Here is a 56,294-nt window from a genome sequence, read left to right as displayed (position 1 = left end):
AGCCAACCGTGCGAATCTGAGTTGCGAGGGAAGGACAATAGCCTGTAACACCTGTGCCATGTATGGTGGTCACCCCGTCCAAAGCACTGTGCAGGCTGAACTCTGCTGAGATTCCCAGACTGGACGACATTGTCCACACTCAAGGGTGATGTAGTCAATAGGCGTATTGTTGAACGTTGTTAATCGTAGCACCAATTGAGACGAGGCTCAAAAGAAAGCCGTCTCTGGTGTGGACCAATCAGTTTCATGGACAATGCCAATATATTAGTGTTTTTCGTTTGCATTTTGACCACCATTATTGTGGTTAATGCACACATGATTCCTTGTAAAAAAGGTTTCAGTTTTGTTGCCATAAAAAAGGGGAAAAACCCTATTATATCGTTGTTACTCGTGGCCTATTTTATTTTATGCCATACTCATGAATGTGACTCAAGGACCAGGTTTTGACCGAACGAAAAAACCCATCTGACTGGCGAATGTTGGGCCACGGGTGACCTCTCGACTGGAAAGTAAAGTGCTTTGTGAACATTGCATATTGGTGACGCAGTCGGCAGTCCGGACACTACTCTTTGGTTTTTTCGGTAAAGTCACGTAGGTAAAAAATCTAATAAAGTAAATGAAAACAACTAAATTAAATCACGACGTTTCGGGCGCAACACAAGCACCCTTCAGGTGGGAACAGCCTAGCGAAAGCACACCCGCTGCGTTGTCCCCACCTGAAGGAGGGACGCTTGTGTTATGCCCGAAACGTGATTTAATTTAGTTTTCATTTATTTTATTTTTTACTTACGTGACTTTACCGAAAAAAAAGAGTATGAATCCTTGCAGTCACGAAAGCTTCAAATCTAGAAGTCCAGACACCCACCTCCAAATACGCCGGCAGCGATGTAACGCACAAATAATTAAATATAAAACAACGCCGGTCAATAACACTGCCACAAAGAGGGGATACGGATGTAATGTAGGCGACGTCTTGGGTTCCTCTGCTAATAATCGGGGTCATTGCCCCCCCCCCCTTATCTCTCCAAACACCACAAGCCACACGCGGTTTGCGTGAAGGTCGAGCGATGATGGACCTGCGATTGACGTTACAGCGTTACGTTCAGCCCCCCCCCCCCCCGGCTTTTGTAGCGGGTGTAAAACTTTATGTAGTTTGCATCAGAACGAGTTTTTTTTGTTTTGCCAAACGCTCATGCCGCTGCAGGTCGTCACCTACGGACAGCGCCTTCATCACGCTCGATCAGCTCGCTAACCCCCCCCCTTCCCCAACGCCAGGGCACCGATCATTTGCCCACACCTTGCGGTGACCCCCCCCCCTCCATCCATTTAAAGTCAGGAGGGCGGGGGCTTGTCCCACCCTCCACACACATTTTTTTGAAATCCCTCTTCTACTTTTTTGTGTGGCCCAATGTCCATTAGGAAGCTTTGGGCTCCACCCTTTGCCTGGTCCCGCCTTTTTGAGTAATAGAATCCTCCCATCCCTCCTCCATCATCACCACCAGCAGCAAGCAACACAACCACCACCTCTCCTCCTCCTCCTCCCCCCTCGACTCTTCCATTGTCCCGAGGGATTAAGTGCCGCATGTGGCTTGGCTGGCGTGCACTGTACTGTGGTTCAGCAACTCGAGGAACAAATCGAGAATTATCGGCATTTGTGTGTGTGTGTCTTTGCAGTTCGGTTACCACACACGTGCGGAGTGGGGAGCATTGTCTGCGGACGCACGTAAGGGAAGAGGGGACTGGATTTTTTGGAAGCTTCCTGCCTTTTTTTTACATCTTCTCTTGTGGTTCTCTCTCGTGCGTGCGCGCGTGTTTGCAAAGGCTGTTTAAAAAAAAAAGTTTAAAGAAAGGTCATCATCGTCATCATCATCATAATACACGAGCCGTGCTTGGTGGTGGAGCAAACACGTGCTTCAGCTCTTGGGAAGACGAGGGAGGGTTGCGTGTCGTCCCACCACTCGCGGCTCAATGAGTTGCGCATTGAGGACTGGCAAACTCGTGAAAAGCGACTGGGTTTGAGCCACTGCGCGAGTTTGCAACCAGCAGCAGCAGCAGCAATTTTATCCATCGGCGTTGCCAATATCGGAGCGAAGAAGCGCCAGCAACTTCATCATTAGCAGCAGCAGCAGCACCACCAGGTGCTACTTCGCGCTCGTCGCCAGCTCCACTACACGAGGATTAGCAGCAGCAGCACCACCAGGTGCTACTTCGCGCTCGTCGCCAGCTCCACTACACGAGGATTGTTAGCAGCAGCAGCAGCATCATCGTCGGCACCCGTCAGCAGAAACTTCCTGAGTAGCACAGAGAGTTACCGCCGCAACCAGGAACTTCGCCATCACCGGTGGTTACCATCAAGTCGCCGATGCAAAGAAGGCACCACTGACACTCGGGAGCGTTACCGTTAGCGCACTCGAAGCAGCAGCAGCAGCAGCAGATCGTCAGCGTCGTAACCATCATCACGATCGACGGCACCACAAGCGTTCGTCACCATCATCAGTAGCGGCACCACCAGCAGCAGTAGCAGCAGCAGTAGCGTCATCAACAGGTCCCATCATCATCATCAGCAGCACCACCAACCATGCCGGGAATCATCGCCCGCTGCTGCTGCTGCTGCACCCTGCTCGCCTTGGCGGCCGCCGTCTTCACGGCCGAGAACGAGATCCACTCGAGTTTCCTGCAGAGGCGCCTGCGTGGCCAGGAGAAGAAGGAGATTCAACGGGAGATCCTCTCCATCCTGGGGCTGCCGCACCGCCCCAGGCCCCAGCAGTACGGCAAACTCGCCGCGGCCCCCATCTTCATGCTGGACCTGTACAACGCACTGGCGGTGGAGCAGGGTGGAGGCGGTGTGGCCGAGGGAGCTCACGGCGGCGTCCAGCCGGTGCTGCTGCCCACGCAGACGCTGCCGCTCGTCAGCCTACAGGAGAGCAGCACCTTCCTCAACGATGCCGACATGGTCATGAGCTTCGTCAACCTCGGTGAGCGCGGCCGGTGGAGGAGGAGGAGGACGACGCGCGTGTGTGGTGCGCGCGCCGCATCTTGTGCGTGCGCGCGCGTGCGTGTGTGTGGGGAGCGGTGGTGTCGTGGTTAGCGCTGCGCTACGAACCTGGCCCACCCGAGTTCGATTTGCCGCTCACGGCCAACATTTCTGGACCGGTCCTGGGCCTCCTCCTCTAGGTCGACTCGGCCTCAAATGAGTGACCTGGGGAGACAAAGGCGGTCGGGCGTGGTGCTGGCCAACCACCCCCTCGTGTGCCGTTCTGGCCTTCATAGGTGTTGCTCGCTAAGAGCACTTGCCCCAACAGTCTGTTACAGGCTGTATGGGGGATCTTTGTCTTTGTGTGTGTTCTAGACTCCCTTTTATACTGCTTGTGATCAGATGCGGAATATTGTTTGCTGGAGGAATCCGATGAGCAACGAAGCTCTTTCTTGTTTTCACGGATGTCCTGCAGTTTCACAGATGCCCGGGTGGCGAGTGGGATGACACCCGGCTACCTTGGCACACGTTTAAACTGGCCGCAAACCCCGCTGATGAGATGCAGAGAGATTGAAGGCGGTTCGACAAATACTGCTGGGAAGTGTAGTTCTAGAATCTAGAAGGGTCGCCGTAGGTTGATGGATCAGAGTGTTGCATACATTTCACCTGTGAAGTTATCGGCTGCGTCTTTAAGACTCGTTTTCAAGAGTGTGCCTACAATGGGATGTTTGCTTTGGGCCATTCCGTTGTACGTAATGGGTGTTTCGCTTCGTTTGGGAGTGAGAATACCCACACTGATTAGGGGATAACGCTCAAAGTTGTACACAACTGGAGGAGCCTCGTTGTCATACTGCAGTCGTCTGGCTACGTACGGTGTGGAAGAAGTTCAACATACATACAACCGGCATAGCGACAGCTCTGTTCTTCACCTGAGGACGGCTGCTTGCGTTGAGGCCGAAACGTCGTGAGAATTTGATCTTATATTGAAATTGTATTATTTTATTATTTCCCTTCTATGTGACTTTACCGAAAGAACCAAGAATATGAATCCATGCAGTCACGAAAGCTTTAAATCGAAATTTAATCGGGATAGCGGAGTTGAGTCTGAAACTAATATACGTGATCCGCCAACCCTAGCAACTATGACATTTGATTCTCTATGTCCATGTAACATTGTGAGTTAAACAGGGGTGATCCATTTATAGACAGCCCGCTACAGTAACGAGGAGAGGGCATCACAAAGAAGTCTATTTGATTTCAAAGCATCCCAAAACGTTCTACCGTGAGTCTCGATGTACGTGTCAACCCATCTAGCCCTCTTCTCTCTGTAAGATGTGGAGCCACCCATCTCACAATACTGTAATCGATCACCTTTCTAGAGAAAGGGTAATTGGAAAGCACTAGGGTGTCGATAAATGGATCGCCATGTATAAATGTACGTGCACATTAATAGGGTGCGTTATGTACACACTTGATTCTATATTTAGCTCGTACTGCTAAATATTTAGTGTACACACTTGTGTATATGTAAGCGTACTACACATTCATATGGCACAATGCATGCCTCTGCCTTGTGCCCATCCACTACACGGGACCTCCCCAGAATGCCGTGTCGGTCATGTGGATTGTTTGACCATACTTCACCCCGCTGGTCAATGCGGATTGGTGAAACGCGTTGAGAGAGGTGGCCATGCAGGGGCCGGGTTAGGCGTCACTCGCTACTTATGTCAGCCGTGGCCGGGTAGAGAACTCAGGTGGCGGGTTAGCAGGGCATGGCGCACACCAAACTACACAAGACGACGCATTTGCTGTGTATGGCATTGCTATGCTGATCATGTGCGAGCCATACAATACACGGTGGCGGCGTGCCTTTGTGTTCACTGCGGTTTACAAATGGGAAGTAACTATCAATGCTAAATGCCCTTTAAATCACTGTTGTGAGAGTTCATTTCGAGTCAACACCAATACGTCATTTATCCCGGCGTGCCGCAATATTGGCGGCGCAGCAATTCAGGCCCGAGTGCTAATCATCTTCACTTTGGTTCTGTGGTTAATAGCTGGGGCATAACAGGTGTTATAGGCTGCTCGGGGGGGAGGGGGGGTGGTTACCAGAGGTGTGGACTCGAGTCATGTGACTTGGACTCGAGTCAGACTCGAGTCATGAATTTGATGACTTGCGACTCGACTTGGACTTGCATAACAATGACTTTGTCCCACCTATGAGATGTGGACTCGAGTCATGTGACTTGGACTCGAGTCAGACTCGAGTCATGAATTTGATGACTTGCGACTCGACTTGGACTTGCATAACAATGACTTTGTCCCACCTCTGGTGGTTACTACGCGGTGGGGAGCAGTGCATCATTATCCACCCCCCCCCCCCCGACTTTCACCGAAGCGCGTACTGGACCGGCGTGGTGAAGTATGGTCAAACAACTGCCACGACCCGCACGGCGCGGGGGGGGAGGCCTTCATCCAGCAGTGGATTTACCAAAATAAAGCGCCTCGCGCGCGCGTCAAACGGTCTGAACAACGTGGGGATCATGACCATTCCGTTCTAAAACTGTTCAGCAGCAGCGACATTCCAACAGAGTGTGGCCTCTTGCTTGCTTGCCCTTCTTCGTATGGATGTTGAACTTCTTTGGCGCCGTACGTAGCCAACCGTGCTAATCGGAGACGCGGGGCGGGGGTTGGGGTGTGTAAGAACAACAAACTAAACACAAAACAAAACCTGTTCTAAAGAAATGAGTGTTCAGTCGAGTTGTAAAAGTGCACAGTTCCAGCGGCGTCATTCAATCAAATCACCTGGAATGCCACAGATCTCGCAAGAAGCTAAGCGGATTTAAACCTGGTTAGTGTTTGTATGGGCGACTGCCACGCATTAAACAACGACCATTTGAATTTTGATTTAAAGCTTTCGTGACTGCAGGTATTCATATTCTTGGTTCTTTCGGTAAAGTCAAATTTTCTTGCTGTGGATTTCACACCTGATGACGATTGCTTGTGTTGCAGTCGAAACGTCGTGAGAATTTTTATTGTTTTATATTTATATTATTTTGTTATTTCCCTTCTACGTGACTTTACCGAAAGAACCAAAAATATATAACAACCATTTGGCTACTGCAAATGCCATTGTTGAACTGCGCTGCACTTGAATACTTCCACGTGTGTGATCCCTGCCTTTACAATCCCGCACGAATAAGGGTGGTGAAGTATGGTCAAATAAGCCCCCCCCCCGCCGCAAACCCGCACTACAGCGGATTGGCAAGCGGGACTGCACGTGTATATGCATCGCCTAAGCTAACACGGGAGTTGATCCACTTGATGATATATACCCCCACTGATTTCTAGTGTACACCTCTACTTATTTGAAACAGCTGATTAAATCCAGCCGTGTGGCACTTATGTAAGCGATGGCTCCACGCCTAACATAGGAGAGTGAGTGTTAAAAGATGTAAGTGTAATGGGACTCCCAGTTATCTGTAACTCCATCGGCCCCGTACGGTCTATACTCAGTGTGCAGTAGACCGCTGTTCACAGACTGGCTCTAGCAGACAGAAGAAGAAAGTGCCTCTCATGGCTCCAGCTGACTCATCTCGAGCAGCCCTCCACCAGTTGCCACGCTGTGCGTTTGTTGCTCCACAAACAGCATCTGAAGCTAATAAACGTGAGGTTAATCCTTCGAGTGCTGAGCGCAGTGGCTTGGGCCCTCGATGATGGATGGTCGTGACCCCGCAAGCACAACTCATGTTAGGGATTCGCACGTGCACCGCATTCCGTTCATTCTCTTGACTCAACAAAACCCGCGGAGATGTGTGATGCGATGCCCCCCTGCTCTGTAAACACAGCCATCGCCGCCACTTAGAAAGAAGCGAAACGGATTTGGCCTCGTCCATAGATTTTTTTTTGAAAGTGAGGTTCGTTGAAACTAGTGCCGGTTGAGTGTGTAAGGTACAAGCCAACAACATTTTCCTTGTCGGTTATGCACAAAACAGATCTGTGGCTCTCTATCCTGGCCACCACCATCACCCCCCTCTCCATTTTCTCTCTCTCTATGGCGTGGGTCGATTCCATGACCTGTTGAGAATAATGTGTTATGGAGGAGAGCCATTTCGGGCAACATCACCGATTGTATATTTTCCACGTCGAGGGCAGTGTTATTGACGAATGTGTTGATGGGGTTTTTTTGTGGCGGGAAGAGGGGGTGTTATTTGCGCTTGTACAACACTGCCAATGTACTATCACCAAATAATGTGTAACTTTTGCAATTAAGTTAAGAGAGTCATCAGAAACCGGTGGAGTATCTTTACCATCACCCTGTAAATACTCGGTGGTGTGTCCCCCCTACTGTATGCTGTGCCCTTTGTCTTTTTCTTAAATCTCCCCTCCCCCATATCTCCAGGGCAGTGTAATCGCCCCGTATGCGTGGGTGTTCTCCCTGCAACTCCGATTGTCTCCCACGCAGAAACGAATTCATTTCGGAAATTGCAAATTGCATGAGCATCTTCCCAAAACAATAATTTTCGACACCACCGTTTTTTTTTTCTTCTTCCCCTTCTGGATACGTAACAGGCCATTCATACTTTCGTGACAATACTCGCCGCCTTAATTCGCCTACGGTTTGGTTCTAAATAAGAGGTTATAAATTAACTGACCGTGTGACGATTGTGGCATAATCGGGCATCTGTGCAACCCAAGGCCATCCCAGCGCCGCTGTTTATACAGACCCCGGTGAGAAATGAGGACACACAAACGCGCTTTGGATCCCCTCCCACATGCATTGTCTAAGCAAGCCCGGTAATGCAGAACCCTCCTTAAAACAAGCCACAGCGCGGTGTTTCAGGGTGACAACTATTTACAACCCACACGATGTGGGGAGGGAGGCCCTCATCCAGCAGTGGATTGGCAAAGGGGCTGTATATGTACATGTATAGCCAATGTGACGAACACAACCACAAACTAGAAACAAAACAACAAAAATCACAATACAAATGAGATGGAAATAAGCTATAACAAAAACTATCGAATAATAAATCACTCGCCTCCTGGGTACACAAAGGGCATTGGGCTCTCCTGGGAATGTAAATGATGACTAAAACAACATCGATCCAATGTGTAATCTTATAATTTTTTGTATAACTGCTATAATTATCCCTTCGGTGCCTATATGGCCAGGTGCGTTTATCCCAACACATCGAGGGGTCTTTGTTGTCTCTACAGAAGTCGCCCCCCACCCCTTGCCCCAGGCTATCCTGTCCCCCACCATTCAGCCTCCCATTCTCATTCAGTTTCCACTCCAAAGGCGACTACGTGGCTTCCTGTCCACTTAGCACAGGGGCAGCCGAGCAGCCCGGGGCCATAGGCAGCTCGCCAAGCCTGCATTCCAGGTGTTCTCACCAAGGCAAGAGACACACAGAGAGAAAGAGAGGGCCCTTGAGATTCTGCACTGCCAAAAGTGGGCCACTTTGGCTTTTGAATGTGAGACAAAAGAGGGGTGAATGCCCAGCAGTTTGAGTCATACGCAGTAAATAACGTGTTTACCGTATTCTCCGGGTTATAAGAATCAGAATATGCATGCATACTGGAGGAATCCGATGATCTATGAAGCTCTTTATCACAGATAAGACGTGCTGGATAGTAAGACGCGCACCCCACATTTTGTACCTGGTGTCAATAACTATGCAAATCTGATGACACAGACACACCGGATTATAAGAAGCATCCCCTAACGTGTGCTTTGTGTAACATGGGTAAGTGGAAGAGCACGTGTCCAGAGTGACAGAGATTGATGGACATGTTTCATGATGGACATGTTTCATGATGGACTGCAGAGTTTACGTTTGGCACAAGCAGAGTTTACGTTTGGCACAAGTTGAGGGCAATTAGAAGACAAATACGTGAACAACGCTGATCAACCGCAATACGAAGTGTGGGGAGGTGAAATTGGCTTCTCTCGCTCGTGTGTCGTCAGGCTTAGCCGAATGGTCACATCCCGCTGAGTGTGACGCTAAAGGCAATAAAAAGCAGGCGAAATCCCACGACCAATTTTTGTCTGCCGCAGTAACCACTTGTGGACTCACTCAGTCCGGTATATTTCTCAACTGCAGTGAATACGCCTTGAGATGTCGTCGCAAGTTAACGCTTCACAAATTCAAAGTGGAACTGTGCACATTGGGAAGAGAGAATGAATGCACAGCAGTATACACGTATACCGTTAAACACCATATCTCAGAATGTACACGTACATTAGACGCGATATACACTGCACTGTATATATATAGGTAAAACGTCCATGAAATGGCACGAATTCCAAAGAACACCTTGTGCACATATTTGCCTTTTCAGAGCAAATATTTCGGGCACCTTTGCGGTTTCGTGTATTTGGTTATAACCCCGTACTTTTGTCCCCCCCCCCACCCCACTGGCAAAGTGTGAGGAATTCACCGTTGATTGCGTGTTATGGCCGGGTTCAAACTTGTATATTTGTTTGGAGACACAAAAAATGTCGGGTTAATCCTTCGGGTCAGTAATCCTGGTGGGACTTCCCTTGGCAGTTAATGGGGCGGTGGTGGTGGCGGGGGGGTGGGGGGGGCTTCGGCGCCGAGGGAGGGGAGGGATGGCAGCCCCCCACCCCTCTGTTTGTTGGCACCAATATTTGCAGTATCTTAGCCCCCCCCCTTCCGAAAGCTGTAAGAACGGAATGTGGCTAAGTGTCCGCGCGGGGGGTTTAAAGGCCATCATGTGACAAGGCGGCTACCAGCAACCAAGGAGAGGCATACTTATTAGTGCCTAGGGCTTCCGGCAGAGCGAGTGTTGGTTTGGTGGCTTTAAACTCTCATCACGATTTGCATTTTAAAGGGGGGCGGGGGGGATATGTCCCGCTGGTGTTATTGGGAATCGTGGTTGAACGTTTCACTCCACGTTCTGAGAGCTTTGACGTCGACATCAAGATGCTTCTTCAGGGACAGCACACGGCACAACCCATTAAAAAACGCATCTGATGTGCTGTGTGAAGAAAGGGCCTTTGCCTGAAACGTCGCCTATGGAGTCTGCATGTCTCTCTCCCCCCTGGTTGCATGGATTTTTCTCCAGGTCCTCCAGTTTTCCCCTCCACATTTAGAAACATGCGTTTCGAGTATTTGGCTACTATAAATGTCCACGTGATAAGCCACTTCGTTGAGCTATCATTTGTGGACAGGTTACCTCTGAAAAAGAGCTACATAGCTCAATGGGCCTTACCTGGTAAAATACAAAATAGTTTTAGTTTATCGGCTATAAACTGCGGGGCTGAATAGAGGTCAGGACAGTGCAGTGCCGCTAAAACCATTATTGTAGAGTTCATCTGAACTCCCACATCTTTGCTACCCACATTCACCAACGCGCACTGACCGGCGCGGTGCAGTGTGATCAAAAAATCCCCCTGATCCGCACAGCTTGGAGAAAACTTTATCTAGCAGTGAACAGATAAAGGCCTCTACATGCGTATATACAATTTCACAGCACTTAGCACTTCCCATTTGACAAAAAAATTGCTATATAGCTCAGTGGACCTTACCTGGTAAAATAAAAAAAATAGTGTAGTTTTATATTTCATACTCTTTTGTTCTTTCTGTACGGTGTCATTGGCGAATGCGGGCGTCTTTTTGTTGTTCGAAAAAACAAACAAACCGTACAGCACATTCTAGATTTGAAGCTTATTATTGTTGTCACTTCATACAGCAAATCTGGCTGTGACGGTCCCACCTGATGACGGAGACTTGTGTTGCCTCCGAAACGTCGTGATGTATTATTATTTTATTTTTTATTAATATTAATTTCATTTTTAACCTACGTGACTTTACCGAAAAAACTAAGAGTTTGTACAGCACACCCGCAATATGCGTGTTCGTCCACCAGTCGATGGCTCTCACGCACGAAGTGTACGGCTGTGGCACCGGGGACAAAAGCTGGCCCCAGCACGTGTGCAAATCGACACCTCTCCACGGGCGTCTGTGTTGGACCGGCACAGGCATTTAACTTCAGCCCCGTTTCGTGAGAACTCCACGGACGCTGCCGCGCACGTGTTCTATGCTTCGACGAAAGCTGCGGGGAAAATGTCAAATGCCTGTTAAGAAATGACGTGCGCAATTAGACATTTGCACGCTGTGTAATTGTTACTATGTGTAGCATTATTATTGTTGTTGTTGTTGTTGCAAGCTCCAGTCTCATTGCACTTGCACCGATTTTCATCATCGCAGCCCTTTGTCAGTGCAGCCATGCTGTGGATGCCTCCCCCGTGCATGCTGCGTTGGTAATTTGACCATACTTCACCATGGTGGTCACTGCAGGTTGTCGGAGGTGGGGCTGGGGGGAGAGGGGGGGAGGGCCCATTGAAAGGCTCTGATATGTCTTGACACAAATGTTCGCTGTGTGGCCAGGATTCAAACTCTCGGCTCGCTGGTTTCATAGTGCAGTGCACTAACCACTGCACCACAACTCCACTCACTGATTTAATAATATTCCGCTATGACCCCAGAGAGAAGGGGCTTTAAGGTATCCTCATACGTTGATGCAGCTTTTTTGTACTATGTCGAACGTCTTTCGCACCGTACGTAGCCCAACCGTGCTAATCTTGTGTGGGTGTCGGTGTGTAGCACTGCGCTACAAACCCGGCAACACGAGTTTGATTGCCGCTCACGATCAGCAACGGGGGCAAATATTTGAACCAGTCCTGGACCTCCCGCAGGAGTACTTGTGATTAGCTGGGTTATAAAGAGTTGCGCCGTTATAAAACTGTGTATAGAAAACAAAAACAGAAGGGGCGCAAGCTCCTTAAGGAACATTGCACAACTAACAAACTTGTTCACGGTCATAAACGAGTGTATCTTGTGCGGTGTGTGTGTCAACATCAGCACTGGGGGAGACAAAGACGTCCGGGCGTGGTGCTGGCCACGCGACCCCCTCGTGTGCCGCGTTGGTCTTCAGTAGAGGTGTTATTTTGTGTACAGTGCTTGCCCCGAGATTCTGTTGAATCACGGGAAGGGGATTTTTTTCCCCCTTTGTTTGCCTACCTCGTAACCTCGAGTTCCTACGGTCAAACCAGCTCACCTGATTCAAATTTTATATATATACACTGTATACTGAGACGAGGTCAATTGAAGGGGGGTGAGTCTTCCACCCTTGTCTTTTTCTCGCTCACACGAGTTGGATTTTCCTCGCTGTGTGCAGATCATCAGATGCGATTTCGTACGTTACGTGATGCGCTCGTGCATTCTTTCCCAATGGGCATTGGGGTCGTTGCTGTGTCGTGTCGTTGCACGTGTGATGATACATTGCCTGTTCCTATTCTTAGGTTTTTCGGTAAAGTCACGTAGGTAAAACAATTTAATTAATAAAAGTAAAATAAAAATAATATAATAAAATAAAATAATATTATAAAATATTATTATATAATAAAATAAAATGCGTAGACCCTATTTATCCAGCAGTGGATTGGCAAATTGGAAATGCATGATGCACGTGCAAGGGAACCCAGTAGTGCAGCGGGAGTGTGCACTACAAACCCGGCAACCCGATTTTTCATTCCTGCTCACGGCCAACACCAGGTGACGATTATCTGAACCGGTCCTGGGCTTCTCCTAGGTCGACTCAGCCTCAAATAAGTACCTCGTGCGGTGCGTGAACACCACTACTCGGGATACAAAGGCGGCCGGGCGTGGTGCCGGCCACCCACCCACCCACTCGTGTGCCGTGACGGCCTTCGTAGCTGCTCCGTCCCAACTTGGACACCTGTGAAAAAGGGCTTCATAGCTCATTGGATTGCTCCAGGATGAATACAGATTCTGAATCTGGCGATAGCACCTGCCCCAGCGGTCTGTGAAGGCAACACTGCGGGGAGGGGGCTTCGTCCGTGTCAGAGTCTGTGAAGTGCATCGGGGTGTCCAGTGATGAGTGACGTGTCTGTTGCTGCTCGAGACAATTTTGTCCTCTGCGCGTCTCCGTGTGGATGTTGACGGCGCTGTCATCCCACACCTGTCAACCCCCCCATCAGTGCCCCCTTACCTTATTACACACCAATTCAGACCTCAACGGGCACCCCGTGCCCCTTATACATCTCAACGTTCATCCTACAAAGTCCCATCACAAGGGAGAAACACAAACAAATGGACACATTTTTTTTTAGCCCGTATTGAAACGGCTTTACGCCATATGGACCTGAAAACTCAATTCTCCGTCGTGCTCTCGTCCCCTCCTGCTTCTCTCCCGTTTGCCACCGCGGCTTTAACGTCCCGTTATCACGCTCGCTCTCGAGCCCAATTATGATTATTATTCCCCCGAAGTTTTGTTGCCGTTCAAGCTTTGGTTCAACAAACTCGAGTCCAGCGACCGTGCGCACGGCGTTCTGTAATTCCATCTGCCCCTCCTACCCCCCCACCACCTCTGTGATTGCTCCACTTTTTTTCCAACCACTCTGTGGTCGTCCACGGTGTTTATGACTGACCAAAGCCGTGCTGTTAACCCGGCCCACCTGAGTTGGATTCCCAGCCATGGATAATAGTTGTGTCCTGGCCTTGCATTGTATCAACCCCAGAGTGACTCGTGTGGTGAAGTATGGTCAGAAACTCTCCCCCCAGTGGAGATTGACAGAGAGCTGTAATTAGTACCCCTCTAATCACAGTGTAAAAAAAGAAAGATTCTTATGTGAAATCATGACCACAAATCGTGGGATGGGGGGGGGGTCCAAAACCTACACCAATTTAAAATGACTGCTTTGAGTCTAAGACCACGCTAGCCCCTACCCTTCATCATCTCACTTGCCCACTCTTGGTTTTCCATTCCCCCGGTATGTCTGATCCTGTTATTGCATTAGAAACCCGAATTGACAACAGAGCTGCGGTGTTCCCCCCCTCCTCCTCCCCCCTGCCGACCCCTTTTCTACCACTGGATACGCCACATTTCAGGAGAGTTCACAGAATTTTGACATTTCGGAGAATTTCACATGTCACGATCTGCCCAACGCGATGATGCCTCTCATCTGTACACGGCAATCCGGCGCTCCTTACACTCGCCATCTTGACATCCATACCTCTCGTCCTGAACGATGAGCTTAAAAAAAAAGTTTTCATAATTATACTGGAAAGATATCGGAATGTTAAAGGCTCCGTGGTTCCTTAAACGCCTCACTGTACCTGCATTTCACTTAATAAGCATAAACTGTACGCGGGTAGCTGTACTCTCAGCGACCTGCAGGGGTTTTTTTTCAGGAGGAACTCGTTTGCCACGTACCGATCTCGGCCGATGGGTTTTTAGATCTTCAAGACAAATTGTCGAGACGTTGCCCCTCTCACCCCATCCGGCAAACAGCAAAGCCTCCTCTTTGCCGCTACACTTAGCGCCATCGCCACCTATTAATCACCCCCTTGGGAATGAAGCGCGTTTGGGTTGGGAAACTTTATAGAGTTCGGGTGGTGGTAAAGATATAATCTATTTATTGCATGTACTTTATCAGGTGATCATATCTTGCGGTGAAGACATGGGCGGAGTTTGGCAAATTTATGCATTTATTTCAGTAGTTTGCGATTAAGATAAAAAAATAAATTAATGATATGCACCCGCGATCTCTAATGTAATGGACAAAGCGAACCCCTGTCCCTCCGCCCCCAAATATAGAAGTCAAACTCCGCCTATGGGTAAAGGCATCACCTTTGAGAGTTTTCGCATGAAAGTTGCGGTTGGAAACAGTCGCTTACCCCCCCCTCCCCGAAGAAGAATAACAACCACTTACCATACGTGAGCTGGCATGTAACGATGCCTGGGTTAACTTAGACTCTTTGCGCTCACGATGCGCACATCGCATCACGCGTTTGAGAGACGACCATTACCCCAAATTATGAAAAGTTCCAAGTTGAATCGCTGCGGGGTTGAAAAGCGGAGGCCTTTGTGCGATTCGTTGCTCTTCTCGAGTCAATCGGCATGGCTCGAAGTAAGTGGGAGGAAAAACAAAAGTCCGGTTAAAATTGGGAGACGCAACGGCGAGTTTAGTGTTTGTTGTCCTTCCCCCGCACCTCCGATTAGCACGGCTGGCTACGTGCGGAGCGGAGGATCTTCAGCGTACCTACATACAGCTAGAGCAGTTATTGGAGGCAGATCAGGATCGAAATGATGAAATAGAGGGAGTTGGGGACAAGGATCAGGTTTGGTGTGCTATTGGAAAAAGAAACGTAATGAAAAGCAATATACCAATGTGCTTAAAGAGGAAGTAATTTGTTTTCATTAAAAAAACCTGTTGTGACATAACTCAGAAACGTGGACATTGGCAAATAAAATTGAACAACGGCTGAAAAGCGAACAAAGAAGAAGCATGCCGAGATGCATGCTTGGAATAATTACACGGAGAGACATGAAGAGGAACACGTGCACCAGAGAAAGTGGACAATCTAGGAGACGTCAAATTGACCTTTAGGAACAGTAAGTAGGTTAAGGCCGGGACACGTCACGTGACAGGACGATGGCTGATGGCCAAGACCAACGACAGAGTGGCAGCCACGGAAAACTCCCGAGAAGACGTCCTCCACAGAGACGGAGCGATGCGATCAGCCCGTGTGCTGGAGCGGGATGGATTGTTGCGTCACAACACCCTAAGGGATGGTGACGGCAGCAGACAAATCGTGGCGGACGATGGTGACGACGAGACGCGAATGTGGCGCCGGTTTGGGTTGGTGCAGGGTTAACGGTGCCCGGCGTGCGAACGTGCGCAGGCAGGAAGCCCCCTTTGCCTTGCTCACCTTGGCAGTTCCCTGCCACGTGGTGCGCCACTGGGATTTGAGCTCTGCGTCGAGCGGTGGACTCGGCCCCCTTATGTATGCCAGGTGCGTGTGGCAGTGCAGCTAATTCGATGATTGATGGCTTCCCGGTGGAGGCGATTCCGCGCTTTGCAGGGTCTGAGTCGTTTTTTTTCTCTTTTCCGGAAGCGCCGTGACCCACGCGCCGCGCTGCCCCGCATCCCGTGCTCGCGGCCGTGCACCGGCGACGGCCTCGCCAGAGTCCCGCGGGAACGGCGCAGTGGCGGCTGCAGCAGCAGCAGCGGCAGTGGGGGGCGACGGGGGAGGTGGAGGTGTTGATCGAGCAGCGTGTGTTTTCGATGCGTGTTTTCGGGTTGTTCGGCATGATTGTCCGACGTTACCATCCCCTTGTTCCGGGAGAACCCGAGAGGAGGGTGCCGTACAACACAAACCCACGCAGCGACGATTGAGTGTTGAGGGTGGAGCGGTGGGGCAATGGTCAGCGCACTGCTGTGCAAACGTGGTGATATGAATAGATACCGAACCCTCCCCCGCCCCCAAAATGTGAACAAATATATATGCGGTATGCAATTTTTAATTCAAGCTATCGGTCCAATTTTATTTTATATGTGGTGTTCAAAGGCACTTACATTCATACACAGTATTTTCCAAGCAATTAGCTAAATGACCATCGACAAAGTGATGGCAATTGTTTTTTAATGAGAGAAACGCGATATTGTTCCATTTACAAAGAACATTTCGGGACAGAACAGGAGAAGTTTTTGAGGCACGTCTTAAATTGCTCGAATTAAAATGTGGAATAAATAAATCAACTTCGGTATGAATAATAAACGAAAGCGATCTTCATATTGACGGTGGATTTAGCCTCATCACAAGCGACGACGATGACGACGATGACGACGATGACGACGATGACGACTGGAGTGTTTTTCATCGGGCGAAAAAAATCAACAGCTCGTTTTTTAAATATATATATAATGTTCCACTTTAAACTTTATTTTATGCTGGTGCCACTGTTTTTGCTTAGCACCCTGCCAGGTCGCTTCCTCGTGGGCTGGCCATCGTAACTCGCGCCGTGGGGAGCAGCTGCTGAAGAGATTGCCGGAACGCTTAGCGAGCGTTGTGCTGCGGCAGCCTGGATCTCCCGGCGTTGCCGATGGGTTGCGAGTGATACCTTGGACCGACAGGGTGATCCTGCCGAGCTGAGAGATTTTTCCCCCCCCCCCTGCTGCACTGAGGGGGGAGGGCATTTTATACCTGTTTTTTTTTCAGGTCAAATTGTTTAAGTAATAAAAAATGCCATTTAGAATTTTTTTTTATCTTTGCTAAATTATGAACTTGAATACGTGAGATTGAGTGTCGCGCGCGTTGCACATGATGTAAATCTATTTGTTTAAATTCACAGTTAGCCAAGCACACGCACTCAAAATCCCAAAGCGTCAAACAGCGACATTGAGTGTGTAATGCACGAGGTGTTATACGTCCGTTAAATTGAGCAAGCTCGTCAGGATTTGGGAAAAGAGACGGTGGGAGGGAATTCCCCATTCCTTGTTCGAGGAAAGAAGCGGAAAGAGCTGCTTTGCGACCTGCAGGGTGGTGGTGGTGGTTGAACACCGTGGATAGGATGAAACGGTCAGTCTGGAAGACTGACGGAGCCCTCGAACGTGAGTTGAGGGATCAACGAGTGAAGTGTACGGGACCTATATCCATGGTGGTGCGCGGTTGCAGAGTGATAAGGAGGCCGACTGACTGCCGGTGAGCGAGCGAGCGGTGTGACTGAGAGCTGGGATAATCAGTCGATCTCGCTGCTTGATGTTAGAGTCTATCAGCTGGTATGCTGTACCCCAGGTGCTCTAACCCATTTTAACTACTTTGGCCAAATATGTGCTCTGGATACTGTGGTAGTAATCATTATTCAGAATTAGCATTTTGATGCATACTAGGACCTGTTCAAGTTGCATGACGTGCTGTGTAAAGTTTACGCACAAGAAACAACACCTGGGAATGTGCCCGATTTCCTCAGATCTCAGATGCTAAGCAGGGTTTTTAGCCTGGACAATGCTTGGATGGGTGACACACGCCATACAAACCAGGTTGTCAGAGGTGCATGCCGGGCTATGCTACGTTCAGCAGGGGGCAGTAGCCAAACCCATTGTTGTACTGCATTTTCTATGCTGCCCGCCTTCAAACTGTGCACTGACCAGCGTGTACGGTTAGCTAGCGTCCCCGTAACTCGCACGATGTGGGGAGGCCATCACATAGACGACGCCTAACACATTCCTCCTGCGGAGGGAGCTGGTAGGAACGTTGGGTTGCTCGGTCAATGGCCAGGGTCAACGGTGGCGTGGTGTATTCCGCAAATATGTCCGACTGTGAGTTCGGGCACAAGCCGGCGTGAGTAGGTTAAACGTTGAGGTGTATAAGGGCACCACGGGGTGACCAGCTCCAAAATTAAGATTGACCAGCTCCTCCCCACCCAGCCCCTCCCCACCCTCCCCACCCAGCCCCTCCCCACCCAGCCCCTCCCTGCACGACGGACACAATAATCCCCTGTGGGCTGGAGTAACCAGGAGGTTCCTACCAGTATAACGAGGCACCGAGTCTGCACCAACCACACACACACACTTGTGGCAAAACATGAAAAACAAATATGCCTCGATAATGTGATGCATTGTCCTTGACACTGATCGGCCTACACAGGAGACAGCCTCCTTCATGGCTGTTGGCCTTTTGGCATTCTTTGGTCTGGCACCGATGAGACAGGACCAAGCAGGAGACTGGATGCCTTGCCAATAATTGTCTATCTGCTGTTTTGAACACCTTAGCTGCTGTATTATTTCCAGAAAGGGCTGCGGCCTTTTTATTATTATTATCATCCAGCAGTGGATTAACAAACAGTGCCGTACGTGCATTTTAAAGGCCATTTGTTACGGAAGTCAGATCATGTAGTGGTACTGTATATGCGTGAGGTCGACAATATTTTTTACAGCGATTTAAAATTTGTGCTAGCTTCGTGGCATCTAGAACCCTCTCGGTATATCACTGATAATAACAGAGTCTCGGCTGTTCGATCGTGCGCGAGTCCACGTGATGGATTTCATTTCATCCCGTGCGGTTGTCCATCCGCTGGGTCACGTGTCGGGCACGCGCTGTGATCCGCGCGTTGGTCCCACATGGCGACCTTGCCTTGCCGTTACGGGTTTCTCTATCCGAACACGAAGGGCAATAATAATGATTCTGTTTGGGTTGCGCACCCCGTTTTTGTGCGCGGTTCGATCTTCAAAGCGGCACTCGGACTCTCTACCCCCCAGCTTCACCACTTAAACTTCGAGCTGTACAAGCAGTGGAATGCTTTATTGGTGGAGTTATGGTGAAGGACGGTGGGGCGGGGAGGGGGATAATTAAAGACAAGTGCGGTGGTTGGGACTTTTTACACTGTGCCCAAGTTATGGCAGCTATTACCAAGTTATTACAGAGGAATCCTGCCACATGCGTTACGAGTGCATTTCGCTGTGCGGCCACGGTAATCTTACCCCACTGGCGGCCACAGTTATGGCTCCTAACATTGTACGCTTTTGAAAATTGAAACCTTAAATACACTTAGAAATAATAAATAAAAACGCGTGCATGCAAAGTCCATAAAAAAAAAACACTTTTTGCACAAGATGCTGTCAATTTCTTTGTTTGGGAGATTACCAGCAGCTGCCGCAAATCTTTTTTTTGCCGGTTGAAAGGCATAATCATGTTATGAAAAGTCTCTTTTGCCATTTCCTATGTTAAATTATGTTTAACGGACGTCCGAGGTCGATGAATTAAACAAACGAAAATATATTTCTGCATTGTGCGCATGGATCCAGTGTGGTTGGTGTAAGGTCTCCCAAGTGTGTCGGTCAAGTGATGCACCTGGTGTGGAATTTGTCGTGAGTTCAAGTGTTAGTTAATTGGTGGGGCGAGTGGTGGATTGATTGTAGAGTGGAGCGGAATTTTAAACGTTGATCTGTGTAGGATTACGTGTTGAACTGTGGTCCACATGCTGTGTCTTGTGGCTCTCTGTGTGGTGGTTTATGCATTGCTTTATATGGGTAGTTCTCACGTTGCTTCTTAAGCTAGGCTCTGCATTGGTCCATGCGGGTGGCTCTCACATTGGGTTCTCGGTTAATGTCTTCCTCGCTCTGTCTGTGAGGTCACGTGTCGATCCGTATTGTTTTCTGTGCATTGGTTCATGTGGTGGGTACACGGCGATTGGTGAAGTTCGTCCGTGCGTTCGCTCATCTGGGCAGCTCCACGCCTCGGATGCACGTTTCAAACGCTGAACAAAATGTGCGTCATCATTCGTGCAAATCACACAGTGCCTTTTTACTTGGGCGCAGTATGTCGACAAAATTTTGCTTGAATTCAGATGTAAATAATTAGTCCACCTTGCTCGACAAGGGAGAAATGCTCGTAAAATATTGGGCCACGGTGTGGGACGTGCACGGATTAACTTGACATTTTCATCCGCACTGGCATCACGGTCATCGCGCAGTCTGTTTCATGTACATGTTCCATAAATAAGCCATATCTTCTCAAATCATCGATAATTATACCTTCGAAATGACACCCCCTACATGTATAATTAAGACAATCTAGACGTTTTTCACTGCCAGGATCATCTCCTTTTGTGGAACTGCCCGTCTGCTCGTGAGGCCGCGTGTTGGCTGCCGCCGCTGTGCTCCGCACGTTGTGTCGACGCGCGGCCAAACGCGCTGCCCGACGGCACCGACCGGGCATGCGACGGGGCGGCTCGCCGCAAATGGCTCCTCGTGGCAGCGGCGAGAAACAAACGGCGGGTCTGTGCGCGCGTCGCCGTGCCTCCGTTCCCGTCACTCCGCAAGCCACTTGTCAGAAAAAATGCGCGGCCGGCAGAGGCTGCCAGCTACAGTAGCGAGAGGGGCGCGCTCGTGTTCGCTCGTTCGCTCAGCGCCGACGAGATTGCCCCCCCTCCCCGACCCGCCCCCGGATGATCCCGTTGCTCGCGGACGGCGTTTCGTCTCCGCGGCAGTAATGCGAGGAGGAACAAAACTGCCACGCGGAATACTTTGAGTAACACCGTCGTTAGCTTCAGTATTGTGCGGCTTTTGGCCAAACGTCGCTGCATCACGCGCCTTTCAGACGAGTTTCTGCGGCCGTCTGGAACGCTCTTCCTTGCGATATTAGGAAGCCACTGGAGCTATGCACTTTTAAATCCTCTCGATTGAAACCTCATTTCTTTCGAACTGCTTTTTGTGTTTAGTTTGCTGTCCTCCCCCCACACATCCGATTAGAACGGTTGGCTACGTGCGGTGCGGAAGAAGTAAAAATTACATGCATCCTGAATTCTCATTCTTTGAGGTCGTAATGTCTGCTACTTTCATTTTTTTCCCCTCCAATGTATCCGCAGGAAATCTTATGTCCTGTGGGTAGGTTCTTACTTTCATCCACATTTTCTGGCAGGTAAGAGGAGTGATCCAAAAGTGGCAGCAAATAAATGTGTCTTCATCACAACTATTATCTATCCACTGCTGAATGAGGTCCCCACACAGCGCTGTCACCACCCCTCTTGGTCCAAGCGCAACTGCTATCCATCTCACTCCTCCAAGTGAACCGCATTTGATTACTCCCCTGGTCGCAGACTCCTGTAAGGGATACATTGATCCTATTATCCGTGTCTTTTCGATGAATGTTTGCGGGGTCCACCAATGGTGTTCCCAACGTCACTACAATAGCAAGCCCACGTGACAAAGATAGGAGGAGTTTCACTATAATATATCACTATAATATATGCAATAATAAAAAAAATCCATAATTATTACATGTGAAACATAAATACATAAGTAGGCCTGAGTAACATGCGATTCTGAATATGTAACGGCAGGTCTGGTGCAGATCAGCAACTGCGACCTCGTGAATACAGACTCATGATATTATGTTCTGGGAGGAGACGAATGAGGTTTTAAAACATTTTCATAATAACAACGTATCTACAGAGAAATGTGAAACCCGTGGCCAGATTTCAAAAGATAGACAGTGGTGAGCGATGCGGCTCGAGTTAGTTTGAGGCTATCGAATTTCAGAAACGTTTTTTCCCCCCCCCCCTTGTTTAAATGTACGAATATTTCTGTGGCAGTGGGGAGGGTGGTGGGGTGGGGATGGCAGCAATCAAACTGTTTTGAGAGCAGGCTACTAATTAAAAAAAACCCACAAATGACGTGAACCTCGTGGTTAGGACGATGCCGGGATATCAGCTCACTCGTCGAGCGGCAGGGCTCGCAAGCAAGAGGGTGATGAGCACGCATCCCGGCCACGGCTGCCGTAGTCAGCCCTTCGTGTATCTGGTGGGGGGTAGGTAAACCGGGTAGAAGTAGTCGGTGATGTTCAGTGAAAATGTAGCAGTGGGGTGTGCTTTGGATGGCATTGTATTAATCTAGAATTTACAGCACTTGCCCTGGACTGCTATTGCATATACTGTAAGTACTGGCCAATACTAAATTAGGCATGAGGAAATGTTTCAACTGTGTCGACTATTTTACTCGCTTGTCTGTGACGTTGGGAGGCTGATTTTTTGCGAATGTCTTGAAGTGAGAGATAAATCGAGTAAAGAACATGCCCGGGGTGATGTCCGCCACGAATACGGAGCGATGGAATCCGCCTGCGTGCAGGAGCCGGATGGATTGTTGCATTGTGGGAACATGGGAGATGGCGATGACTTGGTGAGGCCTTCATCCAGCAGTGGGTTGACCATGGCCGATGATGAGCCTGTCACTCGGTCACGAGGCGTTGTCCTCAATTAGAGCGGTGGTTCTTCGTCACCTGGGGTGCACGCTTCTGCACCCCCTGGGGGTGCGAGATGCCCTTTCGGGGGTGCGAGACGTGGCCTGATTTTTTTAGAATGTAAATAATCGAAAACACAATTTAAGGACGGGCACGTAAGTGCAACTACTTTGTTTCATCAAAGCCGTTGTATGTATTCACATTATACTGGTAGGAACCTCCTGGTTACACCAGCCCACAGGGGTTTATTGTGTCCGTCCGTCGTGCATACAAAAATGGGAGGGGTGGGGCTGGGTGGAGAGGGGAGGGTGGGGAGGGGCTGGGTGGGGAGGGTGGGGAGGGGCAGGGTGGGGAGGGTGGGGAGGGGCAGGGTGGGGAGGGGAGGGTGGGGAGGGGCTGGGTGGGGAGGGTGGGGAGGGGCTGGGTGGGGAGGGGCAGGGTGGGGAGGGGCAGGGTGGGGAGGGGCAGGGTGGGGAGGGGCAGGGTGGGGAGGGGAGGGTGGGGAGGGTGGGGCTGGGTGGGGAGGGTGGGGCTGGGTGGGGGGTGGGAGGGGTGAGGCTGGGTGGGGAGGGGCTGGTCACCCCGTGGTGCCCTCATAAAACTCAACGTTTAACCTACTCACGCCGGCTTGTGCCCGCCCTCACAGTCGACCATATTTGCGGAATACATCACGCTGCTGTTGACCCTGGCCATTGACCGAGCAACCCAACGTTCCTACCTGCTCCCTCTGCAGGAATGTGTCAATGTTTTTTTAATGGATGAGAACCAAAGGGTTGCAAGGCTGCATTAAAGGTTAAGTACCACTGAATGAAGACAGTTGACAAACGTGTAACACCGTTCGCTCCTGAGTTTGACTCGTTCCCCAGGGGTTGCTCTGTCCTTTCACATCCACATTTCTTCTCACCTGCGCCATTCTTCCACACCACTAATCCGCGATCCGTAACTGGCATTCCCTCTCGCTTCCTTGCCGCCTCGATGTTTCCCTCCGAAACGCTCTCTGCAAGATGTTCGGTGTGCACGACAAACAATTTTAATTTATACGCAATAGCATCTGAAGACCTCTTTACAATAACCCTCATTGCTAAATTTGGTTGTGAGAATTCTACTTCATCTCCACCTGTGAGATAAAATAATAAGAGTGGCAACGTTAAACTCTTGTACAGTACACGTGACGATATAGTTTGTTTGGCTGTACCGGGTGGTGGAGGGTCGTGATGACACATTTGGCCAGATCATTACGTGGCTTAACCAGAAAATCTATTCTGAAACAGACGTTAGTTTCATGTCCTTTATGGAATTATTATGAATACCTCTTCGTGCACGAGCCTCCATCAATTAACATTGATAATGATGTCCCCTATCCTTGCAGGAAAACCTCACTCAGTCGAGTCCTTTCAGCACAGTCCTGCAATGCGATGTTTGGCCAATTCGGTGAATGACTCATTTTAACTTGGGTTGAAAACTGAGCACGAACCCCATGTGAAGGGGTAACAAAGGTCCAGACAGATGCCCCCAGGGACCCGTCTGCTGCGCTCCCTTTGCCTGGACTACCTCCCAGCCCAACGGATTTGGAAGTTTCGCAAGTCTACGTGAACCGCCAACCCTCATTCTCAAAGCGCCGGATCGCAGGCGTTTGCAGCGCCCGGCTGGTCGAGCGTCTCGGTGCGCGGCCCTGCGACGCCTTGCCCGGAGTCGTGTCAGGTGCCTGGCACGTGTGAGAGTGAGCCAGTGCTGCTCCTGGATTCCCTGCGTGTGTGTCTGTGTGCGTGCGTGCGCTCGGCCCCAATGGTTCTCTGGGCACTCGTGCCAAGGCAAACAGCGGTTTGTGTGGATAGTCCCGCCGTGTGCCTGCACGCAGCCCCTTACCTGATACGCCCGCGGGTTCACTTAGTGGCTCCCGCTTGCCAAGACCGAGCGGATTATGACGTCTTCAAAGTATTTTTTTTTGTAAACGTATTAAAAGGAGAAACTAACAGTTTGTCGGGAGAAAGCAAAAAAAATGGACGCGAAAGTACAAAAAGAAAAAGTGAATATGATTTATAATTCGCGAGTTTGGTTTCAAATGGTTGCTTCGGAGTGTTGTTGTGCAGCTGTGTAGCGGCCAAACAGCTGTATTTCTCTGGCCACCCAATCATCTCCCAATCAACCGAAATGTTTTCTTCGCTTTTTTTTGGGTGGGGGGGGGGGGTTTGTATAACGCGAACAAGTTGGCCGCTAAAACAAAAAAAACATCGCCCCCTTGTTTTTTGCTGCTGAGCTGCACACACACAACTGTGGCTGGGGGGTGGGTAGGGGGGATCGGCATTAATTAAGGGACTTGGTAACGAGCGATGTTGCTTTGTTCAACACCGTGGCGGCGGTGGCGTTCGTGCTGTCGGACCAAAAAAAACAACAACCCGACTTGCACGCTATTCTCGCGTGACTGAGCGTAAGCTCTTGGGGTGCGCGCTGGAGTGTGCGTGTATTGCGTGCGTCTGCTAGCACAATCGCGCGCTTAATTTAACTTGGCACCGCACGTATTTGGCGCGCATTTTAGCCGACGACAGCACTCGCGTTGCGCAATTTCTCTTTAATTAATAGCAACACAAAAGTTAGCCGCCGCCGAACGAACGAAGTGCTCGCCTTTTTTCGAATAGATTTTTAAGTCCTTTATATTAAGTTCACTTGCGCGCTTGCTTGTTTACGACCGTGCAAATATTTCGGTCGTTTTTTAACCCACTTCCCGTGATCCAATCGAGCTGACATTTTGCACACAGACTCGTTGTGCGTGACCATTAATGTTCGTGAAAAAAAATTCCAAAATTTTACACTTTTTAGGACAATTTTTTTTAGATTTAATTACCAATTGCTTAATGGTGCCATGCAATCATCTGACCCATAGGTGGCAGCCATCTCAAGCCAGAGGACGAGAGGACTCTAGCCGCCACGCATATAAAGGATTTATAGTGAAAAACTTTGTTTTTACGGGTTATACTTGTTTTTGCATGCACCTGGAGGATACATATTTTTTTTCTTCAGGAGTCAACATTTGTGGGCGTCTGGACCCCTCTGCATTCTATCCGGGACAGCCTTCTGTCCTAATGGGCTTGGGTGCCAACGAACATACTGAGAGTCAACTGTTGAATGCAGTGCATTGGGAACGATCAAAACTTCGATGGAATACGACGGAACGAGAGGGGTGTACAAGTGAAGGATGAAGAGCAGCACGGTTGTTGGCCTTGCATCCAACCCATCTCTTCATCCATCTTGCGGAGTCCCGCTGCTGGACCTTGACACTAATGGCGCAACAAAAAGATTGCTGCGAACTTTCACCAAAGCGCGACCGTACGGGAGGGATACATGTGGTTTTGCTTGGAAAGATTTAGGGTGAAATAACAGAACTGTTAAGATTGGCTTGTAAAGCACTTAAGAACAAACTTGCGCCGACATCTGAGCGCTTTAGCCGAACGGTGCGCAGGATGTCATGCAGAATGTGCTTTTAAGAGGGGGAGGGCTGGCCTGGTGGTGCCACTCACATTTGTGTGACCATAACCACAACAGCATGGGGGTTTGTTTAAAAGGCGAGTGCTAATAGACTGCACAATGTTAAACTTAGTCCATGGTTGGGGCGGGGGGGGCGGGAGGATCAAAAAAATCGCCCATTTTTCACCGGATTGTGCATTAAATCACTTGAACCTAGCGGATTTCTCGGTGGCTTATTGCGATTGATGGATCTGATAGCCGGTGAAGCCTTTCCGCTGCAGCTTTTTTTCCCCCCCAACGCTGCGTAAGAATGCGCGGGCCCTCTTCACGTGACGGGGCGAGGCACCGTTTGTCTTGACGGCTTGCAGTTTTTTTTCACGAATGGCGCTTTGCGTGCCTTCACACGCCCGAGGCAGCAGGGGATAGCCAGGCCCCTAGGTCTTGAGTCGGGGGGGCGGGGGGGCTGAGTGACGTTGACCTCACGAGACCAATGGGCCCACACTCTCGCGGCCTCTCTCTCCGCGAAAAAAATTACAATCACCGAATCGTCGCGTGGGGATTTCGGATGCGGCCGTCTGGAATGCTCTTTCTTCCGATATTAGGAAACTCATTCCTAAAGAACCGCTGTTTGCATTCAGCTTGTTGTCCTTCCCCCACTCCTCCGATTAGCACGGTTGGCTACGTACGGTGTGAAAGAAGCTCAACATACATACACACGAAACGGCCAAAGTTCATCGTTTTGCGAGTGACTGGGCGCCGTTGGCAGCGATGGAGACATTGCTGCGGCATCGCGAACAATATGGCCTTTTACTCAGTTTTGCTTATTGAGTTTGCTCTTACTATGAATGTTCTGTCAGGAAATGTAACGTTCAATGAAAAAAAAAGCAAGTGGAGCAACAATAATCGCATTGCAACAATATTTGGATTATTACGGATCTCAATATCGTCCCTGCGCAAGGACGGCCATGAAGCGGGTATTTTGCGAAGGCAGAAGAAACCCTCCACGTTCGTCAAGATCGGGGGAACCTGGATGCGGGTTCACCCGACAGCAGTGGGCGGTGTCGTGGTCCGTTGCCTTCGTCTGTTCCCTTTGGCGTGCCAAGGAACGGCGGGACTGAAGAATGCGGCCTGCGTTTGGGCAGTGGCAGAGAGTCGCGAGGAAAAAAAGGTGCGGCGCTGCAGGGTGGCAAGTGGATTTGGTATAAACACAGCACGTGTGTAGGGGACCGCTGGTGACTGCGGGGATCGCCTAAACCCGTTGCGAATAACGCCGGCGCATCGGTCTTGCGCATGCGATGCGGGTTTGCGTGGTATCGTGAGATTAGGAATCGATGTGAATCGATAAATTGACGCTCGTCGCTCCGCACCTCCGATTAGCGCGGTCGGATACGTACGGTGCGAAAGAAGTTCAACGAGCATACGTACCTCGAGTCAGAGGCGCGCGCAGATGGGGCAAACCCTGTTTCAGACTTTTTGTTTGTTTGTTTGTTTATTATTTATTTTGCCAGGTAAGGCTCACTGAGCTATGTAGCTCTTTAAAGATGCGACCTGGCCACAGATGATAGCTCAACGCAGTGGCTTACGTGGATATGTATTGCGACCAAATCATCTAAAGGCATGTTGATTGTGAATGTGGAGGGAAAAACCAGAGGACCTGGAGAAAAATCCAGGTGACCACGGGGAGAGAGACACGCAAACTCCAAACATACAGCAGGCGTCGGGGTCGGGATCGAACCCGCGACCTCCCGTGTACCAGGCGAGGCAGTTAACATCTCACCACTGCGGCGCCCAGACAACCGGTGACTCATCTTCTTGGTTCTTTCGGTAAAGTCACGTAGAAGGGAAATTATAAAATAATAAAAATAAAACATAATAAAATATAATTCTCACGGCCACAACGCAAGCAGCCGTCCTCAGGTGAAGAACAGGTCTGTCGGAAAGACAGTGTCTGAATGAGACAGACCTGTTCTTCACCTGAGGACGGCTGCTTGCGTTGTGGCCAAAACGTCGTGAGAATTATTTTATTATGTTTTATTTTTATTATTTTATTATTTTCCTTCTACGTGACTTTACCGAAAGAGCCAAGAAGATGAATCCCTGCAGTCACGAAAGCTTTAAATCGAAATTTAACCGGTGACTCGGTCGGTGGAGCGAGCGACTCGCAATCGTTAAGGTTGCTAGTTTCAAAATCTCGTTGGGGGCCATCGTCCCACTTTGGACGGATAAAATGAGTGCCACGTGTTGTGGCGAGGTCGACCGTGGTGGTCCCTCAGGCAGACTCGCCCCCTGAGGAATTTCCACCGCTGGCTCGGCTGTAAAACGGGAGGGACGAGCGCCGCCTCATTGCTCATTCGCGCGAGGGCGGACGAGAAAGCAGCGCGACCTCGCGACGATGATGATGATGTGGCCTCCATGTTTTATTGTTTCTTTAGCCCGTGCCTGTGTCGAGGCGGATTCCACGCCTTGTCTGTTGGGGCCAGAAAGCCCAGCGTGGCTTTTCCTCAGCGAATGCGCGCAGTTTAAATGTGAAGGGGGAAGGAGACACACGGGAGAGTTTGGCGGCGGTGGGCAACACCTGCACACGTTCTTCCCCCCCCACCCCCACCCCTCATTCCCCAAACACACCGCTGTCATTATTTTTTGCTTGACGTCCAAAATACAAAGCTCCTCTTGTGGTCTGCGAGAACAGCCGTGTTGTGTAATTACGAAGCTGCACAGGTGTTGGCTGTTTGCGAGAGCTTTGACCGTGCCCTTTTTGTGCTGATGATGATGTTCATGATAATAATAATAATAAACACAAAGCTTACAGATGCTTTGAGCTGACATTGAGTTTGAAGCTGCCATACCTGCACAACATATGCACGTCGCCGTGCGAGCTCAAACTTTTTGTGCCTGGGATGATGAAGGAAGAGTCGGCTACCGCTGTTGACGTGGCGCACAGCGGGGTGACGCGCGCGCGAGATAATCGCATGTCTGCTGTGTCTGACCTTTCCTTTCATCTCTTCGACGCGCTCTCACCAAACGTTAACATTTTTCGGGGAGAAGTCCCCTGATAATATCTTGCGCGAAAAACTTGAAAGCAAGAAGGTGAAGTCCATGAAGGCACAATATGCCGTGCGTGCGTACTGCGTGGTGCGGTATTAAACAACGCTGTATCTGAACTTGGTTTCACCGATGCGTACAGACTGCTGTGAACATACGGTTCAGAGGCGTTTTCACTAACGGAAACATAAAGCACGAATACTGACAATTTTCCAAAGAGGCGTGGAGAGATGCACCCTCCGTTCCAACTGAGGGACGGAAAGGTGTCCAGCATGGGTTGGAGATCGTACGGCAGGTTTAAGACGTAAAATCAATAAACAAGGAAAAAAAGTTGGCCGGCTACGACAGGATACATCGCTCGATTGGACGATGTCCGGTGGCCAGGAAGAATTACAGAGTGGCAGCCAAGGAGCGGAGCCCATCCGTGAGGTTCAACCTCCGTGGAGATGGAGCGATGAATTCGGTTCTTGTGCAGTCGCTGGCTGGATTAATGCTTCGCAGAATGGCGGAAACCTTTATCCAGCAGAGGATTGACCGTGGCTGATGCCGATGAACACGTAGCCACACACACACAGGGAAAACGTTACGTACCCGGAGGGTCCTGGGGGGTAGAGATGAAAACGGGAGGTAATTGCTTCGCTGTGGAAGTGCAAGTGGTCGGCGTTGCTTTGCCGAAAACAAAAAGCCTTCATTACGCCGGAGTTGGCAGCCGTGGCTTCGCTAAAACAATGCATAGCCGTAGGAGCCCTGCTGAGAAAAGCCATTCCAGACACGCGGCCCTCGCGACAGAAGCGTAGGCTGGCGCGCTTGTGTGGCGTCCATCTGGAAAGCCTTGTGGGGCAATTTTCTTTGCAAATGCAAGCCAGCTTCGGTGCACGCAGAACAGACCTGCTTTGCCACCGGCAAAAAAAGCCCCCTTTCAAACGGAGCCGCACAAGTCGAGGACTGCAGAAAAACACGATGTTTCCGGGGTGAACTGTTTATTCTTTTCCCCCCCCCCCCCCCCTTTTCCCCTCCGCCGCTCGCTCTTGAATTTTGGCCAAAAGATTGCGGGCGCGAGCGAAGATCGGCCGGCCACACGCGCGTCAAGCGCCGCCGCCCCGCGGGCGTGCGCCGGAGAGACCTTCGCGCCACATGTTAGGGGTCCGCGACCCCAATTTTATAGGGAAGCGTTCTCCAAAAACTCATCTCTCATGGGCATAACTCAACCCGGGCAGCGTTTACTCTGCGCCGATGTGAAACGCGCCGCGTTTTGGCGAGCCTCTGCCGCTACGAGGAGGTGGGGGGGGGTCTCGCGCGCTCCGTGCGTGCGCGTCGCCCGTCGTTCCAGCGCGGTGTTTACGCGCTCCCAGCGTTCGCAACTCCCAGCGTTCGCAACTCCCAGCGTTCGCAACTCCTGACCACGCTGGGAAAGATTCGCGGACTCCGTGTCCGTCTCTGGTTGATGCCCGAAAAAACATCTGTTCGTAACGTGGACCGTCTCGGCAAATGAGCTGCTGCTGTTGTTGTTTCTTTTTGTATGTAATCTAAAGCCTGGCTGTGATGCTGAACTGCATTTGGCGATGATGGTGGTGGCACCTGTACACGAGTGTTGAGGAACGCTCATGGGATGCCACTTCAAGCACCGTTTGCCGAGTCGTGAATCAGAACTCAATTGTGAGTCGAAGACAGAGGAAGCGAGACGGGATGGAGGGAGCTTGAGCCTTGGATCTGCCCTTGGGTCCAGGAGTCGTGATGGGAGAGAGAAGGAGGGCTGTGGTGGGGGAGAGTACTTTCGACACTTCACTGAAACTGCAACATCCCAGCAAATCTCTCCCACTCTGCGTCCTCGTAATGAGATGGCAGAGGTGAAGGATGTGGAGCGTGGTTTTTTTTTTTGTCGTCGTGTTCTAGCGGTTGTGCGTAGGGGTTGCTCGGAAGTGGCCGGGAGCCTGAGCGGAGTGGGGAGCCGGGGGGGCCGGTGGTGGTCGAGGCGCTCGGCGCGCACAAAGCGGACGCGCGTTCGTGTGAACCGCAGCTGCTGCTCATTCACTTGGAGCCAAGCTGCTTGTTGTGCATCGTTCAAGTTTCCCCCCCACCCCACCCCCTCCAGCGAGGGAGTCTGCGCGTGGAGCTGGGCCCACGTGCGCTTTTGAAGGCGGACGCAGTGCCTCGTTAATGCCCTGGCCGCGGCGATCGGAGTTTTACCGTGGTTGGCGTGGGGGGTGAGCAATGAAGACAAAGGCCCTCCCCCCCCTTTCTCCCGACGGCGGCGGCGGCGGCGATGGGAGAGAGGGGCAGCTGCAACCGCGGAGCGGAGCCACCGCGAGAGGAATTCCCCTCGGGTCTTTTCCATGGCGAACGAAGGTGCCGACGAGGGGCCAGTCCTCTGCCGCACCGATGGGTCTGCAAAGGGCGCCGCCGCGGTGGCCAGGATGAGATGTTATCTCCCTCGCCCGGTACGCAGGAGGTCGTGGGCTCGATCCCGATCCTGATGCCTGCCGTATATTTGGAGTTTGCGTGTCTCTCTCGCCGTGGTCGCGTGGATTTTTCCTCCACATTCAGTCACACGCATTTAGATTATTTTGCTGCTATAAAATTCCACGTGGTAAGCCACTTCATTGAGCTATCATTTGTGGCCAGGTCATCTTTTGAAAAATAGCTATATAGCTCAGTGGGCCTTATCTGGTAAAGTTAAAATAGTTTTGTTTTTTAAGGGCAAACCGGTAGCATTGTAAATAGTTGTTCACATCCACCACAGCCACAATACGTCACATGCCTATGCCATGGGTTAGCGATGTTTTAAAACACTTGCACGTGTGTTTGTGTGGGTAGCACTTGTTCCAAAAGTCTGTTAAGGCTATACGGGGGATCTTTGTCTTCGTTTGGGAATGGGGAGCGGTGTATGATCAGCTCACTGCGCTATGAACCCGGCGACCCGAGTTCGATTCCCGCTCACGGCAAACATCGGTCACAAATGTCTGACCCCAATCCTGGGCCCTCCCCTAGGTAGGCACCTGTCCAACACGGCAGGATACATTGGTGAAGCAAAGTTCAAAGTTCATTTATTAGGTATAGCCCTGTGAGCCATTCGGCTCTTGAAGCACAGTTAGTTAGACCGGCAGTCCTCGTGTGGTGGGATAAAGTGTGGGCACCCTCACCTCTTCAGACCATGTCGCAGGATGTGACTCAGACTTAGGCGTGCCATTCCACAATGTAGGTTAGTGGCGCTCCATTAGAACACCTGTCTCAGAGGGCGGTGACGATTCATCCGCCTCACGACGTCATGGGATTGTCATGATTTTTTTTGGGGGGGGGGGGGGGTCACGTCATCAATGCATGTTTAAAAAATATAAGTAATATAAAAAAAAAACTTTTTTAAAAACACGTTTTAGTGAAATGTACCGTACTCGTAATGGAAGAACTCCACGACTCCAGGAAGTGGCCCCGAAGCTTGCCACAACGTAAGGGGCCGTGGCCAATCACAGCCAACGTCAGTTGAGCGTGGACAATTAGACCCAAGCCGAAACATAAACACGTGTAAAAAATATATTTTAAATATATGTTTTTTTTATGATAGAATATAGTATTGTCATCAGTATGACATACGTTTGCAGTCGATACCACATTGGGAACTGGGTAAAAATTGAGTTACCAGATTTGAGGATACGACAACAACGACAACAACAGACAGAGTGAGTTAAATAAAAGCGTGTAAAAAAATATTGCCAGCCTTTTTAACTCTTCATAGTGGCAACGCTTATGACTGAGCGGTGGCACAACGGTTAGGGAACCGCGCGGTGAACTCGGCAGCATAAGTTCGATTCCCCGTTCGGCGCCGATCCCTTTCCCCGTAAAAAAAAATCAAGATTGTGCTCTCCGCATCGCGAGATGAAGTATCCAGCAGAGTCTCACAGAGAATCGCTGCAGCCTTTGAGCGTTGGAGAACCGCCCCACTTATGCCGATATCACCAAGATTGCTGGTGTTGTTGTTATTCTGTTTGTTGACCCGGTTAAGCCTCACTTAGTCTCAACGTTTTTTCAGGAGGGTCCTGCGAAGTTTTCTAGCAGGGGGGCAATGTTGCTGTTGCTGCTGCTGCTGCGTGTAATCCCAAACGAGTAATTTGTAGGTAGTTTTTCAGAATTGGGATGTTTAAAAATATACCATTTGCAATGTGTGTGTGTGGGGAGCGATAGTGTAGCGGTTAGCTCGCTGCGCTATGAACCTGGCCACCTGGGTTCACCAGTGATGATTATCTGAACCGATCCTGGGCTTCCCCTAGGTGGACTCAGCCTCAAATGAGTACCCGGTGAGATGTGTAAACATCGCCACTAGGGAGACAAAGGCGGCCGGGTGTGGTGTTGGTCACCCACCCCTTCGTGTGCCGTGCCGGCCTTTATATGTGCTCGCTAACAGCATTTGCCCCAGCAGTCTGCTAAGGCTACACGGGGGGATCTTTGTCTTTGTTTCGCTATGAGAGGAAACTGAAGAAACCGGAACAGACTCATCAGTAACGGGGGACAACACAGAAATGTTTTTCACAGAAAGGCACGCGAGTCGGGAGTCGGCACGTCTTGCTGTGGGGCACAAGTGTTGCCGCTGCCGCCATCCTGCCACGTCTGAATCCCTTCGAGTGACATCTCGTCTAAACACTCGGAGGCAGCGCTTTCCCACCCACTCGGCTACTGGGAGTAACGTTTGTCACATGGCAGTCAGTCCAATATTTGAAATTCTCAGACCTGGAATTTATCCAAAGTACGGCTGCTTGCGTTGTGGCCGAAACGTCGTGAGATTTTAATTGTTTTATTTTTATTATTTTATTATTTCCCTTCTACGTGATTTCGCCGAAAGAACCAAGAATATGAATCTCTGCAGTCACGAAAGCTTTAAATCGAAATTTATCCAAAGTAAGTTTCGTCTTTGCAGCAATTGATAATCGAGCTCAGACTCGCTGCACTTGGTAAATCTGGGTTAATCAGAGGCGACTGCCTGCATTCAATCCCTGGATCACAGGACACATTACGATGATGACGATGATGATATTTAGCGATGATTAACAATATCTGTCCGTATCCACCGCCCTCCTTCCCCACTTTCTCCCCCCGGCTCGTCCCCACCACGCCAGTGGAGCGAGACAAGGAGTTCCCGCATCTTCGCTGGCACTACAAGGAGTTCAAGTTCGATCTGTCGCGCATCCCCGATGGCGAGGCCGTCACGGCCGCCGAGTTCCGCATCTACAAGGACTTTGCGGAGCGGCGCTACGAGAATGAGACCTTCCTCATCAGCATCTACCAGGTGCTCCGGGAGCACCCGGACAGGCGAGTGTCGTAGCGAGGCCCCGCATCTGTCGCTTGATGCGTCGATTCATCCGGAGCGTGTTTAGCTCGTGTCGTCTCGTTTTTGCGTCTCTATAGAGAGCGCCTCGGCTGAACGCGCCCGACGCGGTTTAATAAGAAGCGGTAACGGAAATGGAGTGGTGTGGACGGCAAGGGGTGCGCGAGGGTTGACGGATGAGTGATGGCAACAGAGGGCACGTGGGGGGTCACGAAAGGGCTATCGGGAAGGGACGCGATGGAGTGGGGGGGGCGAGGGCAGGGAAGAGGGAGGGAGTGAGCAATGGAGACGGGGTGAGATTGATGGGGGCTGGCCCCTCTAGGGCTGTTATCGATTCATTTTTGAGTTTCGTTTTTTTATTGTTTTCACAAAAAAGTTAACATGTTACCAATTGTTACCATTGCCCGAAATATGAGCCGATATTATATACTGTGCTACTCTGATATAAAATGGTTTAAAGGGCCTCTGACCAGCTGCGAGAGGTAATACACACAGCAATGCGGTCACGGGCACACGATTTGATTCCTGTATAGCCCGATCAGGAATCCGTTTTAATGACACTACCTCGTCCAACGCGTAGCGCGCACCCTAATGTCTCGCAAGGACATGGTGCCGGCCGCTGGTGGGATTCACTGTGTGTGCGTGGGTGCATGTGTGCACAAATTTGCGTGCGTGTGTGTACGCGTGCGTGTGTGTACGCGTGCGTGTGTGTACGCGTGCGTGTGTGTACGCGTGCGTGTGTGTACGCGTGCGTGTGTGTACGCGTGCGTGTGTGTACGCGTGCGTGTGTGTACGCGTGCGTGTGTGTACGCGTGCGTGTGTGTACGCGTGCGGGGAACGGCGGTGCAGCGTACAGCCCTACGCTGCGCTACGAACCCGGCGTCCCGCGTACGATTCCCGCACACGGCCAACGATGGTGGTGAATGTTTGAACCGGCCCTGGGCTTCTTTTAGGTCGACTCGGCGTCAAATTAATACTCGGTGCGGTGCGTAAACATCGCCACTGGGGAGACAGAGGCGGCCGGGCGTGGTGCTGGCCACCCACCCCCTCGAGTGCCATATCGGCTTTAATAGGTGCTCGCTAACAGCACTCGCCCCAACAGTCTGTTAAGGCTATACGGCGGTTCTTTGTCTTTGTGCGCGTGTGCATGTGCGTGCGCGTGTGTCGCGAGGGTGGGTTTTGGGGAAGACGTGGGGGCTTCAAACAGGAGAGAGAGTGTCTGTAATGGCTTGCACATGTGTGGCTTACTGCCTCCCCGTTTTTCTCCGGCTTCTCGCTCGCCGCCCACTTGTTTTGCGTCAAAAACCAAAAGCAACGGCGTGGGGGTCGGGGAGGGGAGCGGGGGGTGGAGGGGAGGGGTGGTGGCACGTGGAGCTGAGGGGGTCGCGCGAGAGGAGCCATGGTGGGATCTGTAGGAGTCCCACAATCTCGCTGGTGGGATCTGTAGGGGACCCACAAACTCAGTGGTGGGATCTGTAGGGGACCCACAAACTCAGTGGTGGGATCTGTAGGGGACCCACACACTCAGTGGTGGGATCTGTAGGGGACCCACACACTCAGTGGTGGGATCTGTAGGGGACCCACACACTCAGTGGTGGGATCTGTAGGGGACCCACACACTCAGTGGTGGGACCTGTAGGGCACCCACACACTCGGTGGTGGGTTCTATAGGGGACCCACAGAAATGGACACTCGTGGATCTACCGACGGTGTATTAAGAGCGCCCTCGCCCATTCCCCCAAGTAAAACAATTAAATAAAACATCAAGATTTCAACAATGGTGTCCATGTGCAGGAAGCCAAACTGCTCTGCGGTCGTAAGAAAGGAATCGCCGCCATTTGGCTCATCCTGCCGCAGCTCCACGCAGGGATTGTGCCGATTCCTCTGGGTCCGCATAGCCTGCACTGCCGCTCGATCAACTTCCAGACAGACCAATATCTCACCTTACATTTATTCATATCGCGCCTTATTCCAAGGTGCGCTCTACAGCAATCATAAGATTCGTACGTAAGATGGCAGTGGTTGAGATGAAGGGGGGAACCCCTGCCCCCCGCCCCACCCCACTGCTCCTGTGCCCAGGAAGTCACTTACACTTTGACCTTTTCTAACAGGTTCGTCGTGACGCCGAGGTCAACGTGACCGTGATACGCGGCGGTGTGCGTTCTTGTTGTCGCTGTGGCCGCGGTGATCGCGAGCAGGGACCCCGACCTGTCGCTCCTCGACAGCCGCGTCATCTGGGCGGTGGAGGAGGGCTGGCTCGTCTTTGACATCACGGCGACGAGCAACCTGTGGGTGGAGAAGCCGCAGCACAACCTGGGCCTGCAGCTGTGCGTCGAGACCGCCGTCGGTAGGCACCGTGGGCCCTCTCGTGGCGCAGTCGCTTCGCGCTTACTGCTGTCAAACTAAACAATTATTTTTTTTACCAAACTAGATGTAGATTTTTTAGCAGCTAAGGCCCACCGAGCTGTATTACAGGTTGCTTCAAAAAAATGTCAACGCTTCTGAGAATGTGCAACGACACCACGAGGAATGTGCCTCCGGGCTCTGGAGACCACCTGGAGAAAATTCCAGGCAGTGTGTTGACAATGGTGGCGAATAAGTGGAAACTCTTTGACTTTTTGAAGCTATTAACATACACTTGTTGTCATGTTACAGTGTATTTATTATCTGTTCTTTTTCCATTAAAAACGATAGTCCCACTAAAAACGATAGTCCGATATGAGTGTTAACATTTTTTTGAAGCACCCTTTGTTTAGAGCTTCTTTTCAGAAGCGACCTGGCCAAAAAGCTCAACGAATTACTCTAAACGCGTGATGTTCATTCTACATTTGGAGGGGAAAAACCGGAGGACCGGAAAAAAATGGCACACGACCACGGGGAGAGAAACACACGAACTCCAATTATACAACAGGCGTCAGGGTCGATGTCGAACCCACGACCTCCTGTATACCTGGCGAGGTAGTTAACATCTCACCACCGCTTCAGCCAGAGGGTTGGTGGTGCATGCTCATCCAGGGCTGCAGGGTGGTGACCTGCGCCTCGCAGCAAGAAAGTCCCGATGCCGGCTCCCAACTCGGGCACCTCTCTGTGTGGAGTTTGTCCGTCCTCCGCCTGTTCTGCATCGGTTTCCTCAGGGGCTCTTGGGATTCCTCCTTTCGCTGAAAAGAAATGTATGCGTTAGAGTACGGCATTGGCCACACGTCTCCAATGCTTAAAAGATGTACCTTACAAGTCACCCAGTTGTAATTACAAAGTATCAACGTCGCCCCCGCCTGCGAACACCTGGCAGGACACTCCTGAAGGGGAGAGTCTTGCGACTGGGAAGCGAGGCTCTCCTGAGCAGAGAAGCCTCGTAGTCGTCGTAATAATTATCATAGTTCTTCTTGGTTCTTTCGGTAAATATTCTTAGGTTTTTTCCGGTAAAAGTCACGTAGGTAAAAAATTAAAATGAATAAAAGTGAAATAAAAATAAAATAAAAATCACGACGTTTCGGAGGCAACACAAGCTTCCGTCTTCAGGTGGAACCGTCACAGCACGACAGCTGTATCAAGTATCTCACTTGATACAGCTATCGTGCTGTGATTTTTATTTTATTTTTATTTTACTTTTATTAATTTAAATTTTTTACCTACTGAAAAAACCTAAGAATATGAATCCTTGTAGTCACGAAAGCTTTAAATCGAAATATAATAAGAGTTGTACTTGTGCCACGTGAATCGTCAATTTCAACCGCAATGACACGGATTTATACAAATGCACACACTCCTGGTTGTCTGGGTTAACGAAGAGGGGGGGGGGAAATTCAGTAATCTCAAGCAAAATGTTTGCTTTCCATATTTGTTCATGCTCATTTATCACGTATTGTGTCTTTACTGTTCTTGGAACGCTGTGCTGTGATTATCTCAAACACCTCTGTGTCGCGGTGCCTCTGGGTGTGCAGCATGGGAGCTGCGGTATAAATGATGATGATGATGGGGGTGGGAGTGACCTGGATAGAAACGCAGATCATGCAAAACGCGTGTAAACTGTGTATCGTTTGCCTACGTAGAATGGGAGTGTGAAGACACACACTGGTGTCATCTGTTTTCATTGCTCCTCAAGAAGGGGCCATGCGACGTGTTTGCGGTCACGTGTGCACTGAGTCACTGAACCCCCGATGAGTGAGGAGCAAGCTCATTACTAGACCGGCGAATGCTTAAAAGGCACGAATGGATGAGCACGGTTAATCCGCGATCCGGGTAATCCGCCCAATGGGTATATCGAGTGAGCTGTAAAACGTCACGGTGTGCGTTGCCGGAGGCTTTCTTCAAGTAAAACGTGGATTGTAACGTTAGTGGCCGTGGTGTGTACGCATTGCGTAAGCACAGACTGGAAGACACTCCTCACCGCCCGCCCGTCGCTGTAAGTAATGCTTTGAAGTGGCCAGGTGGCTCAGGGCGGGTAATTTCGCATTCTGGCGACCGCAGAATTCTTGGGTTAGAATCTGTGTTTCAACCACGCCGCATCCTCGCATGTAGCGAGTTATACGGACGTATATTGAACTTCTTTCGCACACCGCACGTAGCCCAACCGCGCTCATCCGAGGTGCGGGAAATCGGAGGTGCGGGTTGATGGTCCCGGTCACCAATGCACCACACGCAAAACGAACACGTTAAATATGTGTTTTTTTTTTACATAATTCAGGTCTTTAAGCTCTGAGAATGAAATATTTCAACTTGATCAGCCATCAGTTGGAACCTCATTTGCCAGTACAAAATATGATAATTAGTTTTTTACCCTTTTATCTGGCAACAAAACTGACATTGCGCTAAACACTAAAGCAAACATACTGAAACCGCTGCTTTCTGTGCAGTGCCTTAAACTGCAGCCACACCGAGACACTGTATAAATTAAAATTTTAACTTTTTCGGGGCACGTGTAGCAAGGTACCGATGAGGCGGCGCAAACAGCGAGCTGGGAGCGCTCGCCTCTTTTTGTGACATGTTGCCAAGACCAAGAATGTGAACACCACACACACACGAGCACACGCAACTTGGCCACTTCCGTTGCCGCAAGAGGACCTTGCGGCGACAGAAGTAACCGAGCGCGGTGTTGGCAGGTCAAACGCATTCCCCTTCTGGATCGCAATTACCGTGGCCGAGATGCCTGCAGTGACAAACTAACGCGGTTTTCCAGGCTGTTTTGAAGCGGTGGGCTTCGTGAAGGGAAAGTCGCGGACCGTAGGTAACCCACCGACGCTCTATGCTAACTTATCGTGATCATCATCATAATCATCGTCGTCAGACGCCACAGTCTGTCCACCGTGAGAGGAAGACTTCCCCAAAGCTGACGCCACCCGTCATGGTCTCTGCAATGCCACGATTCCATCCGTGGCCCGTCCGTGTTGAGCAGCGGCCAATTCCATCGCTAGCGCAGGCCTTGAACGTTGGACCGTCTGCGTGCGTGCGTGCGTGTGCCCGTGTGCCCGTGCCGTCTTTCATCCCAGGGCAGAGCATTAACCCCTCGCTGGCGGGGCTGGTGGGGCGCATGGGCCCCCAGAACAAGCAGCCCTTCACCGTCGCCTTCTTCAAGGAGAACGAGGTCCACGTGCGTGTGGCCCGCGCCGCCACGGGCAAGCGGCGCAACCAGAACAAGAACAAGAACGGCGGGCAGCAGAGCCAGGACGCGGCGCGGCTCGCCAACATGCCAGGTGAGCTCCTCTTTCAGATCCAAGGCCCCCACCACCACCACCACCGGGCTGCAGCCCCCCCCCCCGCCCAGCCCCCACGTCCCTGCGTGCGCGGGGGTGGCGTGTCGCGTGCAGCGGGCGACGTCAAGAACGCGTTGCCCGTTGCGCCGCGACGGCCCCTTGGGGCTCTCTGTGGCCCACGCTCGGACGAAGCCGGAGGCGGCGAGGGAATGCCGGCTCCTCCCCCCGGCGGCGGCTGCTGCTGCTGCTGTGTGCAAAAGGCGTCAGGATGTGTTGGATCTTCGCAGAAGGAGTTGGACAGGTTCTTGGTAAACAGCGGGTGGGTGTTGGGAGGATTGGGGAACGCAAGCGGTACATTCAGGGCGGGCGGGCAGGGGGGATGGCGATTGTTTAAAGGATAGCTGCCTTCATGTCTGGGTACAGTTCATGCCTAGTGGACAGGTGGAAGAATGGTGGAGGAATGTCTGGACTTGTGGAAGGGCGAGCCAGTCGGGGTGTGTGTGTGCACGTGTGTGCTTGCCTGCGGATTTACCCCCCCCCCCCCCCCGGCTAATGTACGTCTACTTTTGAATTCCTTTAATCGTGAGTTAATCTGGCGCTCCTGCGTGCGGTGACATTTCTTTCAGCGATTGATGTCGATGTGGGAGAAGATAATGTGTGGTGTGGGTTATATGTTACGGGAGTTTACGTAACTTTAGTATCTCGGACTCAAACTTGTTTCAGTAGCCAATGAAACGGGAACAACAGCTGGAGGTTCATGAACAAACATGGAGAGGTGCGCGCCCACGGTGGCTCGGAGATGTTAACGACCTCGCCTGATGTACAGGAGGTCGTGGGTTCGATCCCGACCCTGGCGCCATATTTGGAGTTTGCGTGTCTCTCTCTCTCCCCGTGGTTGTGTGGAATTTCTCTCCACATTTTAGAATCAACGTCACGAGTCTTTGGCCGCTATGCATTTCCACACGATGAGCCACTTGGTGGAGCTATCATTTGTGGCCGATCCACTTCTAAAAAAATAGATTCACAGCTCAGTGGCCCTTACCTGGCAAAACAAAACGTTTATTTTAGCTCAAGCGATAGCCAACGACGCCGTGCGAGGCCCTCACTGCGCTTTCCTGCGGTTGTGTGGCTGTGCATGGGGAGCGGTGGCGCAGCGGGTTAGCGCGATGCGCTACGAACCCGGTCGCCCGAGTTCGATTCCCGCTCGCTGCCACCAACACCAATGACGATTATCTAAAACGGTGTTGGGCCTCCCCTAGGTCGACTCGGCCTCAATTGAGTACCTGGTCCGGTCCGTAGTCAACATCGCCACTGGGATCGACAAAGGGGGGTGTGGTGTTGGTCACCCCACACCCCTCGTGCGTCACAGTGCCGTCCTTCATGGGTTCATCTACTCGCTGGCGGCACTTGCCCCAACGGTCTGTTGAGGCTACACGGGGGAATCTTTGTCCTGTGTCTGTGTGTGTGGCAGAGTACGGCTCCAGTGACGCGCGCCAGGCCTGCAAGAAGCACGAACTCTACGTCAGCTTCCGCGACCTCGGCTGGCAGGTTGGCATGCTCCCCGTTTTTTTATTTTTCCCCGTCGCCGCTGCTGTTGTTTGTGTGTTGTTGTTGTTATTGCTCTTTGCATTATTGAAGCGTTCGTTTTGCGGGTCCTCGCGCGCACCAGTTGTTTGGCTCTTGGCGGTTCGTACTGTTGGGACCCCCCCCCGTCCCCGCGCTGCGGGTCGGCACACAAAGGCACCGAGAGAATGAAAGAGAAATGGCTTTTGGATGAGTTTCCACTCAAGTGTCTTATAACATGCAAGTGGGCGCGAGCATTTGGCGCAACGGTTGGGGCGCTGCGCTACGAATCCGGCGACCTGATTAGCACAGTTGGCTACGTACGGTGTGAAAGAAGTTCAACATACGTACATACTACATACGTGTTAGCGCACCCTGTCTACCGCATGTGTCGGTCGCCCTAGGTGCTGCGTCACGTGGGGGAGCGCTTGTGTAGCGGTTAGCGCGCTGTGCCAAGAACCTGGCGACCCGAGTTCGATTCCCGCTCATGGCCAACAGCGGTGACGATGACCCGAAACGGTTCTGTGCCTCCCCTAGTTCGACTCGGCCTCAAATGAGCACCTGGTGCGGTGTTTAAACATCGCCACTGGGGAGACAAAGGCGGCCGGGCGTGGTGCTGGCCACCCATCCACTCGTGTGCCGTGCCGGCACTTGCCCAATAGTCTGTTAAGGCTATACAGGGGATCTTTGTCTTTTGTTGCGGCATACTTTAGGTCCACATGCGCCCCCAGCTGTTTGTGGACGTAATCGTGAGTTTTCAGTGAATTATAAAACACAAAGTAAATAAGCAATGTGTCGTCTTCATATATCCATCAGCCGTTGTATAATTGTCATACCGTGTCAACCCACACGGTTTACCCCGTATTCTTGTACAGGGAAATTGAGTTTTCAGGTCCACACGGCGTACAGCCGATACAATACAGGCAAACAAAAACAATATATCTGTTTGTGTTTCTCCCTTGTGATGGGACTTTGTAGGATGAACGATGAGATTTATAAGGGCACGGGGTGACCAATAAGGTCTGAAATGGTTTGTAATAAGGTAGGGCACTGATAAGGGGTTGACAGGTACGTAGTGGTGAGTGTACTAGTGGTGAGTGTACTAGTGGTGAGTGTACTCGGGGTTGATAGGTATGTAGTGGTGAGTGTACTAGTGGTGAGTGTACTAGTGGTGAGTGTACTAGTGGTGAGTGTGCTAGTGGTGAGTGTACTAGTGGTGAGTGTACTCGGGGTTGATAGGTACGTAGTGGTGAGTGTACTAGTGGTGAGTGTACTAGTGGTGAGTGTACTCGGGGTTGATAGGTATGTAGTGGTGAGTGTACTAGTGGTGAGTGTACTAGTGGTGAGTGTACTAGTGGTGAGTGTGCTAGTGGTGAGTGTACTAGTGGTGAGTGTACTCGGGGTTGATAGGTACGTAGTGGTGAGTGTACTAGTGGTGAGTGTACTAGTGGTGAGTGTACTCGGGGTTGATAGGTATGTAGTGGTGAGTGTACTAGTGGTGAGTGTACTAGTGGTGAGTGTGCTAGTGGTGAGTGTACTAGTGGTGAGTGTACTCGGGGTTGATAGGTATGTAGTGGTGAGTGTACTAGTGGTGAGTGTACTAGTGGTGAGTGTACTAGTGGTGAGTGTACTCGGGGTTGATAGGTATGTAGTGGTGAGTGTACTAGTGGTGAGTGTACTAGTGGTGAGTGTACTAGGGGTTGATAGGTATGTAGTGGTGAGTGTACTAGTGGTGAGTGTACTAGTGGTGAGTGTACTCGGGGTTGATAGGTATGTAGTGGTGAGTGTACTAGTGGTGAGTGTACTAGTGGTGAGTGTGCTAGTGGTGAGTGTACTCGGGGTTGATAGGTATGTAGTGGTGAGTGTACTAGTGGTGAGTGTCCTAGTGGTGAGTGTGCTAGTGGTGAGTGTACTAGTGGTGAGTGTGCTAGTGGTGAGTGTAGTAGTGGTGAGTGTGCTAGTGGTGAGTGTACTAGTGGTGAGTGTGCTAGTGGTGAGTGTGCTAGTGGTGAGTGTACTAGTGGTGAGTGTAGTAGTGGTGAGTGTCCTACTGGTGAGTGTGCTAGTGGTGAGTGTACTAGTGGTGAGTGTACTAGTGGTGAGTGTACTAGGGGTTGATAGGTATGTAGTGGTGAGTGTACTAGTGGTGAGTGTACTAGTGGTGAGTGTACTCGGGGTTGATAGGTATGTAGTGGTGAGTGTACTAGTGGTGAGTGTACTAGTGGTGAGTGTGCTAGTGGTGAGTGTACTCGGGGTTGATAGGTATGTAGTGGTGAGTGTACTAGTGGTGAGTGTCCTAGTGGTGAGTGTGCTAGTGGTGAGTGTACTAGTGGTGAGTGTGCTAGTGGTGAGTGTAGTAGTGGTGAGTGTGCTAGTGGTGAGTGTACTAGTGGTGAGTGTACTAGTGGTGAGTGTGCTAGTGGTGAGTGTCCTAGTGGTGAGTGTGCTAGTGGTGAGTGTCCTAGTGGTGAGTGTACTAGTGGTGAGTGTCCTAGTGGTGAGTGTCCTAGTGGTGAGTGTACTAGTGGTGAGTGTACTAATGGTGAGTGTACTAGTGGTGAGTGTACTCGGGGTTGATAGGTATGTAGTGGTGAGTGTACTAGTGGTGAGTGTCCTAGTGGTGAGTGTCCTAGTGGTGAGTGTCCTAGTGGTGAGTGTGCTAGTGGTGAGTGTACTAGTGGTGAGTGTCCTAGTGGTGAGTGTGCTAGTGGTGAGTGTACTAGTGGTGAGTGTGCTAGTGGTGAGTGTCCTAGTGGTGAGTGTACTAGTGGTGAGTGTACTAGGGGTGAGTGTGCTAGTGGTGAGTGTGCTAGTGGTGAGTGTGCTAGTGGTGAGTGTCCTAGTGGTGAGTGTGCTAGTGGTGAGTGTCCTAGTGGTGAGTGTGCTAGTGGTGAGTGTGCTAGTGGTGAGTGTGCTAGTGGTGAGTGTACTAGTGGTGAGTGTCCTAGTGGTGAGTGTGCTAGTGGTGAGTGTCCTAGTGGTGAGTGTCCTAGTGGTGAGTGTCCTAGTGGTGAGTGTGCTAGTGGTGAGTGTACTAGTGGTGAGTGTCCTAGTGGTGAGTGTACTAGTGGTTAGTGTCCTAGGGATGAGTGTACTAGGGGTTGATAGGTATGTAGTGGTGAGTGTACTAGTGGTGAGTGTACTAGTGGTGAGTGTCCTAGTGGTGAGTGTACTAGTGGTGAGTGTGCTAGTGGTGAGTGTGCTAGTGGTGAGTGTACTAGTGGTGAGTGTCCTAGTGGTGAGTGTACTAGTGGTGAGTGTACTAGTGGTGAGTGTACTAGGGGTTGATAGGTATGTAGTGGTGAGTGTGCTAGTGATGAGTGTACTAGTGGTGAGTGTACTAGTGGTGAGTGTGCTAGTGGTGAGTGTCCTAGTGGTGAGTGTCCTAGTGGTGAGTGTACTAGTGGTGAGTGTGCTAGTGGTGAGTGTACTAGTGGTGAGTGTACTAGTGGTGAGTGTCCTAGTGGTGAGTGTTCTAGTGGTGAGTGTACTAGTGGTGAGTGTACTAGTGGTGAGTGTACTAGTGGTGAGTGTACTAGTGGTGAGTGAGTGTACTAGTGGTGAGTGTACTAGTGGTGAGTGTACTAGTGGTGAGTGTACTAGTGGTGAGTGTACTAATGGTGAGTGTGCTAGTGGTGAGTGTACTAGGGGTTGATAGGTATGTAGTGGTGAGTGTACTAGTGGTGAGTGTACTAGTGGTGAGTGTCCTAGTGGTGAGTGTGCTAGTGGTGAGTGTACTAGTGGTGAGTGTACTAGGGGTTGATAGGTATGTAGTGGTGAGTGTACTAGTGGTGAGTGTACTAGTGGTGAGTGTACTAGTGGTGAGTGTCCTAGTGGTGAGTGTACTAGTGGTGAGTGTACTAGTGGTGAGTGAGTGTACTAGTGGTGAGTGTACTAGTGGTGAGTGTACTAGTGGTGAGTGTACTAATGGTGAGTGTGCTAGTGGTGAGTGTACTAGGGGTTGATAGGTATGTAGTGGTGAGTGTACTAGTGGTGAGTGTCCTAGTGGTGAGTGTGCTAGTGGTGAGTGTACTAGTGGTGAGTGTACTAGGGGTTGATAGGTATGTAGTGGTGAGTGTACTAGTGGTGAGTGTACTAGTGGTGAGTGTACTAGTGGTGAGTGTACTAGTGGTGAGTGTACTAGTGGTGAGTGTACTAGGTGTTGACAGTTGTGACTTCTTACACAAGCCGTCAGCCACACGAGCTGCTAGGAGTGTCATCATTTCAGCAGCATTGATTCAAGACAAGCAAAACTCTGGACCAGTTTCGACATACGATGTATCATCAGCAGAGTGAGCTCGCTTAAATCAATGCTCGTGAACTGCCAATACAGCCAATGCTCGATGTTTGTGTTCAAGGAAGCAGGGTGGAGTGGCCCAGATGAAACAAGAACACAGAGAATGCAAAGTGTATCTAAGTTAGTCACCGACTCACAACTAACGAGCAGCAGACAATTAAACCAGAGGGCTCGTATAGATGTTCTCCTTGAATTATTTCCATAAGCACGGTTCATCCGTGGCCCCTTAAAATCTGCCCAGGGATAATCAGGAGTTGACTTGAGATGTGAGATGCCGCAGGGTTTTTCCACGAGGAGATGTTTTTTTTTTACCGTAAATTCGCATCCCGGGTCTCCATTGTAAATGGGACTTGCGTGTCAATGGCTTCTCACGAGATTATACATTAAACGCATGTATACATGCGTGCGGATTTGCACCCAAAAGCCTAATAAATAATGAATTACAAATTGCATCGTTTTTTTGGGACAGCAATTCCATAACAATGAATTCTGCATGCTATAGCCTCCGAGGAAAAACGGACCCCCATCGTAGCAATGTGGAATATTCACCGCCGGCTCAAGGCCTAGAGCCAAGCACTGCCCTTCCCTCGCCTGAGCAGGACGACCCTCGTCCTTTAGCTTCTGATCACGGCTGCTCACCCCTCCGGCCTCTTGTGCACCAGCCCATGTGACGCGCTTGTCCCCACAGGACTGGATCATCGCGCCCGAGGGCTACGCGGCGTTCTACTGCGACGGGGAGTGCTCCTTCCCGCTCAACGCCCACATGAACGCCACCAACCACGCCATCGTGCAGACGCTGGTACGCGAGCGTAGCGTGCCCTCTGTGTTCACACGCGTGCGCTCTCTCACCGACATCCTGCAGCACTTACTAACCCGGCGACCCGAGTTAGATTCCCGCTCACGGCCAACAACACCCGTGACGATTAACGGAACCGTTCCTGGGGCTTCCCCTAGTTCGACTCGGCCGGTGCGGTGTGTGAACATCGCCACTGGCGAGACAACGTTTGCGGGGAGTGGTGCTGGCCACCGACCCCTTCGTGTGCCGTGCCCGGCCTTCATAGGTGCTGCTCGCTAACCATGGGTGGAAAAAACAATTAAACCCGATTTCGGGGAATTAAAACCTGGTTTAATGAATACGAAACTCTGATCCAAGGCTTAGGCTGCTTCATCGTCGGTGCTGCTATCATCGTACTCGGGGCCGTCGGGCACGGGGTAGTCGTAGAATGCGGCGGGCAGGTTGGTCGTGATGAACACGAGCTTCTCCTCCACAATCGTGGACGCCAGTGAGTTCCTTAGCTTGGAATGGATGAAGCCCATCGTTGAGAAGTTGGCGAAGTGCGGTTCTGCAATTAGAACCAATTAAAACGGATTTCTCCCACTCTCAGATGATCGCGTTTAATATAAAAAGACGATTAAACCCGATTGTGCCACCCTTGACCCAAACGGCACTTGCCCCTACAGTCTGTTGATCGGCTATACGGGGGGGGAATCTTTGTCTTCGTCTGTGTCTGTGTGCAGGTGCACCTGATGAACCCCGAATTCGTGCCCAAACCTTGCTGCTCGCCGACCAAACTCAACGCCATCTCCGTGCTCTATTTTGACGACAGCTCCAACGTCATCCTCAAGAAATACCGCAACATGGTCGTGCGCGCGTGCGGCTGCCACTGAAGCCCCACGGACCGATGTCCACCGCTCTCCATTTCCAGTCCTCGACAGGAGAACAGCTGCAGATTCCTAGAAATTGACCCACATTCTCTCTTAAAATATAAACTAAACTTGCAGCCAATCAACCGGGGCAGGCGCAGGTTTGATGTTCCACTGGCGAGGCAGTTGCCAAGAGAAAGCCGATGTTTGCCGATATTCGGTGCGAATCTCAAACCAAACATCAGTGTTGCCGACTCCTGGTCAGGGTCGGATTTGGGGAAGGAGGCTGAAATGGGACAATTTTATATGGCCAAAACCCTCTAGAGGGGCCCACGACAATTTTGTCTTACAAATTTTTTTTAATGAAGAACAATGTAACTGTTTATTCATATTATCGTTGTAATATGAACAATACGAACTGCGTATGGGAGTGTGTGCCAGAAGCGAGGGTTGGGGGTTTTGTGTGTGCGCGTGTGTCTGTGTGTACGTAAGGGGGAGGATGAGAGGGCGGGGGGGGGCGGTGTATTCTCTGCTCTGTTGTCCTGGGACATAGTTACCCGAATCCATCCCAGGCCTCTCGTCGGCTTTACCGTCACCGAGTTGATCGTCCCCCCCATTGGTCGGACAAGCCACATGCACCGTTCCGTGTGTGCAGAGAGACCGTGCAGCCACCGAAGGTTTTCGTGGTTGTGCTCCCCGATGTGTTTTGGGGTTGTACCGCGTCACGTTTTTGCACGATGTGTCGGATGGTTTTTTCTTTGCTCTACGTGCTGGGAGCTTCCTAAGAAACTCGAGTCGGACGCTCCCCGGCTCGTGCCCAACAAGACGCCGTGCGACCGGAAAAACTCTGCGCAGAAGCCTTGGCAACGCCTCTCTCCAATCGCCGATTGGTCGTCAAGCCGGCAAATTCGTGGGGAAAGACGCTGACAGAACACTTGATGGCCAAAAGTTATTCAAATAAAAACGTCATTTATTTGAATTAAAATTGGTGTTTTTTTTACTGAAAATCCATAATCATGTTGACGTGTAAATGAGCCTACTTAGGGAAGGTTATTTTTTTTTCGAGCCGTGCGGCAGACCACAACCTGACGCTCGTGAATGGCATCTGTGGGCTGCAAGCAGGGGAGCAATTGAACGGTAAAAAAAGTTGTAAATTTCTTGATGGCTGTTTTCTTGCAAACCTTCGCCTTCCTGGGTTTACATTCACCGATAGAAAAAAAAAATTCCGAATCTGCAATCATATTCAGCGGTACTGTGGGAAACATTTCAGAATCGAAATTTCATTTTAAAAAAACTTGACATTTTCACGAGTGTAAAACACAATAAGGGTATATAATCTGTGACGTTAATGACAAAGTGTTCTGTTCCATTTGCAGTGGTGGGGCAGCTATCCGACTGTGAGGTGATGTCTGTTCTGTGTTTTATTCATTACCTATGAATGGATAATTATGAATGGATTATTATCGAAGTGGCCCAAGCCAAATTGGGAGCGTTGGCACACTGGTTCGGACAGCTTGGCATGAACCTGGCGACTCGAGTTCGATTCCTGGCCACGTCTTATCATCAGTGTCAAACTGGTTCAGGCCACCCCCTCCACCAACGAGAATTGAAGGATGCCCATTACCGATATGGAGTGGGGAGGCCTTCATCCAGCAGTGGATTTACGAATGGCTGTAAGTTATTACTATGAAGAAAACTATATATATAGGACCTCCTGTTTTCGTGTTATGCAGTTTTGTGGCGTGTGGTTGGTAAATCGTAGAGCAGACAGCATTGTCATTCAACAGGAAAATGCCTCGCCACTCTATTTCATAGCCTGAATATTTGTTTTAGTAATATTGTAAAACCACTAACTGTAAATCAGCATACTCATTCCTGGTCACTTGCATTTTGACTGTGTACACTATTGTATATAGCAAACACAATATAATTTATTTTACCAGTCTTTTTCCATCAATATAACATATTTCGCCAGTTTGTGTAATAAAACGATACAATATGAAATTTGGGATTCTGTTTCATACATTTTTCAACAATATTCACATCATTCACTCAAAAAAATTATTTTATCGGGAAAAAACAATCCGATGCACAAAGATCACCTCCCGTGAAAACCTTACAAAGTGTAACAGCAAGCAGAGGTGGGACAAAGTCATTGTTATGCAAGTCCAAGTCGAGTCGCAAGTCATCAAATTCATGACTCGAGTCTGACTCGAGTCCAAGTCACATGACTCGAGTCCACATCTCATAGGTGGGACAAAGTCATTGTTATGCAAGTCCAAGTCGAGTCGCAAGTCATCAAATTCATGACTCGAGTCTGACTCGAGTCCAAGTCACATGACTCGAGTCCACACCTCTGACAGCAAGTGCTGTTAGCGAGCACCTATTAATACGGGCAAGGCACGATGGAGCTTCCGTGGGGTAACGGCTGTGGGTGTCACGGTGGCTAGGAGATATTAACTACCTCGCCTGGTATGCAGGAATTCATGAGTTCGATCCCGACCCTGACGCCTGCTGCATATTTGGAGTTTGCGTGTTCTCCCCACGATCGAGTGGATTTCTCTCCGGGTCCCCCGAGCCAGGCAGCAGAGCTTCGTCATTTGCGTAATGCGGCGACGTCTAGCTCAGGGCGCCGCTGGGCTTGGCTAACAGACGCAGTCTTCGACAGAAAGGCTCGACATAATCTGCCATGCACCACAGTTCTGGTTGTCGCGAAGAGCCCCCAACCGTCAGGAAGTTTTGCTGCGCGCAGGAGACCTTTTGCCGGTTCGGAAACCTGTTGACCAGGGGGGCCTAGCCCACGGTTCCTGAGATGGAACAAAACCAGGCGGGGCTGATCGTGGGATCGTCCACGAAAAGAACGGGCTCCGTTTGGACGACGTGAGAGGAGCCCCCCCACCCCAACTGGCTCCAGAATGACTCTGCTGATGCACCTCCTGGCGGCGGGGCTCGTTGGTACGCGGTTTAGGGGGGAGGGGGGGCGCCCCCCTATTGACAGACGGGCAACAAAGGGTCCGGTTTTCGCAAAGGGGTATGTGTGGGCTAAAGTAGGGGGCACAGGCGTTGCATCAATCAGTCATCTCGGTCATCTCGGTCGACCCGTGGCACCTGGGTCTGCCCCGTGACCGCCTGCCAGCGGGCGTTCGACACTTCACGTGGCCTCAAGGTGCACGTAGCCTGGCACAAGCGTCGTGGTGACGCCACTGACACTTAGTGGCGAATGGCGGCTGTTGTTGTTGTTATTGCTAAAGACGATTGCAAGACGAAGCGTGACGCCAAGACTTGGCCGCGCCTCGACCCTTGCAGCAAGCCGAGGGAAGGAGGAGCGGAGTGGGTGGAAGAGGATCCTGAGATGGGACCCGTGGCTGCGCCAAGGGTGGCTCAGTCGGGTTTTTTACAATCGGGTTTAATTGTCTTTTTATATTAAACCCGATCATCTGAGAGTGGGAGAAATCCGGTTTAATTGGTTCTAATTGCAGAACCGCACTTCGCCAACTTCTCAACGATGGGCTTCATCCATTCCAAGCAAGGGAACTCACTGGCGCCCACGATTGTGGAGGAGAAGCTCCTCGTGTTCATCAAGACCAACCTGCCCGCCGCATTCTACGACTACCCCGTGCCCGACGACCCCCCCGAGTACGATAGCAGCACCGACGAGGAAGCAGCCTAAGCCTTGGATCAGAGTTTCGTATTCATTAAACCAGGTTTTAATTCCCCGAAATCGGGTTTAATTGTATTCAAGCAAAAACCTGATGCCTGCCGCTGGAAAAATCGGGTTTTTTCCACCCATGGGCTGCACGTGAACAAAATCGACGTGGGATGCCCGGCTCCGGAAAGGCGGTGGGATCTGCCGTCGAGTACGACGGCATTACTCGTGCTAACCGTCAGTCCGTAGATTTGGAGCACTGATGCCCGTCACCACCGCCTCGATCCTGAAGGATGAGCCAGTGAACATGCCAAGCGAGTTGTTGCACGTCTCGACTTTGGCGGCTGTCTGCTTGAGATGACCGTGGTAGACTGGGTTGCGGGTCATGTCTCAGCCTCTTCACAGGTTGACAGGCGTTGTGTGAAAACCGTAAGTCGATTTCAGGTGAACATTCTGGAAAGTAGATGGAAGTGTGCTGCTGAGTGAGTGTTGAGCCGGAAACAACGGCTTTCTGATGATGAGAATGTCACATTTTTGTGATTACATTTTTCAAATAAATTTTATTAGAGCATCGTTTTTGAATATTTACATTGGCCTTTCCTGTAAATAACAAAAATATGTAAACATCGAAATCACTGAAAAAACAGCGATGTTATTTATCCGATAACATTTCGGATACATCGATGGTTCCATGAAAAACATGGAATGCTCTTTCAATGTCTCATCCCTGATCTGTCTACAGCTTTGCCAACGAGAAGATGGCAGCGTGGGTTGGTGAGAGGCTATGGAGCCGGGAGTTTTAGGTTCGAATCCAGCATTTTTTTTTATTAAATAAAATCATATGGCTACGTTTGCAATTGAGAGTACACATTTTATTTCCAGTTAACATTTTTTTAAATATCATAAACAAGTTCAACATCAATGTTCAAATTTACAACTACTTAATAACCAGAAGATTACACTCAGCCAAAAGCTAACCTGGTGCAGTGGGTAGTACTTGCAGTGCCTCAACGCAGGTGTGCCGAGTTCAAACCCCTTACTTTTGTCATTTTTATTTAATTTCCAACTTTTGGTGCACTGCAATCACTACACCACCCGAAGCCCCATGGCACTTGCGGGGAGCGCAGTGGCTGTGCGCCTTGCAGCAGCAGACCGGCAATGTGGAGTTGGAGTCCCTGGGTTCAAATCCCAACCTCCGCGGAGAGGACAATAAAAATATCCGCGTGGACATGGAACAACGCTTCTCTCAAACAAGGTGGGTGATTTACATGTAAGTGGTGGATGCATTAACATGTCAATGTGTATGCAAGACAGGTATGGTGCGGGAGTCAGGAGATGATGGAGACAAGAGACACCTGGGAGGATAAGATGAGAGACAGAGCGGGGGAGGAAATGAGAAAAACCTGGCAACTTTTTGTTTGTTGCAATATACAACTATTGCCCACTAGGGGGCGCAGCTCTACCACTAGGGGGCGCTGTTTCGTTGCCTTCAAAATGTAAAATTTTAAGCAAATATCACAATTGTTCAATGCATTTAAGCCGTAAGCAATGATGTTTTGGAAAAATCGCGTTGAAATTCAGCACCGAGACTCAAAAAGCACCGTGAATACGGTACATTTGGAATTTTACCGCCAGTAGGGGCGCCTTTCTGTTGGATACTCGCATTAAACAGCTATTTCAATGGCAAATGCGTTGCTGTCACGGCAATTAAAAACGTTAAAGTCGCATTTATGGATAAAAAATTTATATCTCGGTGCTTAGTTTCACGGTGATTTTTCAAACGATGGGTTTCCAGCTCAAATAGTCCCACCCTCCACCCCCTCCCCTCCCCACCCTCCCCACCCAGCCCCTCCCCACCCCACCCTCCCCTCCCCACCCCACCCTCCCCTCCCCACCCCACCCTCCCCTCCCCACCCAGCCCCTCCCCACCCTCCCCTCCCCTCTCCACCCAGCCCCACCCCTCCCATTTTTGGATTCACGGCGGACGGACGGACACAATAATCCCCTGTGGGCTGGTGGAACCAGGTGGTTCCTACCAGTAACAAACACGAACAGCACGCAAACAGCACATGATTTAACGAGACACACGAATTGTCGCACATATAATTGCTATGGCAGCTACGGAAGAAAATGAACGCGTCTGAAACTCGGTCTCGTGGATTCAGGCCCCTTGCAGACTGAGAAACACCTCTGCTCTTTGCCACATGGAGTTTTAGTTCATCGCTAAACCAAAACCGCATGCCCAACCCGAACCGTATCCCCCCAAACACCAACGGAACGCCTCACTATAACCCAAGGCCTCCTGTCAAAATTCTTGGGTCAATCTGTGCTCAGTTGAGGTCACTCCCCCCCGTCTCGCTGCTGCCCCCTCTGTCTACTTTGGAGTTGCCTCCCCCCTCGGCAGTGAGAACTACAGCAGAGACATTCCCATAAGTTCAGGATCAAGTCTCTCTCCCCTCTCTCTCTCGACGTCCACCTTCTGAAGCGCTCGCTCGTCACCGTGGCGTGCGCGATGACCACCACCACCACGAGACTTTTCTTTCGTGTTGTGCGCGGTGCTTTTAGCGCCACAGCGTGTGAATTTGTCGCGTTTATTTGTTATAGTTTGTTGGTGACTATTTCATATCGGAATCGCCTGCAGTGCTTTTGCTGCCGACGGCAATAAAAGTTGTTTAAAAGTCAAAAGTCTCTCGACGCGTGGTTCTGCCTCTTCCTCTCCGCTAGATGTCCCCCCCCCCCATCTCTACATGGGCACAAGTAGCCAAACAAACCCGCCATGCCGCACTTGACTATCCTTGCCGCACTCCCACCGTGCACGCTGCTCCTCCTGGAGCCGTGTGCCGCGTCTCGGGGCCGCTGTGCTCGGCTCACGGTCGCATCGCCCCCTGGTCGCACACGAGACGCAAGCTCCCGAGGTCAGAAGAGTCCTGAACTCAAACAAATAAACTCGAAACGCGTTGACGTTGATGCGAAATGTGGAGGGGCAAACCGGAGGACCCGGAGAAAAACCCACACGACCACGGTGAGAGAGGCACGCAATCTCCAAATTCACAGCAGCAGGCGTCGTCAGGGTCGAGATCGAACCCACGACCTCCTGTGTACCAGACGAGGTGGTTAACATCTCCTAGCCACCGTGATGATGAGAGACAGAGACACGTAGACTCCAAATTCACATCAGCAGGCGTCACAGGGTCGAGATCGCACCCACGACCTCCTGTGTACCAGACGAGGTGGTTAACATCTCCTAGCCACCAGTGAAATGATGGTTGCATGTCTGAGCACGCGGGCATTGTTTTGTTGTCAAAAATAATTAGAGTACTTGCTCACTCCACTGCTAGAGGCCTCCACGAGACGCAGGTATTTGGTACTTCCACGTTGGCGAGAAGTCTTGTTACAGGTGGCAGTACTCACACTTTACCCCCCCCCGCCCGCACGTAACCTGCATATCCACCAACTCTCTCTGCTTCACGTTTACCCATTCAAAGACCCGCTGCGTGCAGAGAGGGTCGGGGAATGTCTACTGCAACGCAGGGAGGTTATCTGGATCGCTTGTCCAACGTGATGCCCATCACACCGCGGGAGCAGACCACCACCCCCCACTGCCCCGAATGATAGGGATTTGCATCGAGGACTTAAACACCACTCACAAAGACCCCCGTGTAGCCTTTAACAGATTGTTGGGGCAAGTGCTGTTAGCGAACAACTATGAAGGGCAGAACGGCACACGAGGGGGTGGGTGGCCAGCACCACGCCCGGCCGCCTTTGTCTCTCCAGTGAGATGTTTTACTACACACCACACCAGGTACTCATTTGAGGCCGAGTCGACCGAGGGGAGGCCCAGAACCGGTTCAGATAATCGTCACTGGTGGTGTTGGTGGCCGTGAGCGGGAATCGAACCCGGGTTTTCAGCTTCGGAGCGCAGCGCGCTAACCGCTACACCACCGCTCCCCACCACTCGTGACATCAACAGCGCACGGACACACAGGCGGGCGGGTGGGAGGGGGCACCACCGTCTCACACAGCTCACACCCCCCGCCACGTCTCTCACCTCTGGGGGGACTGCGCCTCCTGCTGAAAATTAAACCTTCAAAAAAGGACCTTTTTTTACCAAAAATCTGAATAGGTTTTACCCTTTCTGGCAATAAAACTGGTGTTAAGATTTTCAATTACCAAATAGAAACATATTGCAAGGAATCATGTCTGCATTAACTACACGTACCTGTGGTGAACAAGCAAACAAGAACATGCTCTGATAACATGTGCAATGTCCTTGAAACCGATTGGTCTACACCAGAGGCAGCCTTCTTTAGCGCCTCGACTTTTGGCGTTGTCTGGTCTGACCCCGGTGAGACTCTGCCCTAAAGAAGACTGTCTCTCTGGTGTAGGCCAATCCGTTAAAAAAACAATGCCTCAAATATTAGCAGAGCATGTTTTTGTTTGCACGTTCACCACAGGTACCTGTGGGTAATGCAGACATGATTCCTTGCAACATGTTTCTATTTGTTAATTGAACATCTTTACACCTGTTTTATTGCCAGAAAGGGTAAAACATATTCTTATTTTTCATGACATTAAACAGTTTTGTATCTCGAATACAAATACAATAAAAGATCTGTACGAGAATGTTACTTTGCAAGAATGTTAAATTTGCTACATGAACCACAATGTAGCAGTACGCAGTCAAAATCTGCCACCGATACTGCAAAAAATATACAAGAACGTCTTTATTTTAACACCGATGCGACTACCGTCAACCACAGATATTGGGGAGAAAAAAAATCAGTCTTAATTACCAATGTCCTGAACACCTACCCTAAAGCTTCAACACCCAACCCATGACCCCTAATAGGGTTTTATACCTTTTATACAGACCAAGCATAGACATCTCAGTCTAGGTTCGCACCCCCTATTAGCAGGGTTGGCTACGTACGGTGCAAAATAAAGTTCAACGTACATACGTGTCAACACTGCAGTGTGTGCTGCAATAAAGTTAACACAAGATCGCCACGAGATATCGGCCCAAATCAATTCCCGTCACTCAAACACAGCCAGCAAACATAACCACAACCCCCACCCCCGCCAAACCTTAGC

At 50.6% G+C, this 56,294-nt stretch overlaps 1 protein-coding gene across 1 annotated transcript; it reads left to right on the top strand.

Annotated features, from left to right (window-relative positions):
- The first annotated feature begins 1,445 nt into the window (after positions 1–1,445).
- On the top strand, positions 1,446–49,561 carry LOC144717925 (bone morphogenetic protein 7-like). Its single transcript, XM_078593735.1, has 7 exons — positions 1,446–2,975; positions 34,155–34,347; positions 36,562–36,710; positions 39,850–40,053; positions 41,525–41,601; positions 46,602–46,712; positions 47,432–49,561. The coding sequence occupies exons 1-7, from the start codon at positions 2,579–2,581 to the stop codon at positions 47,579–47,581; spliced, it is 1,281 nt and encodes a 426-aa protein (XP_078449861.1). The 5' UTR covers positions 1,446–2,578; the 3' UTR covers positions 47,582–49,561.
- The last annotated feature ends 6,733 nt before the right edge of the window (positions 49,562–56,294 follow it).

The sequence above is a fragment of the Lampetra planeri genome, chromosome 4, assembly GCF_965212315.1.
Source record: "Lampetra planeri chromosome 4, kcLamPlan1.2.h2, whole genome shotgun sequence".
In the NCBI taxonomy this organism is placed as follows: Eukaryota; Metazoa; Chordata; class Hyperoartia; order Petromyzontiformes; family Petromyzontidae; genus Lampetra; species Lampetra planeri.
Note: the sequence above shows the minus strand (reverse complement) of the source record. Positions and strands in the feature narration are given on the sequence as shown.

Excerpts from the sequence above, each read along its gene's own strand:
- LOC144717925 (XM_078593735.1), top strand. The coding sequence starts at position 2,579 with ATGCCGGGAATCATCGCCCGCTGCTGCTGCTGCTGCACCCTGCTCGCC. Across the intron at positions 2,976-34,154 it reads CATGAGCTTCGTCAACCTCG|TGGAGCGAGACAAGGAGTTC; the intron begins GTGAGCGCGGCC and ends CCACCACGCCAG. Across the intron at positions 40,054-41,524 it reads GCGGCTCGCCAACATGCCAG|AGTACGGCTCCAGTGACGCG; the intron begins GTGAGCTCCTCT and ends TGTGTGTGGCAG.